This window comes from Scaptodrosophila lebanonensis, unplaced genomic scaffold, assembly GCF_003285725.1.
Source record: "Scaptodrosophila lebanonensis strain 11010-0011.00,11010-0021.00 unplaced genomic scaffold, SlebRS2 tig00001410-arrow-pilon, whole genome shotgun sequence".
In the NCBI taxonomy this organism is placed as follows: domain Eukaryota; kingdom Metazoa; phylum Arthropoda; class Insecta; order Diptera; family Drosophilidae; genus Scaptodrosophila; species Scaptodrosophila lebanonensis.
The window spans coordinates 1,736,660-1,800,012 of NW_022060738.1; the positions used below are offsets into that span (position 1 = coordinate 1,736,660).

Here is a 63,353-nt window from a genome sequence, read left to right on the forward strand (position 1 = left end):
CTTATTGCATTCAAACTTCGATATTTTGATGGTATCGGTGCCAGTGGTTTTTGATCGTGGCTCATCGCTCCACGGCATTGACACGAATGCCGTGTTTCATATTCCGAGTTTGTGCGTGGCCGTATTGACTCAATATGACACGAAAAGACTCAAATGTGAATTTAAATTTGGACTCAAGTATCCTTTCATAGTATCCATCATAGTGTAGGAGCACACTAAGAAAGGCTTTTGGAAAATTCTAGCTCCAAAGGGGTGAAAACGAGCTTTAAAAAATATTAGTTATAGTGGTCATGTTCGTTTAACGAAATAGTTTGGCAAGAACAAAAATGTAACGGACTATTGAACAATTTTTTGTCAAGAACAGAAAATGTTCATTTAAATACCTTAAATGCCTTCCTACTGGTAACCTTTAAGGTGAAAACATATGGGTAGGTTATGCACACACAAAATAAATACAATTGGAAACATATTGAGCCGGGTTAAGACGGGCAATACCTGCTAGTATGTACATATCTTCGTTACGCACCGGGCGGACTGCCAGTCCTGATTTAACTGTGTGCTTCCTCAGCACGTTCTACGCACGGTCGAGTTATCCCCGAAAAGTCCGACGCGGGACATTTAATTTTTATTTATAAATCGGGACGTCCCGCAAAAATTGGAGCGTTCGGCAACGCTCATATGTACATACATATATAAGTATGCATTAAATTTTTTAATTCAATACTAATTTGTGTCTTCAATTCCAAATATGATTGTTGTGAATGTAAAAGGTGTGTTTCTGCTTTTGTAAATCGCATGAATACACTCACAAAATAGGCTTAACGGTAAATGACTCTTAGATTTGTTCAGAATACATTTGTAGTGTTGTTAGCTAACACTAAAACGATAAGTCGCTGTAAATATGCGATCAGCTGAGATGCTAGAGATGGGCATGTGTCGGATGCTCTATGTGCTAGAGCATCAAAACTATCGATAGTTGAATCCGTCGACACAATCAATCTATCGAAGTTTGAATGCAATTAACAGAAAATTTAAATAATAACATCTTATAATTTATTGAGATCAATTAGAACAAATCATAAACAAACATACATACATATGTACATACATATGTACATCTGCCCGCAACGCGAAGCAAAATATGTGTAGGTCCACTTTCGGTTTCTGCTTTACTATCGTTTACGCAGTCGTTGCCTAGCGACGGTAACTGTAAACTTTTGGCATTTTGCCATTGAAATTAACAGGCGTAAATGATCAAAACGAAAGAAGAAGCGCGAGCCAATGACTTGCAGTTGTTGTTGTTTTTCGTTTTAAAAATTTGATTGAAAACCAAAGAACATTATTTATTACAATCAAACAACAGTGCTCGATTGTCCAATGTGTACATGCATGCTATATATGTACGTACACAGGCATACATACATACATATGTATGTACATATGCATGCATGTTTCTCTTTACTTTTTCATACATAGACACGAACTGTTGCTTGTTCTGTGTGTGAGTGTGTGTATATAATGTCCCCAACTATTTGATATTTGCGTTCTTTGTAATTTGTTGTTGCTGCATAAAGATACTAATGAAAACAACCCTAATGCCAAATGTACTAAACAAAGAAAAAATACTTTTAAAAAGTTAAATAATTTTTAATTAATTAACATTTCTTGCTCTGTCAGTGCAAGACGAATGAACATACATACATACATAGATGTGTACATATGTATGTGTGTACATTCACACATTAGTGTCTCACATTTTGCTTTGGCTATTTCAATCGTTTGCACGCAACTACACGAACAGCTGCGTGTATGTGTGTGTGTGTGTGTGTGTGTGTATGTATTCTTAGTTGTCCCCAACTGTTTGATACAAGTATTTTGTATTGTTTGTTCTGCCTGCATTTGTAAAATGCATATTTTGAAAATCCTTGAACGCAAAGTTGTATATTTAGTTACGTAGATTACAGTCCCCAAATTTGAAATCGATCGGAAAAAATTTATAACACAAACTTTTCATTTGAAAAGGTGAATAAATATTAAAACCACAATAATTCAAGCTCCACCACAAATTTCGAAAATCCGAGTATGCAGTTTTGTTTGTATTCTTTTATAAATTATAAAAATCAAATTTAAAGTTGATTGGTGGAAAACTGAAGATTTTTCTTCAGCCTACACTATGAAAGGATACTTGAGTCCAAATTTCAGCTTCCTAGCTTTTACCGTTTGGGCTGTGCGTTGATCACCAATCAGTCAGTCAGTCAGTCAGGATTATATATAGATTTATATATATAGAAAAATAAAATAAACTGGTCCTTTCTTGGAACTAGGAGAATCTGGATACCAACTTTGGTTGTTCCAGCTTTTATAATTTCTGAGATCCTTGCGTTCATCCAGACGGACACACGGACGGACATGTCTAAATCGATTTCTCTCGTCATGCTGATTCAGAATATATATTGTATACTCTTGATGGGTCGGGGATGCTTCCTTCTGCATGTTACATACTTTGCACAAACCTAATACCGTTTTTATCCTACGGGTACAGGGTATACTAATATTATTTACATAGGATATGCAAAAAATGTTTGATGCAGATTGTTCAACTGTAAGGTTTATATTCCAATCATTTTTTATGAGGAAAATGTCTTTGTTTATGTTTTTAATCAAAACTCCTGGCTAAACAAACGATTTCTGTGGCACCGAGAATTGGTTTTGAGGCGAAACTTGGACGAAAGAGATTTTTGTGGCACTCCTGAATATTTTCATCACAAGAAGGAAGGGATTTCAAAATGACTGCATCAGAAATGACGAAATCACAAAGAAAATGGAACACAAAAGAAACAAATTTTGTAAATCATGCATGACAAATAGGACAAGGAACAAACAAGCTGAATTATTCTCGAAGGAAATAATAAATAAAACCACAAATAAAACCACTGTATTGTCGGCCGGACCGAGCTTGTCACGTACTTCCGGTTTCAGTTTCTAATTTTGGTGAGCTCCCATTTCTGCTGTGATATGTTACTACTGGGTATGTGTGGCAGCTGAGGCCGCGGTGTGCACCTATGACGTAAACACTGCACTTGTATAATTGCTCGTAAACTCCCAGTGGAAATTCTCTGGTGGTCCACACTCAAAGAGATAACAATAGCCGTCTGGTTTGCCTTCGAAAATGTAAACATCCCAGGAGTCCGTCTCACAGCAGAGACGCCCGCACTCCTCCATGGTATCTAGCTCCACGCCTTGCAGTTACTTGCCACCAATTGCTTAAGACTCGCCCGTCCGTATAATTGTGTTCTTGTGCACATTAAAGTGGCCTGTTCGGGGGAGATTGTTGGCGCGGTCATTGGAGCCACAGCCGAGTCTATGAAGACGTTATAGACTCGGCTTCCCTATGCATGAGTCCAAATCTATTCGCTTTGCCAGACGATGCGTGACATCGACGTTGTCTTCAGGGGCGGCTGCAAACTCGAGCTGGCCAGCACCACCTGCTACCGAAGCCGACAACCGGCTGAGCAGCAGCGCCAGCGGCAGAAGAGGTCGGTTTTAAAACATTTGAAAGGCGTAACGGACGCTGATTTGCGGTATAGAGTGTTGATGATGATGTCGGATGTTGCTTGCTGATGGTCGAAACTTGTGGTTTCTTTTCAGCAGCGCTAATAGTTTTCTTCATTTCACATTAGCTGGTTGGGAAGGGGGAGGAGCTTGTCAGCTAACTGGGCATGGCACTGTTTACAAATTTAACACGCTTATTGATTTTTTTACACGCTGCATGAATTTTGTAGCCCATACAAATACATTCAAATTAGTCCATTGTGCCTCAGCTTGTTTAATTATAATTGAATTGTGTAGAAAAAAACTAATAAAATATAATTGTAATTAAAACTTTCGAATAATTACGTATATATATATTTTTTTTAAATAATAAAGCAAACCTAATAATGCAAACTAAGGAAAAATGCAAATGAAAAACGAAAAGCTCAAAAATACCTCAAGACAAAAGCGTTCAAGCTTTGCTATCAGCTGTGATAAGGCAGTTTAGAGTTAATATTGATTATTAAAACAGGTCGTTAATAAAACGATTTAAAAAATTAAATATTAAAATTAAATAATGTTATAATTCTTTTTAACACCTTTTTATGTTTTCTAAATATTTCTTAGTCTTTACGCCATATTCAAAAACTTTGAACTTCCAGTGAAAGCTTCAATCGGAGCTTCCGGAGACCATATGTTAAGCTTATGATTGCTTTTCAACCCTAACCTTGCGAACCTTGTACATTCCAATGTAGCACAATAATAGCAGTGCTCTTCGCTGTGCCTTTCCTGTCCGTAGCTTTGTCCTTGTCCCTGTTGGCTGTCCCTTTGTCCCTGTCCTATCTTCGATTCAATGCAGTAAACATGAAACTAATTTCAACACCTAAGTTGCTGGGTGGGCGTGAAGGAAAAATCAATAAAAGCTTTGCTCTTTTTTGCAGCCTTTAATAATTAAGAACTTAGGTGGGGGGATGAATGGGCCTAGACACATACATACTTATTTAATTATATAGTATGTACATACATTCTTGCACATCGAAGCTAGACGGCATGAAGAAGAGGTTGGTTTGGATAGCTGAGATACATAAAAGTACTCGTATATCTGCGGCATCAAATGTTTTTGTATGTCTATGTTGGCGAATCCAAATGTCTAGCAATGTTGGCTTCAACAATGGAGCAGACAGAGTGTAATCGCTTAGAAAGGCGTTGGACATAAAGTCTTAAGTCTATTAAATGAACAAGTAAAGAAGCTACAGTCGGGTGTCCCGACTTTGAATTGCTCTGTACATATGTATGTGTACAATAATTAAAAAAACTAAAAATAATTAAGAAAATTAAAAAAATATATAATTCGGTCCTAAATTTTCCGAGATATACGAACGGAGTTACGAAAAACCCACATTAAATTTGGTCTCTGAGATCCACTTGTTTATACAGGCAGACGGACAGACAGGGCTAAATCAACTCGACTTGCCATGCTGATTAAGAATATATATACTTTGTACATTTCATGTACAGAGTATAAATCTCCTGCTTGGAGCCGTCAATTTTAAAACATTGCAAATGCAATACTTCAATAATTGGAGAAGGTAAGCAGTAATTTTTTACCCTTTGGGTACCGGCTATAATTAATCCAAACACCAAACCTACCATCAAATTAAGGAAACTAGGCCTAAAAACTGTTATAATAAGGCATCTGAGACCTCAAGCTTGGAACTGTCATTGGATATTTTCCCAAAAAATTCGGTTCGATTTTGTCTGAAAATCGCTTTTAAACTTCAAACTTGGATGTTTGTTTTATAGCATACGATTAAATTTTCATAATAATAATGTATTAAAATTCATCGTTTATTGTTTGTCACTTCTGCATTTTAGTTGCTTCGATAATTCTAATTGATATATTCGCATAATTCTAGCTAAAAATATACGGAAACCTCCAATGTCTAACAGATTTTTGAACGCCCGATCAAAACTAAATCTTTGAATTGCTTGATAAATCTCGAAACTGGCAGATAAAATCACACTCGCAATCGGCACAATCCATTTGCAGAAGCAGCCAAGGCGTGCGGGAATTAAGCACAAACGACAACTTTTTCAATTAATGTCAAAGCTCTAGGGATCGAGGGGGCTGGAATAAATCAGGAAACATCATTCCTCAGCTAAGTAAATATTCGAAACAATAATTCAGCTGCCAGTTTGGTTTTTATCAACCTAATATCAACATCTTCTCAAATTTCATTTGTTTAATACATATTTATTATAGTAAAACATTTAATTGTATAATCAAAGGAAACAGGGTGTAAGGTAACGCAAATGTTTGCTTAAAATCATTAAAGCTCATACTCTATTCGGACAATATGCATCCACAGCTGAAGCCTTTTCAGGAGTACTTGTTCGTTATCCACTCAATTCATCTTCAACTCTACTTGTTGCCATAACTTCATCGTATCGCATATCCTTCCCCAATGCGTTAAATTCAAAGTTATTCTATAAATAGCACTTAGCTCTAATATATTGCATACAGCGACCACAACAGCAGCGCTCGTACATTGAACTGTTAATTTACAGTGCTGCTTAACATGCTTGGCATGAGACACACTGTAAAGGCGCATGCGTCGTACAGCTGCCAGACAGGCAGCCAGCAAGCCCCATGGGGCGACTTTAAACAACTTCAAGTCGAGCCAACTTGAAAATGGTAATGAAACTAAAGGGGGGAAGAGGCGTACACTCATACACATACACAAGAGATGCAGCAACACACAGGCTGCGCGTTTATTAAAACACCCAAGCGAATGTTGCACAAAAAGCCAAGAGCATTGGCAGTGGCAGCAGCAACCCCATTATAGCACAAGACAAAAAACATTTGGAGTCATAAAGTGGGTGGAAAGTGGGGAGTGGTAGGACCAGTACAAAAAACCATTGCATATTTCAGGGGGAAGCGAATGGTGCAATAAAAAAAGTGCTCTCAAGTGCTAGCATGTTAGACGCATTCGTGCACGTGTGTGTATGTGTGTGAATACCACCCTCAACGACAATAAGCACTGCCAAGAGCCCCAAAAAAAAAAACAACAGCAACACAAATGACTGCTGGTTCAACAACAACCAAATTGCATGTTTGGATGGAAGTTTGCGAGCTTTGCCCGCCCGATTTCAATGTTTTTAATGAACGCTTTGGCGTCACTCGTCCTTTAAAGAGAAAAGTGCTGGTGGCTTGTTGATTATCCATAATTGAAAATGCATTTTTGCTGCAACAACTGCAGGGCTTCAGACGTTTTTAATAAGATTGCCAGAAGCATACTTTTCAGCGTTTAAGCAATATGAGTTTTCGCTTTAAGGTGCCTATCGATTTATATACTCTGTACAGGAAATATACAAGAGTATATTAGGTTTGCGGGAGGTGAAAAATGTAACGGGCAAAAGGAGGCGTGGCAGAGTATGGCAAAGTATATACAAGTATATGACAAGACGAATCGATCTATGTATGTCTGTCTGTCCGTCTGTCTGTCCTAACTCCCGTAATTCTCCAACTCAAATTTAGGAAGTACCTCCAGTTAGTAAATGTAAGTCCAAATGCCAAGTTTCATAATGATAGGCCAATTTAACAGGAAGTTATAGCCATATATGTACATAAGACCAATCAGTGCCCATAGCTGTTGTTATTGTTACTGCTTTGCACAGGCACACGAGACATACACAGACACACGCAAACACACACATACACGCATACACACGCATAATTATTCTAGGCATATGTACAGAGTATTTCAAAGTCGGGACACCCGACTTTAGCTTCTCTACTTGTTTTATCTGCTATTGCTGTCGGTATTGTTGTTATGGTTTCTGCCGCCACAGACATTTTTACCACAATTTTTCCAATTTTTTCCTTCAATGTTTGACAGCAAATTGCATTAAGTTCAATGCCTGTCTGCCGTCCTCCACGTCGTCGTCCTCCTCGTCTGAACCAAATCGCAGAGCCAGCCAGACAAGCGTCGGCAACTTCCGAATTATTTCAAGTATCTGGCGGTAACATTTTGTTGGTGTCTTTGTGCTTGAACTTATCTTTAGCATGAAAGACAATATACGTTTGTAGAGATACGCCTGAGGATGGATACATTTTCCGCATTTAATATGGTTCAGATATTTGATCGACTTTACGATATTTCTAAAAACATGCAGAAAAAAGGATCTGCAGATTGACTTAAAAAGGAAAATAAGTGTATTTAAAATTAATTAATTAATAAAAAATACATTTCATTTTTTAAATGTAAGTAAGTAAATTTACAAATTGACTTCAAAGTACTTCTAAAATAAATTATTAATACATTTTTTTAATATTTTAAAAATACTTCTTCCCAACAAAAAATATCAATATGAGCTAAAATGGGCCTTACTTAGGTAAAGATTACTCATAGACTCATGAAGTTAGTCGTAATTATACTCTGTACATGAAATGTACAAGAGTATATTAGGTTTGCGGGAGCTGAAAAATGTAACAGGCAGAAGGAGGCGTGGCAGACCCCACAAAGTATATATATTCTTGATCAGCATGACGAGACGAGTCGATCTAGCCCTGTCTGTCTGTCTGTCCGTCTGTCCGTCCGTATGAACACCTGGATCTCAGAGACTATAAGAGATAGAGACACCAAATTTTGCACGAAGATGCGTTATGTGTGTATTCTATACGAGTTTGTTTTATTTTTTTGATTTTCCCCCCCACTTCCCCCCTATGGGGGTTTTCCCGATTTTCCATTCGTATAATCGCCTATATCTCGGAGACTATAAGACCTAGGAACACCAAATTTTAGTCCCAGATGCCTTATGTGAATACGCAGAAAATGTATATTTTGGAATTCCCCTCCCTCCCCCCTCTACCCCGCAAATGCGATTTTCTCTAACTCCCGTAATTCTTGGAATTTCGAACTAAAATTTTGCAAATACCCCCAGTTAGTAATTATGTGTCCGTATGTAAGTTTCACTATGATAGACCGATTTACCAAGAAGTTATAGCCATAAATATATTTGCTGCTGCAGCGCTGCTCAAGCGCTGCCCGCGGCTGTTGTTGATGTTGCTGTTTGGTTGACTGCGAAAATGCTTACACAGACACGAATTGAAGCGCATAGGCATACATACACTCACACAGACGCAATTGCTATGTAAATGTGCAATTATACACACTTTACGTGAGTTCGAATACCGAGAGAGGTAAAATCGATCCAATTTTTTTCTCTTTTTTTTTATTTTTTATTTTCTATAATTATTGTAAACATATGTACAGAGTATTTCAAAGTCGGGACACCCGACTTTAGCTTTTTTACTTATTTATTTAAAGGCACTGGAATGTTTTTAAATAAGATTCTAATTGTCGGGGCCTGGCATAGCTCAACGAGCTAGTAGGAATCTCACAATGTGATTTCGTTTCTTGAGTAAGTACTCGGTTCAAATCACGCCGCAACCATCATGACAAGAAGTTTTTATGATTTCGTTAATTGAAAGCGCAAAACACACTCCTTATCACTTACTATTTTTTTGAATAGCCGAAAAGTGGATTGCAATCTTTTCGCTACATTTTTTCAAAGCACTTATTCCTTACCCATTCTGTATACCTCATTCGACCATCCTCTGCAACCCTAAAATAATAGAATCTGATCTTCTCCAAAATTTAAAATCACTGAAGAATTCTTTTTCCACTGGTCCTGATCTGGTACCCAGCTGTGTTTTAAAATACTGTGCTTCTTCTCTGTGCCCCCCTCTGTTAAAACTATTTAATTGGTTTCTTATAAATTATTTTTATACTCTGTACATGAAATGTACAAGAGTATATTAGGTTTGCGCGAGCTGAAAAATGTAACAGGCAGAAGGAGGCGTGGTAGACCCCACAAAGTATATATATTCTTGATCAGCATGACAAGACGAATCGATTTAGCCCTGTCTGTCCGTCTGTCCGTCCGTCCGTCCGTATGATCACCTAGATCTCAGAGACTATAAGAGATAGAGACACCTAATTTTGCACAAAGATACGTTATGTGTGTACGCTATACGAGTTTGTTTTATTTTTTTGATTTTCCCCCACTTCCCCCCTATGGGGGTTTTCCCGATTTTCCATTCGTATAATCGCCTATATCTCGGAGACTATAAGACCTAGGAACACCAAATTTTAGTCCCAGATGCCTTGTGTGAATACGCAGAAAATGTATATTTTGGAATTTCCCTCCCTCCCCCCTCTCCCATGCAAATGCGATTTTCTCTAACTCCCGTAATTCTTGGAATTTCGAACTAAAATACCACCAGTTGGTTATTATGTGTCCGTGTGTCAAGTTTCACTATGATAGACCGATTTAACAAGAAGTTATAGCCATAAATATATTAGCTGCTGCAGCGCTGCCCACGGCTGTTGTTGATGTTGCTGCACATAAACATACATACACTCACATAGACGCAATTGCTTTGTATATGTGCAATTATATACCCTTTACGTGAGTTCGAATACCGAGAAAGGTAAAATCGATCAAATTTTTTTAAATTTTCTTATTTTTTTTCTATAATTATTGTAAACATATGTACAGAGTATTTCAAAGTCGGGACACCCGACTTTAGCTTTTTTACTTGTTTTCCCTCTCTATGGAAAGAATCGTTTATCACTCCCATTTTCAAGAAGGGGAACAAGGCAGACGATGAGAACTACAGAGGTTTCGCCAAATTATCGGCCATACCAAAAATGTTCGAAAAAATGATTACATCTCAGATACAACATCATTGTAAATCGATTTTCTCTGATGCGCAACAAGGTTTTATTAAGTCCCGTTCAACCTCCACTAACCTTTTGGAGTTTTCTTCAAACGTTATTGATGTATTTATATATAATCGACAAACCGACGTTGTTTATACTGATTTTAGCAAAGCCTTTGACTCGTGGTGTACTTTCAACATGTTATACCTTAATGTTGCCAAATGCAAAGTTATGTATTTTATAGAAGTAAACTTTATATTTTCTCTTATCTACCAGATGACTATGTTTTGGAACGCATGACTGCTAGCTATGATCTTGGTGTAGCATTCGATTGCAAGCATAATTTTAATATCCATATTGTAAATATGGTTGGTAAAGCTAGAGGTGCTCTTTGACGATTCATACACAACTAAGATTATTTATACAAAAAATACCAGGATATGATTGAGTCTGTCCAAAAGAAATTTTTACTATTTGCCTTGCGAGGCCTTCAATGGGATCCCAATCGACGTTTGCCACCTTATCGTGACAAATTACGTTTCATCGATCTCCCTACCTTGCATGATCGTAGAACCTGTCATGGTGTAGTTTTTATTTACAAGCTACTGGCGGGAGAAATCTCTTCAAGCAACCTAATTCATAGTATAACCCTCGTAGTTCCCTCTAGACCTTCAAGAAATTTCCGGCCTCTACATCTTCAGCTGTACATCAAATTTCGCACTTTACTCTCCTTTTCGTGTTCTGTGTTCAAATTATAATGAACTCTACCATTTAATTTATTTTCTACAATCGCCTAGTAACTTAAGCAGTAACATCCTTTTATACTTAACTACCCATCATTAAATACACTTGCACTAAAGCAATACTAATCACTCGTTATGAGGCGGGGCACAGCGGCCTATTTCGGCGACTAAAATACCCCATTAAGATTAGTACTGTATTACTACATTTTTATACCCTGTACCCGTAGGGTAAAAAGGGTATATTAGGTTTGTGAAAAGTATGTAACGTGCAGAAGGAAGCATCTCCGAACCCATAAAGTGTATATATTCTGAATCAGCATGACGAGAGAAATCGATCTAGACATGTCCGTCCGTCCGTCTGGATGAACGCAAGGATCTCAGAAACTATAAAAGCTAGAACAACCAAAGTTGGTATCCACATTTCAAAAGTTACATTTACCAAACTTTCCACACATAATTTATACATAATAGTCTACTTTTGTTTAAAATTTCATCTAAATCGGTTAATTCTAAGAAAAGTTATTAGCGAAACAAATTCAAATGTGGCCGGTATTGACGAAATTCTGTAGCGGGGGAAAATTCCAAAAAATAAAATAAACTCGTCCTTTCTCGGACATAGGAGAATCTGGATACCAACTTTGGTTATTCTAGCTTTGATAGTTTCTGAGATCCTTGCGTTCATCCAGACAGACAGACGGACAGACAGACAGACGGACGGACATGTCTAGATCGATTTCTCTGGTCATGCTCTCTCGTCATGCAGCGCTGCAGCAGCAAATATATTTATGGCTATAACTTCTTGTTAAATCGGTCTATCATAGTGAAACTTGGCATACGGACACATAATAACTTACTGGGGGTATTTGCAGAATTAGTTCGAAATTCCAAGAATTACGGGAGTTAGAGAAAATCGCGATTTGCATGTGAGTGGGGGGAGGGAGGGAAATTCCAAAAACACATTTTCTGCGTATTCACATAATCTTGGATATAGAGATATAGGCGATTATACGGACGGCGTTACGGAAAAACCCCCATAGGGTGGAAGTTGGGGGAAAATCAAAAAAATAGCGTACACACATAAGGCATCTTTGTGCAAAATTTGGTGTCTCTAGCTTTCTCTTATAGTCCCTGAGATCCAAATGTTTATACGGACGGACAGACTGACAGACGGACAGACAGACAGACAGGGGTAGATCGACTCGTCTTGTCATGCTGATCAAGAATATACATACTTTGTGGGGTCTGCCACGCCTCCTTCTGCCTGTTACATTTTTCACTTCCCGCAAAGAGTATAAAAATAACTAAAGGTAATAGTTGTTTGCAGTTTCTTTTTCTTATCTTTTAAAAAATTAATGCCCATAACGGGCTCTTTACTGCCTTGAAAATTGCGTGGCCATCTCTAGTTTAAACATTTCATGATTTGTGGGCGAAATAGAATTTTCCTTGCTGACATTCATGATTCATGGCTGTACTTGTATTTATTGACACGCCAACGTGACTTGTCAGCCTGTATTTAAGTATAAACATATACACTTATACTTGTATTTATATAAGTACAGTATATACTTGAGTACTTGAACGCACATATGTACATTTTTAATAACAAAGCTTCATTTGTGATACTTAAACGATTTACGCTGTAGCTGAATTGTTCTATTTAATTATTATAAGAGACTTAACTGACTTCATAAGTCGTCTTTATTTGTCCGTTCCTTGTAAACAGGCATTATTTTTTATTTATTTTCTCTACATGAACAACTGACAGCACTTTGCACAAAAGTTTTTGCTTTTGATAAAATCTCTGACCACATTCGGCATTATAACTACTTTAGAAAACAATTGCGTCTACTCTGCATACCAATACCTGTATACTATTACATATATTTATATGTATATGTAGAAGCTAAAGTGTTTGTAGACTACATTTAAATATCAACTTAGTAACTGCTTCCCAACATTTGCAATTCCGTCAGAAGAAAGAGAAAACAAAACTTGGCACGACTGAACAATTTATGCATATTGCGAAATTCATTTGGAACTGTCACAGACGACGAGACGCCATCAACTTGCTGCGAAGGTTCAATAACATGACAGTAATTTTAAAATATATATGAACACCACCCACATTTTACTCAATATGTACAAGTATGTCTGTCTTTCTGTCTGACTTGCCTCATAAACCAAGCCGAAAGAACATGAATACGTGTGCAAAGGATCGTAAATTTTGTGCATTCATCGAAATGGAAATTTGCTACAGCCGACGACTTGCCCGAAAGGCAACGGCCAGCATCCACTGACCGCCTTTCTCATGCCACCACAGCTACCGGCACCGCCACCACCTTAGACACCACCCCCAACAAACCACCGGTGCATGGGACGCGGTGTGAACTGCACGGTTCGTTAAGGACACGAGCCTCGGACGCGCCTGCCATTACGTCTGGGGCAGATAAATCGCACACTTTTTAGACTCTCGCGATTCACGCTCATAGCTCAAATGTTCCAGCCATGGGAACAAGAAGAAAAAAATAAACGTGTTTTGCTTTTAAGTAGAATTTTGCGCCTTTGCTTATTTTGTTGTTGTTCGTACCTTAATTTATTTAAGCTGAATAGAGTAGACTTTTTTTTTTTTGGCTTAAATAAAAACTTTGAATGAATGTTGTTTCATGTTGAAAGACATGAAACGCCGCAAAACAGCAAAGCTGCCGAGTAGCACGTTCTTTTGAAACTCATTCAGCTTTTCAGCAAATCACAGTGGCGTCTTTTGAAGAGGAGAATTTATTTTTACATTTGCAACAATTTAGATTAAATATAGCAGAGCGTAATGTTTGAATTAGTTTAATGAAGATTCAGTTCATGGATGAAAGACAACAGATTCATTTCAAGTCTTATTTAAACTCCTAATCGAGCTGATGTAGATGGAATTGTAATTATTGTTCCTATAATCAAATCATAATTTACAAAGCTTAGCTCCTCGCTTGAGGCTTACAAGTCGATAAGATGTTTTATTTCTTAACTTCACTTTTCCATTACTCGCCATCAGAATGTCGCCATCTCTCTCAACTTAATCGTAACTTTGATTAATATTGCTCAATTATATTATATCCTTTTGGTTAAAGATTAGGTCACGCCACTGCTGGCAGCTTAGACTAGTTATAATAAATATAGCTTAAGTTTTGGCTTTTTAATATGAAACGCGACTTTATTTTAATTAAAGCCACAATAAGATTACATCTCGCTTGCGACAATAGCTTTAATAGCAGATGAATGCCCTTTTAGGCTCTTCCGAGCTGTGCCATAGAAATGCCTGCTTATAAATGACAACGGCACCGGGGCTCGGGATAAATCTTGTAAGAAATATACTTGTATAACCTTAGGAATGTAAAATACTTAATATAGCAGCACATGACGAAAGAGAAATGCGGGTAGGTTTTTCAGTTTTTCAGATAAGGTGCTAGCATAGGCGGTCGTTGTTACTGCCTAATGTATCTGATCACCAAGCTAAGTCCTTCTGCAAGAAGCAGTAACGATTAATAATAAAATAGAAGAAGTGATTAAAATAAATGGCCTTATAAAATATTTATTTTTGTAAGGCGACAATGTGATATTTTTGGCGTATTTAGTTGCTAGAACTCTCTCTACTTAAGCCAATGAACTTGCTCGGAAATTAATGAGGTCGGGTCAGCAAGGAGGGCAAACAATCAGCACTGTCCTTTTTCATTTTTGTTATGCTTCGCCACATGTCTTTGACCTCTTCAGTGAAACTGCTCGCACACACAACACACAAATACAGACAAGCACACCTCCAACACACTCATTCAGAAATAATTATGCGTAACCCTAAAAACCAAGCTAACGACTGAGGCGACTGACGAGCCGGGTCCCATTAATTATATGCAAACAAGGCGCAACAGTACAGTCGACGCCGCGACTATTTAACTAATTTCTGGGTGGGCGCGAGAAATAAAGAGCCGGCAGAGTTGGGTGAATAGAGCGGGGCCAATGAGAATTAATGGCAGTGGCAACAGCGTGAGCATAAAGCGCCACAGTGCTTAGTTATGCGTTAAGTCTGCGCGAAACCGTCTAAGAAGTGGCAAGTGTGGAACGGGGTTCATCGAGCTAGCTCGCACAAATGAAAGCGCAACAAGAAGTCATAAAACCAACCAAACAGTAACAACAACAATGCCAATACACATACACACACAATCAAAGAAGAAAAATTGAGTTGAGGTCAAAACAACAACAGATGCCGCTGCAGATGAACTCTTGAACTTGCACGCGCAGCTTCGACGACATGGCGACATGGCAACGTCCCAAAGTTCAATGTACAATTGTGCATATGTTTGTGTGTGTGACTATATGTGTACTTTTATCTCGAGGCTGACAAACAAAGAAAAACAACTTGACGAAAGCTGCTTAGCTGCCATTTTATGGGCTTCGAAGGACTCTGTCTGAGTCGAGCCCTGCCATCTCGACACCACACACCACCTTAGAAAAGAGTCAATTCAGACTAGCATCCACCCACCCCCACCCTATTTAGGCCGAAGTGTCCGACGGCTTGGCCACCAGTGCGCATTAAATATTTAAATGCATTAAAATTACGTATACGCAGTGAGCGACAGTGCGAAAATTATATGTGTAGGCCTTATGTAACGAAAGCTGACGTTGGAACCGCTTTGAATTATTTAAAATACGTGCATTCATATTTTATTAAGTCCTCCACAAAAAAAAAATAGAAAAAAAAAGAAACAGAAACATAAAAAAATAAAGTGTGGCCACAATTACGCAGCGAAGTGAAACAATGGGCACAATTTTAATAGCAAGACTATGGAGTTGGTAAAATAGGCATAAAAAACAAATGCGTTTCATTTCCCTTGCCTTTCTTTTCTGCTCTTACCGGCTTCTGCCGGAAAACGACAGCTCATTATAAAATTTAAAGCGCGCGTCGAAGCGAGTAGCCAGAAAGACAACAATAATCTTTTGATGTTAAAGATGATATCTCGCTTTCGGTTGAACGACAACGTCAACAAGAACAACGCATCCCATACTCGTACAAGTATTTATGTAGTTATTGATTTTCTTAAACGCTGACTGGCGCTGACTGACAGTTTTGACTGATTCCTGTCGCATTTGCAAGAAAACAGTTGAAGAGAAGAACATCAAGTCACGTGTGCCGTCCCTTTTTATATTACAGCTACATATACGATATATTGAACCAAATGTAATGAAACATTATATTATGGCGAGGCATTATAACACATTACGTACTATTTATAAATACAAGCATATGAACCAATAATATGCAATCTGCCATGCCTCCTCCTATGCTTAAATTAAATTTAAAAACAAACCCAAAAATCTGAAGTACAATGCAAACAACAATAGATACTATGTATTAGCCTATATAACAGACAATTTAAGTATTTCTTATTTTTCTCTAGCCAGTCGCTGTTAGCTAACAGTACCCGCAGCCAGCTTGTTTTTAGCCGCTCTTTTAAACTGTTAATACTACTGGTGTTGCCCTCAACCACCACTGTGCGGCCATTTCATGCCGCGTCAATTCTGCAGCCACTCCAACTGTAATTTTTGACCAGTTTGGCTTATTTCATTGTTTTATATTCTGTTTTGTTTGGCCTTTGCTGGCATTCTAAGCGTGGCCAAAGCCGCAGCGTCGTATGTTCAGTTCCCTGCTCAACAGCGTGACATTTGTCGCTTGCTGTGCGGCGGATAAAGTGAAGCTTCGACAAAAGCCCAAAAAATAGTTCAGTAATGATGGTAAAATTAAATAAAAATTGTTTTTATACCCTGTACCCAAAGGGTAAAAGGGTATATTAGTTTTGTGCGAATGTACATGTACACAGAAGGAGGCGTGGCAGACCCCACAAAGTATATATATTCTTGATCAGCATGACAAGACGAGTCGATATAGCCATGTCCGTCTGTCTGTCTGTCTGTCTGTCTGTCTGTATGAACGCAAGGATCTCAGAAAGTATAAGAGCTAGAATAACCAAACTTGGTATACAGATTCTCCTGAGCCCGAGAAAGGACGAGTTTGTTCATTTTTTCTGATTCACCCCCTGACTCCCCCCCATTCACGAACTAAAATTTTGTAGTCACATTAAGTTAGTGACCATATGTGTAACCATATATATGTATACGTATACCAAGTTTCATTATGATATGCTGATCAGAAAGAAAGTTATAGTCATATAACCAGGCCCAATGCACACATACATACATATGTACAAGTACACAAAAAGGCATAGACATGATTCTGATATAAATGTAAATGTATGTATGCATGTATGGAATATTTCATATTTAATTTAGTTAATTAATTAAATGAATTAAATTAATTAATTAATTTAATTTCTTTTTTTTGTGGGGTGGTACAGGGTATTTAAGAGTTGAGCCTGCTCGACTTCAGCATTCCTTTCTTGTTAGTCCATGGGTACTTCCTTTAGTCTCCACATAGTTCAGCACATTATATCTGGAAGAAGAACAAAAAAAAAACCAAGGGTTTGACACTTAGGAGATGCAGATCGCCCCCTCCTCTAATGAATATAATATTTAATATTCCACATATATAGTATACTATATTTTCGATGTGAAATGTAAGCCGCGATAGTTTTAAAAACAACTTTACAGATTCGTTGAGCGGAGAATGGACAAGTATGAAATCCGTGTGCGTCGCAAAACAGATGCTTAGGTTGTTTTAAAAAAGCTCTACTATTTCATATATGTTATATGCATATGTATATAGCTCTAGTGAAGGGTTTACAGATTATTCCTTTACTTTATTATAAACTGCGCTAACATATAATTATTTTTAGCTTCCACTGTATTTGATTACCTGAATGTCACGGTCTAGGCTTTAAAACGCTTTTGTTAATTTAATTACAAGCTTTATGAAGGGTTAACCAAACTATAACGTCACGAATATTGCGTCGTTATTTCGCAGCCAATGATTTCTATGGATCGCTACCATTTTAGGTCCAATTTCGGTGAATAAATTAGACTAGCTTCAAAAATGTTTATGGTACCATAATGAACATGTGGTCGTAGTGTGATTTTCTACTGAGTAACGTTGTAAAGTTGTCTGTTTTTTTGAGACAGAAATACTTTTTGAGAGCTGATAAATGTTTTTAAAGCAAAAAAAAAAAAAAGTAGAATATCTGGGGATCATTTTCTTTCTTTCCTTAAAAAATTCCCTTTTGAAGTCCCCTAGGTCTATTGCTTTCTCAGAATTATTATTTGTTGACTTTTTACTGAATATTTATAACAAATCTTAATTTACTTGCAGTTATACCGCGATTTTAAGTTAAAACACTTAAGTTAAAACACTTTACCATTTTTTTGAATCTGTTTTATACTTGTATATTCATCTCAATATCGTTAATATTCTTCACTGTAACCACTTTAGCTTTTGATGTGACTTTGTTTTATAAAATTGTTGACCTTTCTGTACTCTATTGGCCACATAATGTGCTCTCCGCTCAAGAGGGCAGCAAAGCTATTGAACTTTAATTCGTTTAACATGGGCAGAAGCTGCTATAGCTGTAAGCGATTACAACTTTAGTCAGTCGTCCGCCCAACATGGGCCAGCAAATCTAGCTCGGTCTTGGCCATATCTAATGTTCGAGCCATTAATCGTTCAAGCAGATACGTCGCCGCAGCGTCGCCGTTGTCGTCTGGATGAGATGACTCTATGAAAAGCCCACAAATCAACAGTCAATCAACGCAAGCCTAACATAGCTCTGCTCTCAGCGTGAGCTTTGTTCTCTCTAGCGCTGTTATTTACATGCCGGCTGTAACAATTGTGTGTATCTGTATCCGATTGTTGCGGACAGAGCTTGCCAGCCGCTAACAGAATGCAGCTGAGTTCAGTCTGTCTTTGGTGCTCACCGGCTGCGCGTGGTAAATAAGCTAAAGGTTGTACTATCCACAGCATTGCAAAGCTTCTGCTATAAACAAACACTCCACTCAACGTCGGCGTCGCTGTTGTCGTCATCGTCACTTGCCATCGGTATCGCTATCGTGCTTGTTGTTGTTCCTCTTCAAATCTGTTTGTGAGAACGAGTACGGGTGTGCGTGTCCGTGTGGGTTTATTTGTGTGTGCGCACTTTATTTGCTGCTCCAGCTCCACTGTGTGTCCTCATTGTGCTCTCGTGCAAATGAAAATTTCATTGAGCAGAAAGTCACAGCAAAGAAGTGGGAAATACTAACAAAAAATAATAAAAACAAAAATCAAGAAAAACTTCACCGAAATACAGTAAAATAATTAAAAATCGTTTCAAGTGAAATTAGAAGCTGAAGAGAAGAAAATATTAAAACACAAACACAACGCATCAATTAAATTTCTGTGGTCCAAGCAGCAGCAGCAAAAACAGCAGCAGCTCAGCCAAAAAGTAAATTATTTAATTTAGAAAAATTGTTTTTGTTTTGAATTAGTTATAGACGAGCAAATTATGTTTTTATTTAAATTTGCCAACAATAATATATTTATATTTATTTATATATATAATATATAATATATTTATACATATAAATATATATATATATTTTTTTTTTATATGGCAGCAATTTTCTGAAATTTATTTTATCACATAATATGTACATACAAAGTACATGTTTGTTGTAGACACTATTTTATACAAACAGCAATATAATCATTATTACTGGTAACTATTTTTGAAAATTAATTTATGTTTAAAGAAATCAATATATTTATTACTTATGAATTTTCTAGCAAATCAACTTTAGTATATATTTACAACATTATGTTAACTATTTATATGGCCTGTCTGTCTGTCGGCACTTTCTTGGTCATTAGAACCGGAACAAAAATGTTGCGTTCGTGTTTTCTAGCATGCCGCATACAATTTTTGAGCCAGTCAGTCGAGTCAGCCGGCCAGTAGTCCGCCAACTGTCCATCTGTACAGCTGTACACCTGTCCAGCTGTCCATCTGTCCCGTCCCCAACCAGTAACTGCCAGCCAGCATCGGGCAAAGCGTCAGACATTGCGGCACACAAATTGCCAAGCCGTAACACTAGCTGCGTGTCGAGCTGTGGAATTTTATCTACAACTTCATATACGAAACTTATATTTCTTCTTCTTTTAGTATTATTATTATTGTTGTTGTACTATTGGTAGGGAGGGTTGCCTCTCGACGGTCTCCGCACGCAGCCAAACGTAACGAAACGCAACTGCACTTCACGCTCAGCTCAAGCCCGAGTAAGTGGCTCGACGAGCAGTTCGATAGGCAGTTAGCTTGCTTGAATTAGCATACTCTTAGATGATGATTCAAAGACAGCTGGCCCTCAAATGGAATAGAAAATTCATAGGGGGTATACACAGTAGCTTCTCTTAATAACTTAAAACAAAAGTTTATTTTGATTTTTACCACAAATGTAGGCGTCCCTATAAAAATGGTTGTATTTCTGCTTAACACGATAGACGATTTTTCGTCTGAAGTTACTATCTCTGGTATTTTTTGTGATTGAGAAAGTACCTCAGCTAGCGAAGTTTCTACAAAAATTGTACACGCGTGTGTTTCCGCTAAAGATGGCTAATGTAGACCGCCCGTATTTGTAGACATACGCGTGTAAAGTGGTTATCTGAAATCAAACTAATGTTCAGAATTGTATACTATTTGAATGCGGACTAACAAAAATACAACTGCATTGACAAATACTATATACTTGTATAGAACGAACAAACGGCCTCTAGGCTATACTGCAACAACTGGACTTTTCTGTATATTGGTCCCAGCTCCAGTCGATTTTCTAGTACTCATAACTCAAAGTTGAATTCAATTTCAGATAGCTGTTTCTAATTTTATTTTAAATCAACCCAATACAGAATACTTACTGGTGTCCATATATAAAATAAATAAATTCTTATTGAAAAGCAAATAACGAATTTTTATTGAGGCAAATAATATGTACATATTTGAAAATTTATTCATATATTTGCTTACTAATTTTCTTTTTAATAGACCTTTTAAATATAATTTTTATATTTCACATTTGAAAACGTGAATTTTAAATTTGTCTTCAAACATGTTTTTCCAGTCAACTACTTCGTAATTTAATTTAAAAGACCTCACTGAAGTGCATAAAATTGTTTGAGCAAGAAATGGCTTTTAGCAAAGTTTTGCGGGCTATTTTACATTTTAAAAATCAATTACAACTTCTACCCTCTAGTTAAAGCTAATTATATGCAAAACTTTCTTCCAAGAAATTGTTGCTTAATTAAAAAGTTAGCACATACACTCATAATACAATTTGTAGCTGCACGTTGGCGTTACTGTTGTTGCTGCTGTCGCATCTCTAAGATGCATTTGTGCGCTAGGCACGTTTTGACATTGATAGCAACTAAGACGGCACTTCATTCAACATACTAGACTGCATGCATCATCAACAACATAAAACAAAAAGAACAACAGCAATTTAATTTAATTGACTTTTTATCAATCAAAAGCTGACGCAGGATATAAGCTATGACAGACTCACTTTTTTTACAATAGATACTACACATATACATATCTGCTAAGTTTGTCATGCATTGCTTTCCTTCTTCTTTTTTGTCTCTGTGTGCTGATTTTTAAGTATGTCTGTTGCGTTTTTTTTTTTTTCAAATAAGTTTTTTCGTCTGCCACTGCGTTTTGCAACCTCATTTGTTGTCATAACATTGACGGCTGTTGCACGACGTCGTCAGCGTTGTTAGCATCGTTGCTTTTATGCTCTGGCTGTGTCTAATCGCTGCACTGCAATAAAACGAGTAACAGATTCAACATTGACTCTCGAGGTGCGGCTGGCAGCACATTAAGAGCCACTGTAATAATTCCACAAAGCACACACGATGCACTTCTTTATTCCCACTAGTTCTGTGAACTAGTCCAGCTCCTATTAAATGACTTTAATTTCCAAATAACACCGTTCAGTGCACCACCCACTGAGCAATAGCTGAGTCGCAACGATCCAAGCATCCAATTGTAGAACAATCTACATTCTCTTGCACCATAACTTCGCTGAGTTATTTGTTATGTTATGTGAGAGTTTTTATGATTAATTGGCGCCTAACACGGAGCCCGAAACCACGGTTATCTATTTCAGTATATAACAAATGTTCTCTGGTTATTCGAATTATAGACATTTTGTAGGTCTCTGCTTCTGAAAAAAACATGATACAAAAATATAAAACAATACACAATATAGCCCAATACAAGCAGGTCTTGAGAGAGTGGGAAAAGTAAAGATATTAAGTGAACAAATATGAATATACAAAATAAGCAGCTTGAGGGAAATTTTTTTTGGAATCTCAGAAACTAAATACAAGTACATAAGGGAAAGATATTCGATTACTAATATATAACACAACAAATTGTTGATATTCTAAAGTAATTGAAAGCAATATGTTTGTTGCCAACATTTCTAATACTACATATTATCCTTGTAACAAACAAATTTTACATGCATGACTTTTGAACCATACCACCTATCAAAAAACTATCAATTAGAAGAAAAGGGGAAATTGAATAAGATGTATTTACAGTTTATTTCATGTTTGAAGATTTGCCAATATTTGAAGTCAACTCGTACAAGTATGTTCAATAACCATTATGTATATATTTCATAAATAGAACAAGTAAAAAAGCTAAAGTCGGGTGTCCCGACTTTGAAATACTCTGTACATATGTTTACAATAATTAAAGAAAATAAAAAAAATTAAGAAAATTAAAAAAAAAATTTTGATCGATTTTACCTCTCTTGGTATTCGAACTCACGTAAATGGTGTATAATTGCACATTTACATAGCAATTGCGTCTGTGTGAGTGTATGTATGCCTATGCGCATCTATTCGTGTCTGTGTAAACATGTTAGCAGTCATCCAGGGCAGCGGTTGGGCAGCGTTTCAGCAGCGCTGCAGCAGCAAATATATTTATGGCTATAACTTCTTGTTAAATCGGTCTATCATAGTGGCATAGGTGAACATAATAACCAACTGGGGGTATTTCCAAAATTTTAGTTCGAAATTCTAAGAATTACGGGAGTTACGATTTGCATGGGAGAGGGGGGATGGAGGGAAATTCCAAAATACACATTTTCTGCGTATTCACATAAGACATCTTGGACTAATATTTGGTGTTCCTAGATCTTATAGTCTCCGAGATATAGGCGATTATATGAATGGAAAATCGGGAAAATCCCCATAGTGAGGAAGTGGGGGAAAAATCAAAAAAATAAAAGACTCGTATAGTGTACACACATAAGGCATCTTTGTGCAAAATTTGGTGTCTCTATCTCTTATAGTCTCTGAGATCCAGGTGTTCATACGGACGGACAGACAGACAGACAGGGCTAGATCGACTCGCCTTGTCATGCTGATCAAGAACATATATACTTTGTGGGGCCTGTCACGCCTGCGTCTGCCGGTTACATTTTCAGCTCCCGCAAACCTAATATACTTCTCTACATTTCATGTACAGAGTAAAAATTTCTCACATATAGGTGGAACTACAGGGTGCCCTGCGATTCTCTTATGGTTGCTGTTCTAGTATACATATTAATCGATAGTAAGATGTGACTTGTTGTAATAATGTACTTGATCTATTTGTTGATTTGTACGTGTTAATGTTGTTCGGCGGCCGCTTAGGTTGAAAGCATAATGTATGTTTTGTTGATATGTCTAATGGCAATAATACTCAGCGCCTTGCGGCATACACGTAACGCAAATACTAGGCTTGAGAAACGCAAACTTAAGCGCCAAATGCGTCTTTGTGGCCACATTAATGATGAATGTTGGCTTAACTACAAGCCAACTGATGCGGAACAAAGCTCAACAGATTCGGCAGGCTGTTGTTGCTGTTGTTGTTTTCTTAGGGTTATTAAACCTCAAAGCAGAACTATTGTTTAGCATTTAAGACATTCTACAAACATTAAAAATCGATTGAAAGCTAGAAAGATGCGGGCATCCTTAGTCTTCAACAGCTCGGATTTTTAGATTAACCTAAGCATTGTGCCATAAACAAAGCTAATAACAACAACAATAACGACAAGCAACTGTGAAGGTCATTGCAATGGCGCGAGAACAAAGCAGCAGCCGTTAGAGAAGAAAATGATGATGATGACATGGCAGGGATCTGAACTTGAACTTAAATTATGGCACATTGTGTTTGAGCTTTAAATAGCAACAAATTCAATTAAATTACACAAGTTTCTCAGCACATTTGGCAGCCATCAAAAATGTGTAAACAAAATTAAACCAAATCAAGGGAAACCAAACAAGTAGAGAAGCTAAAGTCGAGTATCCCGTCTTTGAAATACTGTGTACATATGTGTAGAATAATTATGCGTGTATGTGTGTGTCTGTGTGTGTCTGTGTATGTCTCGTGTGCCTGAGCAAAGCAGTAACAACAACATCAGCTGCGGGCACTGCTTGGTCATATATACATATATGGCTATAACTTCCTGTTAAATCGGCCTATCATTATGAAACTTGGCATTTGGACTTATAATCACTAACTGGAGGTATTGCCAAGTTTGAGTGCGAAATTCCAAGAAATACGGGAGTTATGGATTGCGGGGGAGAGGGGGGAGGGAGGGAAATTCCAAAATACAAATTTTTGGCGTATTCACAAAAGGCGTCTTGGACTAAAATTACTCTAATATACTCTTGTACATTTCATGTACAGAGTATAATAAACAGCAGTCAAATAATCTTTTAACCTCTATAAATATTAAGCATAACTTAAAAAAAAAACGCCAAAAAATTAAATAATTTCAAAATGTGTGAGTTGGTAATTTTGGGCATGTCTGGCTTTTGCGATTTCGTCAAAAAGATTAATACGCCGACGTGTTTGGCATATTGTTACGTTGCCAGAACAATTTCACAGATACATTCTCCGTATATTTTACTTTGCCCCTAAAGAGCACGACAAACGGAAATGTAAGACACGGCGCTAGCGATTGACGCAGACACGCAAATAAATGAACAAAGACAAGAAAAAGTAACGGCTGCTACACAAACGTAAAACAAACAAAAAAAAGCAAATACAAACAAAAAGTAACCAAAAATATTGCTATACCTATTTATTTGCCTGGCGTCAGCTTGTCCGCTTTTTTTGCTCTTTTTTCTTTTTCTTTAATTAAACAAAGCGAGTAATACAAATGATTTCCGATAGATATTGGCACGATGATTGCTTTTATCTGTTAAATGCGATATTCTTTGTAATGGAACTAAGAGAGCATTTTATATCAAGCCTAGCGTTGAACTATGGTGGATTTATACTTTTGGATTTCAGCTCAAATAAATCATTTAAAATAAGCGCCCACATTGAAGAGCATTTTGATTATTTATTCGGTTTTTGTTTTATTTGCTTGTTACTCGTATGTATGTATATTGAAAGCTATGGCCTGTTTTCTCATTGTCTTCAAGTTCTTTATAATCTTCGGCTTATCGATATTAATAGAGTTAAATATCCTTTCAATAGTGTAATTGAATCAACGCACGCATTTATCAAAACAAAATGTTCACTTCAACCTTAATTAACTGCATTTGAAAATTTGATTTTTTTTCCAAAACTAAGATCGATTTAAAAGACTTTTATCCATTAGACTTAGATCCATTTTATTTTTCAGTGCTTATAATAAGTCTCTTCTTACTGAATGAATAATAGGTTAATTATTTTTGCAAATTTTGTAACATCCAATCATTTTATTTACTTTAAGTGTTAAGCCCTCAAATCTTCCAAAACCCAAACACTCCTTTGGTATCACAACTATTTTAAAGTATTCCCTACAGTATCAACATATAGTATTGGCAATTTGGTTTGATCTGCAACTCTCTATACGTTGCACATAGCCCTTAATATTTCTAAACACTTATGGCTCTGAGTACGTTTCATATCAGCTTAAAATGTTTTTCACTGCGGCTTTGTATACATGGCCTTCCATTAATCATTCCAGACACATTTTTTAACGGTTGTAGAATACTTGATCTCTGTACGATGTATATAGTAAATGCTTCAATCCGATCACGATTATATAACTTTGCTCGGCGTCATACAAGCACTCCCTAGCGTGATTGAGCGATCACGAAAAATATTTAAATAAAGTTGTAATTTTGAGCACAAAAATGTTTGACCAAATATCACGTTCCTTTATAAGAAATGTACTTATGTATATTGTTGTGGTGTTAAAGATTTGATCAATTTATCATAACTATTAACATTAACATGACATTTCGAAACTGACAACATTTTGCGTTACATATTTCTACATTTGGGACTTTTCATCTACATAGTTGTACTCTGTACATGTAATGTACAAGAGTATATTAGGTTTGCGCGAGCTGAAAAATGTAACAGGCAGAAGGAGGCGTGGCAGACCCCACAAAGTATATATGTTCTTGATCAGCGTGACAAGACAAGTCGATTTAGCCCTGTCTGTCTGTCTATCCGTCCGTCCGTCTGTCCGTCCGTATGATCACCTAGATCTCAGCGCTGCTCAAGCGCTGCCCGCGGCTGTTGTTGATGTTGCTGTTTGGTTGACTGCTAACATGTTTACTCAGACACGAATATATGAGCATATACATACATACACTCACATAGACACAATTGCTTTGTATATGTGCAATTATACACCCTTTACGTGAGTTCGAATACCAAAAGAGGTAAAATCGATAACAATTTTTTTTTATTCTCTTACTTTTTTAATTTCTATAATTATTCTAAACATATGTACAGAGTATTTCAAAGTCGGGACACCCGACTTTAGCTTTTTTTTTTTCTTGTTTTCAATATATTCTGGCCAATCAGTTGTAGCTTAAGGCATTTAAATTTTTTCTATAATTGGCAAGTAATCCGCATCCTAGAGATATGAAGGATGTACATCAAATGTCTCTTTATTTTTAAGAAATATCACAGTAGTAGTAATTAGTTGGAAAGGAACCATGTTTTTATAACATCAAACAATGATCGACACAACGAGTAAGAGTAGTTATTTATTTATCTAGCTTACAATATGTCCACTCATAATGTCCATCCATAAAGATAAATAAATAAGAAATATTTATTCAAAAAGTTAATATTTTATTAACCTGGAAAAACAGTTGTAAACCTTTTCATTTTCACAAGTAGCCAAAGTTTTGTTGTGGATAATTCAGATTTTATCCTACATACTAACTACTTGTTATAAATCATTTTAATTTGTAATTTCTTTATACTTGAATAAAAGTAGCGCACAATACCTAACATCTATGTTTCTAAGAGATCCATGAATTGCTTGTGAACATGCATTAGTTCCTTCTTATAACTCTTTCAACTAGTACTTGTAACATTATCAATTGCTCAGTACACTACAACAATAACAACAAAACATAAGAAAGTTTTGCTCAAAGTTTTGAACGTTCCATTGAACTCTAACCTAGTACTCGGCAACGTGGCGTATGAGTGTTGCTTTTGTTGCACTTTGATAGTTGTTGCCAGCTGGCGGCTGCTGATTGTCTCGCTGCATTAATTCAGCACACACACGCACATACATACACACTTTACAGTTATGCATAAAAAAAGAGTGTGTATGTGTGCGTCTGTGTGTGTAGACATCAGCATCGATTGCAACGGGAGTGTCAATGTTCGCATTTCATTGCATCTCTTGTTTACCAGTCGCGCTTTAATCATATGCATAGCTCCTATGTACAATGGCGTAGGCAGCTTTTACCAAAGGGGGGGTTCCAAAAAATGAAAATTGTGATTAAATAATGCCCGATGCTTTTAAAAAATAACTTATGCATATGGTCAATGAAAAAACTTCAACAAATCCAACTCAGATCCGAAGAAGTACGTCATAATAATGAACGTGTGGTCGAATTTATATGATAAACATTTTTGTAGGGGGAGCAAGCCCCCCCCCCCCTGGCTCCACCCTTGCCTATATACATACATATACCAGTACACACATTTTTGTGTGTGTGACTCTATTATTACTTGTATTATCTATGCCTCACTCATTGCCAGTGCCAGGCTCCAAGCTGCCGTTATATGCGATACATAACGCACCGCATTTCTTTGTACATAAATAATAATAAACAGAGAACGCCCGCATTTTGCGTGCACCTCGTAATGTCTCCACAACTTCTGACTATCCACACAACCACTACCCAGCCCCAACACCACCACCCCCCACCAGCAACCTACCCACCGACCACCCCCACAATCAAATGCTTCTTGATTTTGATTGCGTATTTATCATTGGCTGCATTTATTTATAGACATCGTTACATATCGTATTATAGTTTTGATTGCTCGCCGACTATCTCTGATTTTGAAAGCGAGTGCAGGCTTTAGAATGTTCGACGTGTACTATATACGAGTAGTATGTTATTGTTGATGTTTATATGATCGATTGCCAGGTGTGCGGCACCGCTTTGATAAAATACTGAAATGACGAATGTATCATCGTCTAGATGGGAACCAAATAATGTGCATGCGTAGGAATGAACAGAATAATAAACAATGTGCATTGAATAGCTGGCACTTCTGAGATAAGCACAGAAGTGGGATTTGTTTTTGTCATAAATTTGGGGATATTTTACGGCTGAATCAATAAATAAATAGCATTATACTATACAGTAGTACGTGTACAATAATCTATACAAAGGCATTTGTATACTTAAAAATTTTAAAGACTAATAATACACAGTGTCACTCCTCTTTTCAAAGAGGAAAACTTTTCTCTCCATCTACAAAGCCATTTATATGTTCATATATACTTGTATGTGCTTTGTAGAGTGTGCTCTAACCTTTTTCTAAGGGGCTGCCTAACATTTTGAAATATTGCATAACCCTTTTCCTCCATATATGTACATGTTTGTGGCTAAAGAAGCAAGCAATAGTATAGATTAACTTTTGTTTTAAAAGAGATGGTAATTTTCACGCCAAATCGTTTGATGGGGTTCGATGGATGCCCGTTCTAAAATACTTGAATCCCACTTCATGCTACTATGGATATTTAATTTGTTTCTTTAGTATAGTCTTCTATAAACTATAGAATGAAATTAATAACAATGCACATCATATATTTTAGTCAGTTGAAATGTTTTAAGAAAGCATTGATCTGTCCGCATCTGTGGACAGAGGAGCAAGCATTATACATAATTTAAAAATAATATTTAAAACGAAAAGTAACATATTATTACAACATAGCTATACGATTTACTAATCATTGATTTAATTTCAAGTATAAAAGTATATTTATGCTGATTCTAGTTCAAGGTAAATATCGAAGAATATATACTACTAATAAAGTCGAGTCCTTACTACTACACCTTTCGTTTTCGTTTAAGCTGAAAGGCAACATTACCGATTATTCTAGCCCGCGCACATCTCTACTTTATACTCACATCTCTGATTAGTACCCTCCATTGCATTTATATTAAAATATTGCAAAGCTAATAAGTAAATATATGTGCATATTATACAAGTATACAGTTGTGCGGGACATTATTCACTCTACTTCTGTCATAATTCACAATTCCATTATTTTGTCATTTCTCGTTGACAAATCCAATGGTTCTTAACATATCTTGGCGATTTCTATTACATTTATTGTCACAATTTCAGCTTGTAAGCTCTTGGCCAATCCATAGCTAAATGACAAAACGGATCTATTTTTAAACATCTGTCCACAGTGCGCTCTTTACATACACACACACTTAGGTGGCTGTTTGTGCGCACTCAGAACTCTCACACCTTGTTGTTTGTGGCATCTTGGTGTTGGCCTCAAAAGAAATGACGCAATCTTCGGAAATACGGCAAAATGTTGCGTAAACAATAAATTAGGCAACAAATACGAAAACAGCTTGGAAAAACATTTTCAAGCGAATTTATGTGAAGTAGGCCGACCCAAAATTTGATGCCATCACACAGCCATACACACAAACACAAACTAAAAATATTGGCTTTAAGGTAAAAGCCGGAAAAGCTTTTTGCAACTCACAATTATTTACGCATTACCTAGCCCGCAAATACTAAAACGATAGGATTTGGTTCTTTTTTTTTTTTTGTAAAACTTTCGACATTTTCGGTTTTCCGCAACCACTAAATGGCATCATGTTTGACCCAAAACTGAAATTAAAAAACCATAATGAGAAATTGAATTTGCTCGTCTGTCCCTTTTTTTATTCAGTTTGTCTGCATGTGGCATTTCGAGTTCAATAACCGCCAAAATTCTGGCTCTTGCTTAAACTTTTGTAAGCCGAAAACAGCCACTTACCTGACAACCCACAGCTGTTGCTGCTACTTTTTATGGCATTGCATTGGGTATACCGACTTGTGTATGCAGATTGTAACGTTTGCTTGGAAAGTTACAGCATTTTTTGCCTGTACGCCGTAAAAATTCAAATTAAAAAAATATATATATAAATATTTACTCCCATTCTAAGAACTCGATAAGAGCTGGTCGAATCGTAGCACGGTAAGCGGCTGTTCGTCTTCAAAGAGGTCTAAATCGCCATGTGAAAGTGCTTTGAAGCTACTAAAGAACTCTACAATCACCAAAAGGGGCTTATAATTATGTTTCAAACACTCGAATTTCAAACAAAAACCACTTACAATTTGTGTAAAATGCATTTAATTATATGTTATGTTTTCTAGAATAAAAACAAATAGAAGCTCAAACAAATGTGGAATTTTCTTATGAAATCAACTGACTATATTAATAAGTTTTTGTTAGGGTATACGGTCTTCAGTCGGTTTTTAACCGCTAATGCTGTTTTCTTTCTTGGTAATTGTACAGATTGGCTGACTGACCACTTGAATGCGGATTCCACATCACAGCACACACATCGTAGGTGTTTCAACTTGTACCTAATTATTCATCCATAGGGCTCTCGTGCTTATTGCTTTTATACTCTTTGCCGTAACCTCAATCGGCTCGTTTATAGTATGTGTGCAAAATTGATAACCAAAAAAGAGAGAATATACATACATATATCTGTAGCTGTAAACAAAAGGGTAAATAAACTTCTGAATAACTCAAATTTCTGTTTATTCCTCCACATTTCGTGCATTTGTTGCAATTTTTATGCCCAACTGAGCGGGCCCGTGAGTCACGATCGAGTCGGCTTTGTTATTGTTGTACAATATTTCATTTCTTATTTATATTGAGCCGCAGTTGATTGTGGAAATTTTTTTCGTAGAATTTGTTGTGTATGTGTTTTAATTAAATTTGTTGTTAATTTCGCTGATGCTTTATTTACATTTTTCAAACAAATTGGAGCGCAGCGGGTAATGCGGTTAAGTTTTCGCGGATTTGTAAGTTAAAAAAAATATTCAATTGATTTAATTGTAGATATCTGAATATGAAAAAACAATTTTTAACAAATAAATGAAGAAGAAAACACAAAATTAACTGTATACTGCAAAAAATAGATTGGGATAACAAGTAGCTGTAAAAATTAAGTAGTCAACTGAGTGTTCAATATTTTATTATAGTAATGGTTTGATTACCATAAGTAAGACTCTAAGATTTATTGCCAATGAAGTCGTGAATATTCGTATAATCGCCTATATCTCGGAGACTATAAGACCTAGGAACACCAAATTTTAGTCCCAGATGCCTTTTGCGAATACGCAGAAAATGTGTATTTTGTAATATTCCTCCCTTACAATCCAGAACTCCCGTATTTCTTGGAATTTCGAACTTGGCAAATACCTCCAGTTAGTGATAATAAGTCCAAATCCCAAGTTTCATAATGATAGGCCGATTTAACAGGAAGTTATAGCCATATATGTATATATGACCAAGCAGTGCTCGCAGCTGTTGTTGTTGTTACTGCTTTGCTCAGGCACACGAGACATACACAGACACACACATACACGCATAATTATTCTACACATATGTACACAGTATTTCAAAGATTGTTAAATTTTGCCATAGTATTATGTTCTGCATAATCAGCTCCTATTACAACATTCTAGTCATATCTAAAAAGAAAAAACTGTTTTAAAAACATTCACAAATCCAGTCCTCATATAAATTCATCGATTTTATTTTTTATTATTCAAAGACAAATTCGTATTAATTGAATTCATTTGATTGCCTGCGCTACGTTTTGTTCTGATGCCTAATTGAATATTTTCAGCTTATTTTGTTAAAATCCACACAAAACTCTATTGGGAGTTTCATTGAGATTCTCTGTTCCTTTTCCCCACTATGCAGACTTTGACATTGAAGAAATTTGCATATTTGTAGATTTGTTCATTTTGCATGCAAATGGCAATAGTTTTTGAAGCTATGTCTCTTAGGGGGTTGGGCAGGACTGGTATTTAATCAATCAATCAATGGGCGAGGGGGATATTTATTAAACTTTGTTACCAATTGAAACTACCAATTTTATATTTTTTATTAAAATATTTTAATTTGTGTGGCTTATCAATTTTTCTGCAGTTTGATTTCGTTTTACTTAACGGTGCGGCCCATTTAAATGGCGTTGTAATATAAATCATCTATATTGTGTATTGTGTGGTGCTGCAATATTTTGTCTGCCTGATAAGCCGATTTATGACAAATATGCTCAATAAATACTAAATTGTTGGAAAAAATATGTGAAATATGTAGTCATCTCTTTGAACTCTTGAAAGCCGCCAATGCTCACAGTTTTCATATTTTCCCTAACCGTTTATTTTCTTTCCATTATATAGCACGCAAATCATAAACATTTGCATAAACAAAAGCCGTTTTTAAACATTTTTGTAAAGGCCTCTTTTTTCTAGGTCTTTTTAGCATAACAGCGTCACATTTCACTTTTCTCTGACAAAATTAACAACAACAATAAACAATGAAACGAAAACTGACAACCTGACCGGCTATGTGAATGAATTTGAAGTTTCAAATTTTGTACATAACTGCGTATATATTTCAATACATATGTATACTAAGCATATAACTAAATACTAGGTAGCTGTTGAGAGAAAGAGTGTCTTACAACCAGCTGCTGGTCTCAGCTGTGACTAGTAACTGGTTCTTTGTCACCATTGCCTTCTCATTCCATGGTATACTACAATATGGGTTAATACCACGCTTAGTTTGGCTTTTCTGCTTCACTGCCTTTTCGACTTAATGAACTCATTTTCGATTTCTTATCATACATACATATTTTTATTTCCATACACCACTTCTTCGACACACAGATGTGCCCCTCGTTGATTTTTATTGCCTCTGCCTCCAGCTGCTTTGCTTTTCCAGCGTTTCACTGAATTTGAATGCACTTCGAAAAATAAAGCGAGTAGAACTCCAGTAACATAGAAATTTCAAAACAATTATGTTTAAGTTGTGTTAATTTAAGCAAAGGTTTCTTTGATTTATTTAAAAACCTTTTAATCAATTATAATCCACATCGACTGAATATAACATATCATTAACTATTTAACAGAGATACAAAAAATGTATATCGCAATGATAATACTTCATAGTTTCCATTAAACTAACAATTATTTATAAAGGCGATCGTTTTTTTGGTTTTTTGCACTAAATACAAACATATATTTAGAATGAACTGTTCTAGGCATATAAAGGCTACCACACGATCATTATTATGACACTCTATTTCGCCTTAAAATGAATCTGAGTTGAATTTGTTGAAGTTTTTTCATTGATTGGCTGGGCATAACATTAACTATTCACCTTTGCAGAGATCATTTGTGGCTGGGCTAAAAGTAAATCATTGAATTAGGTAGTTTCCGTAGAAATAATGAGCGAACAAGAAAAACTCATTCTGTGAATAATAAATATTATATTTAGGAGTACCTTTTAATTGGTAGCTCCTTTTTTTCTCCTCTAAATACTACTACGGAAAGCTAAACTAAAACTTTTTGTGAATCCCTTTGAGTGGTCGGCCAAAAGGCTGCCGCAGTCTGCAGCTATTAGCCCAATTTTTTTTGGACAGTCGGCCAAAGAAAAACTCAAATTAAATTCACATATAGGCCATAAAAGACACAAATGGACAAATGATGAGAAAAATACGTCAGTGGGGAGCAAAAAATATAGCGTTCATGTTTTTTTCTGAGCTTTTGGCAGCCTTTCAAAAATCGTTTTAGAAAGCAACAAGCGTGAAGAATAAACCGCGAAAATAAACGCGAATAGAGTGATAAATCAGACAGTAGTCCACATTTGAGTTGCACGCTTTGCGCTTGGAATGAAATGTCTATGGCATTTTAGTTGAGCGTTTTGAATTGCTTTTTATTTATTAAAAAAACTCCCGCAACTTTTTAGTTGTTTCATTTTAAAGTAATTAAAAAGCATAAACATTATTATATAGTAAACGTTAATGTTATGGCCATTTCCTTGGAATTAGCATGAGATTTCTGCACTAAGCCTTGTGCCTCAGAAAACAAACTGAACCACATTGCTGGCCATTTTTGGCGGACGTCTTTCGGTCGGCATGTCCGTCTATGTTACGAGTATATCGACACAACCGTATTCGTAAAAGGTCTTTACGGCAATTGCGCCACTTAAGTATAGTATTATGTATGTGTATGATTTGCATTTGGCCATAAATGGGCGGACAGCCGCCAAATGTTGCCATAAAAAAGGCACACTTCACAGCAGTGATGAGCAGCTGCTTCCAAAATCGATGATCACCAACTACTACTTGTTGTTGTTGTTGTGCTCTTGTCTATTATGTATAAATATATTTCTATAGTAGCTAAATGGAATCTTTGTGCTCTTGTTTTTATAATTATTTATTGCTGGTTCATTAAATTAAATACATTTTGTTTTTAATTATGGAAGTTTTTTTATTACTACATAGCACACCAAATTGGAGAGGTGAGGTGCGTGTGTGTGGGAGGAAACCTATTTAGTATATATGATTTGTATTTAAACGACTATTAAGTAAGCTTGGCAGCACTTTTTTAACGGAAATATGTAGCAGCTTTTTTTTTAGATAATTAGATAATTAGACAGTCATCAATATTTGACTAAAATTAATAGAATCAAAGAGTTGTGTTCCTTTAAGCGTTTTAAATAAAGTAAGATAGTATAGCTTTTCGTTACATGTTAATGTGTTGCTTTACAGAGAGTTCATTAACGTAATTCTCTTTGCTTTGAAGTTGTTATTGAAATGATAATTCATTTAAATTGCACACAGAAATTTAATTAATCTATGTCTTTGTAATTAATATTTAATAAAATGCACATTCTCCTCATTTATTATTACATCATCAACATTTTTATTCCGCTTTTCCTCTCATTAAATGCCACATTTGGAAAATGACTAAGTCAATGAACTTGTGCCCACTTCTACTTTGGGAGATCGTAATCGCTGAGCACTTGCCCCGACAATAATCCGAGTAGGCCAAAATCCACGGGCAATTAACTTCATTTAAGACATTTCCGCATTAAATACATTTGTTTACAAAGCGGTGACCAAAACCAGCCACCAATCCACAAACAAACCCAGAACTAAGCAAACAGAAACTACAACGAACACCAACAACTCTCAAGGGGTCGGTCAGACAGTCAGTTCCCAACAGTCTCAGTCTCGCCCGCAAAAAAAAAAAAACCTAAGCAGCTGTCTCGCATTTCGGGCCATTTTCTTGGCCAGACAGCCGCGGCTCGCTCGACGTGCGAGTGACAAGCTAAACGTCAGTTTCATAATTGCTTATGAGTCTTGAGTAAATCTTGTATCAGATTTCGCAAGAAAAACTAACAATACAACAGAAACAACCACATCTAGCTGAAAATCAGCAACAAGCCAAAGAATTCAATTGTGTGAGAAAGACGTCGAGCCATTGTTTCCTCTTATTTTTATTTTCAAATGTATCTTGTTTTTATATAAGTACTGGGGAATAGTTTTTTTAGAGGCGGAAATTTTGTGACTAGTTGTTGCAATTGTTGTTGAAAATATTTTACCTTTACACGCACAGACTTGCAACGTGGCTTTAATGCGATTCACTTTGTTTTTGTCGTTGTTGTTGGTGTGGTGAAATTGCTTTTGTCAGGCTTAACACATGCCAAACTATTTCAATATTTGCTTATTTACAATTCAATTTCTCACAGCAAAGAACACTTTTCACAACTAAATTACCTGTCAGTCCACCTTTTTCGAGTAGAGATGGACCTTCCACAAGCTTTTCATAACTAACCAACAAGCATACACAAAATTTCCAATCGGTATTTTGAAAAGTGCGCTAATTACGTTAAAAATCAAAACATCGCAGCTATAGCTTTTAATGACAGTTCAATAGTATATAAGTAGTGCCTAAGCTTACCAATCAGCTGTCAAGGCCTTACAGTTCAAAGCTGGTGTCACATTCTAAGTGGATGGAACGACAAACATTTTAAATTAAATTTACAAAATTTTCTAAACCCATAAAAATTGTGGTGTTTTTTATATTGTTTTACAAATTTACATTTGTAAAAAATTTAATTTTTTGAAATAACTGTGCTTTTAAGGTACAAGTACTTACATATCTATCAAAAACTATAGAACTCAGTTTTTTGCACAAGGTGTGACCAGAAGTTAAGGAAATTGTTTATCTCTTATAAAGTTAGCTTTCACTTTGGAAAAGAAATAATATCGAGCCGAGGAGCGAGAAAAGCTAAAAGAGAGACGAGCAAGCCCGACAGCAAAATAGACTGTACTCTCCACAAAAAAAGATAATAAAACTAGTATACCCTTTCACCCTTTGGGTACAGGGTATAAAAAAAAAACACAAACTCGATCTGCCTAGGGCTTAGGGGAACCTGAATGTGAAGTTTGGTTATCCTAGCTATTGTAGTTGCTGAGAACGTTGAACTAATACAGACAGACGGACATGGCCGGACATATATCGACTCGACTTGTCATCCTGATCAATAATATATATACTTTGTGGGGTCTGCCACGCCTGATTCTGTGTGTTACATATATTCGCGCAAAACTCGTATAGCCTTTTACCCTTTGGGTATCAAAATAAAAAAAAACAAACTTGACCTGCCTACGGCTCAGAGGAACCTGAATACCAAGTTTGGTCATTCTAGCTCTTGTACCTTCTGAGATCCTTGCGCTCATACAGGCGGACAGACGGACATGGCTATATCGACTCGGCTTGTTCAGGGTGACAAGAATATACATATGTCTGCCACGCCTCATTTTGCCTGTTACATAAATTCGCACAAAACTAGTATAGCCCTTTACAGGTACAGGCGATAATAATGCTATTTGTGTGTTAGGTATAGACGTGGGTACGCTGTCAATAATCGCAGCTTGTGGTGTCAGGTGCCGTCGCTGTTGCCATTGACATTTGTTTGGGCTTTTCCAAAGTTCAACACAGAAATACAGAGAGAACATGTACTCTAAACATGCATACACATACATATGTATAGCATCTACACATATATAGTACATATGTTATGTTCGAATGTATGTACGTGTATATGCGTGTCATTTTTTAGGGTTCAATGTTAAATGTGATGCGAAAACATGCGGGATAAGCTAAATATATAAGTAGAGCGAGGCATAAAAATGCCAGCTGAAGACTTTGAGGCATTGGGAGACTTGGAAAGGTTATTGTGTATGCTAAATTGACTTTCGTTTATAATGCCAAGCCAAATTCAATAAATAAATGTATTTTGGTAATGGTAGAGTGAAATCTCCCCATAAATATGTATATAAATATATTCGGGTAATAATATTGTAGCAGCCTGACAACCCTCGAACCCTAAGTGTAATCAAGAATTAGAAGCATAAGATATTTGGATATTAGTTCTATTAGAATTATTGCAAACAAAAAACACATAAATAAATAAACAATTAATTTACAAAAAATAAAAACTAACATTGAATAAAGCTTTCGTAGCAAATATCATTTCAAAATAAAACAAACAGATGACCATAACTTTAATTAATTTACAAAACTCCCAGTTACGTTTTTAAATCAAAAACAATTTAAAATTTAGTGGAAAAGTTGGAAGAGTTCGGTTGCAAACTAATTGCGTCTCAAATAAAAATGTCTTGTCAAGATTTCAAATAACTTAGATAACAACAATCCATTGTTACCGTACAATATTTAAGAATTCTATTAATACAAACAAGTATTTTATTTTCTTGTTTGTAAATAAACTCGGACCCTACCAAGATTTTCAACCCTATTTAGATGTTAATAAATTTCTGAGCCCCGCAACACTTCAACTGCAGTCAAAAGCTCTCACGGTTTTTAAACTATAGTATAAACGACACTTAACACAGCCCATGAGACAAATGCAAAGAATTTTAGATACACATACGAGACATATTGAGAGAGGTATGAAACAGCCCTATTAAAACATTCCAAGCAGCACCGGTAATTGTGGGATCACCTTATAGAAAGTTATTTACACACAAGTTTTTCCCAAAGACGTTGAAAAAGAATAACAAGACAAGTATAAAGTAGCGAAAAATAAATTATAATACGCGGTTGCAACAACCTTTATTATTATTGCTTGCCACATGTTGCCCATACTTATAACGTTGCAACAGCGCCTGCCACAACAACAAAAGCAGCAATAACGACAACAACAACCACATTGCAAGCACTTTGCATAAATACAATATAATGTTGAAATACTGACTGTACTTAAAATGCAATGCAATGTGCATGTAAGTGGAGCGGGTAGGCAAAATCAAGCGTTCAGCCATCATGCAACATGTTGCATGTGCTGGTGGCAGCTAAATGCACACAGTACTGTGCAACGTTGCAGAAACTTCCGGGATTGGAAATGCGCTTTTCTTTGAAGCCCTCCACAAATTTTCACATGTTGCGTGGGCGCTTAGCCAAAAGCCAAGACCACAATTGTTGCTCATTTAAAAATTTTATTTCCTAATTAATAATTAAACATTTGATGTTTAAAATTGATTTAAAAATTGTATTTCTTGATTAATAATTAAACACTTGATGTTGTGGCAAATTGCTAGAATTTAAACAATGATCATGATCTATTTCATACCGTTTCTGCAATAAATGGAAAACCTAAGAAAAGCAATAAAGCTTGTGGCTAATAGGAACAGCATAGAATGTTTTCAGTTAAATCTTTCAGAGTATAAAAAGCAGACGAGTTGAACAAAATAGATCAATAGATCAAAATAGATTTCTTGTTGTTACACCCTGTATCCGTAGGTTTGTGCAAAGTATGTAACTTGAAGAGGGAGCATCTCCGACCCCATATTCTGAATCAGCATGACGAGAGAAATCGATCTAGACATGTCCGTCCGTCCGTATGTTCGTTCGTCTGTCCGTCCGTCTAAATAAAATTTACAACAGGCTGAAACTTCTGTTTCAATATAATTTTTTAAATTTTCTTTCAATTATGCTTTCGACATATGACTGTATTTCAATTAATTGGATTCAATGATATCGTGAAATTTTTCTTTATAATGGGGATCATCTAAAATTTTTTACTTTCGCCTGTCATCCCACCTTAGCTATGACATCGCTTATACACATAAACTCAAACCAAATCTTTTGATCTTTAGTAGGTTTTCCATTTTCTACAAAAGTGTCGTTCCAACTTTATTCTAACACAGACCACCTTGATACCCTAAAGAATACATGAAATTGTAAGCACTTTAATTTACCACTTTTAACATTAGAAATATGCAATGCCTCTTAAATTAGAAATGCAGCACATTTCAACAGTAATATGTTTGCATTTCGACTAACCCATAAATCAATTAAAAATTGAGTGCTCTGTGAATGCAGTACACTTGGCAGCTCAGACAGCAGGGTTCACAGTTGGCCTGTGTGGAGAAAATTAAAAATTTAAATTGACATTTTGGCACAAAAAAGCGCAGAGCAGAAAATGGTTGAATAATTTATGCACATACATACATATGTATGTATGTATGGCTGGATGGCGTGTATACATACACGTATCGATAACATCAAAGACTAAATGTGAAATGAGAATTGTTGCCAAAAAGTCAAACTCTGTGTGTGAATCAAAAACATTCATTAAGCATTGATTTAATTAATTATATACATATATGTATGTACGTGTGCAATGTATCTACATACTTACAGTATGTGTGTGACTAATGTGACACGTGTCGCAATTATCCCTCTTTGACATTTTCTTGTCAAATCCTAGGCATAGACAGCAATCGAGAAATGAATCACAGTTACATACAGTGACTGGGTCAAAACAGCTGTATGCCAGGCTTAAAGCAACAGACGGTAAAATGCTAGTCTGTGTTGCCAATACTCGTACAGCGGACTTTTCTTATCTTTGGTGACTCACGGGTCTGGGAATTCGAAATGCCTTTCGGCAAACAGCCGACATATTAATAAAAGCGCACAGGGTCACCAAATGGAGTGAGAGAAAGGGAAACAGTTCAACGAAGAAAGATGGAATGGGGGAATAGAGTAGGAATTAGCACGACAAAAGATGGGACCATGACGCATAATGAAAGTAGGCGCGAAGTTCGCCTCGCACCAATCCAGACAGTGCACATTGGGCCAGGCGGCCGATTTTTTAGGCATAAGTTAAAAAATTGCATGGAAAAAATTCTTATTTTGATATTACTTTCATAAAACGCATACCCTAACTACAACAAAAACATCAATATTTTTGATATTTATGCAACACTGTAATATTGATTCAAACTCTTCAAACTCACTTCAAAGTCAGTTGTTCGATCTGTAAAATGGTGCGAAATTTTTGCTAACTTTGAGAGCTTGTCAATTTCTTAATTTTGAAAAATACGTAAATAAATGTTGATAATGGAAATGAAAGGACTGGGTATGTAGGAAGTTTATATAGAAACAAAATTTGTTCGTATTTGTTAATTTGTTTTTTGTATGCATGTATTTGTGTTATTCATATTTCTATAAAACTGAAACAAACTGCCCGTCTATTGTGGAGTGAAAACATACTTTCTGCAACTTTGTGCGAAAAAGTAAAATTGCCAAAATAAAAAATATTTATATTAACTTAAGTTAAATATGCTTTGTGCGACTTTTCGGCCACTTTTATTTTGTAGCTGACGTTGAAATTCACATAAATCCTTATTCGTAATCACTACAATACCCCTAAAATTCCTAGATGGTTTTGGAAATGTTTTGTGGTTAAATCGTAGTGCTTTTTACACATGATCTCTTTCGTTTTGACAAATACAAAATCATATCAATAGTGACCTATCTGTAGGGCGAGCACAAAAGAATTTATTCAAAATGACAATATTTAAAGTTTGGCATGATTTTCGTATAATACTCTTATATGGGCGGTAGGAGTGGGCGTAGTCCGATCGGTCCAAAATTAAACACAGTTCTTATACATGTCATTACAAGCACCTGTACCAAATTTCAAGTCTCTAACTTCATGTTTCGAATTTATACCAAAAAATCGGCAAACTGACCCAATGTGCAGTGGTCGAAAAGGCCGTTACTCAATTACTTGTATAAATACAATTTAACTCAATAAGTGCTTCTAGACAATTCCCTTATTTTTATACTCTGTACGTGAAATGTACATGAGTATATTAGGTTTGCGGAAGCTGAAAAATGGAGGAGGCGTGGCAGACCCCACAAAGTATATTTATTCTTGATCAGCGTGACAAGACGAGTCGATCTAGCCCTGTCTGTCTGTCTGTCTGCATCTTCTAGTCCAAGATGCCTTACATATGTGAATACGCAGAAAATGTCTATTTTGGAATTTTCCTCCCTCCCTCCTCTCCACCACAAATCTTAACTACCCTAATTCTTGGAATTTCGAACTAAAATCTTGCAAATGCCCCCAGTTAGTTATTATGTGTCCGTATGCCAAGTTTCACTGTGATAGACCGATTTAACAAGAATCACATAAATATATTTGCTGCTCAAACGCTGCCCGCAGCTGTTGTTGATATTGCTGTTTGGTTGACTGCAAACATATTTACACAGACACGAATAGACGCGCATAGACATTTATTGCTTTGTATGTGTGCAATTATACAACCTTTACGTGAGTTCGAATACCGAGAGAGGTAAAATCGATCAACATTTTTTTTTAAATTCTCTTAATTTTTTTAATTTCCATAATTATTTTAAACATATGTACAGAGTATTTTAAAGTCGGGACACCCGACTTTAGCTTTTTTACTTGTTGGTTATCAAGCTAAGCAAACGTTTATTCTTAACCAGTCTTTATTTTAAATCTTAAGTTTGTTTTATGATCAGCAAGATTTTTACTACGTTGATATTGAAAAATGCGTATGAATTAAGATTTCAGATTGTGTTCCGCAAATATGTGGGATCAGTTTTATCGATATTATACCATTATCGTTTGAAGATCCAAAATGGTTAATTAAAAAGGGGGTTTGAATGACCCCGCGACGTGTAAAGAATGTACTTTCAGAAACCAGATCGACATAGTTTTCCCAGTTGTGAATGAAATGTAACAAGAAAGGAATGCTAAAGTCGAGCAGGCTCAACTCTTAAATACCCTGTACCACCCCACAAAAGAAAAACATTTATTAAAAAAATGTAATTAATTTAATAAATAAATAAAATTAAATATAAAATATTCCATACACGCATCCATACATTTACATCAGAATCGTTTCTATGCGTATTTGTGTACTTGTACATATGTGTGCATTACATAATAGGACAGAGCTTTGGCCTGGTTATATGGCTATAACTTTCTTCCTAATCAACCTATCATAGGAGTTATAGAAAATAGCGAATAGCGGGGAAGTGGGGGGTGAATCGGGAAAAATGAACAAACTTGCCCTTTCTCGGACGTAGAAGAATCGGGATACCAAGTTTGGTTACTCTAGCTCTTATACTTTCTGAAATCCTTGCGTTCATACAGACAGACGGACAGATAGGCGGACATGGCTATATCGACTCGGCTTGTCATCCTGATCAAGAATATATATACTTTTGCCACGCCTCCTTCTGTGTGTTACATGTACACTCGCACAAAACTAATATACCCTTTTTCCCTTTGGGTACACAAAATACCATGGAAGATGGAAAATATGTAATGCAAAAAGTTTGCCTTTTAATGCGATTATATTTCTGAGCAAGCTTATCAAATATTTCAAAATACTAGGTATCAAGAAAAGTTGAATGATTTTTATAATTTACAAATACATATGCAAAATAAAATATCTTGTTATTAACTGCCCTTGGAGCTCTCTCAAGCAGAATTATTTTACAGACTAGAACGCATTCAAAAGTATTTATTTCTTTATTCACATTCGGTATTGATATTTTATAACATTGACTTATATGTATATAGACACATATCGAAACATTCATACATACTTTAGTAATGTTAACAGCAGATTTTAGATTTCGACCACTGTTCAGTCGTGCCCACATATCGAATGCCTTATAAGGCTCAATTACAAAAGATTACACTTAATTGAATTATAAATGAGCATTGTTCACAACCATTTTATTGATTAAGACAATTTCTATTTGCAATTGCAGCGAACAACTGAAAACACAACTAACTATTGGGCAGGAAGTTGAAATCAACGCGACAACAAACAAGCAAACAATCAACCGTTTGCAATCATTTAGGTTCAATAAACGCAGCAGCGTAAAATTAATTATACAGAAGCACTCTCTTACGAGTTGTATATAGAAAGAATACCAGCAACAACAAACAAAAACCAACAAAACAAAATGCAGTGCGGCCTGGAGCAAATGAATGATTGTGAGCGTTCACCAAATCGAACAAATCTACGCGTCAATTTCAATGAGAAGGGCGCCGAAGTTAAGGAGCGACGCGAAAAGTTCCTCACAGCCAAATACGGTTCACATCAGATGAGTTTAATTAGAAAGCGCTTGGCTGTCGAAATGTGGCTGTATGATGAACTACAGAAGCTCTTTGATCCACCGGTAAGTAGCAAAGTACAACATTTGGACGTCTGAACGTCTTTACTTATCTGTTGAGCTGCAAGACCTACTGCTGTGAAGCTTAGTGGGTAGATAGGTCTAAATTTCATGCATACGAAGTAATATACATAATTATACCAAAATCTATTTCTTATCGAAGAGTTAAAACTTGACAAGTCCTAAGTATAGTTTAGATTAGGTTTAATGTCTTTCTTTATATAGGAACTCCTTAATTGACAAAATAGCTATGCTCAGCGCCAGATACACGAAGCGGCTCCTTAACCACCCAAAAAACGTGGTCATAAATCTATCTCTAAAGAGACTCCACCTTTTAGACCTCAAACTAGTTATCCACCCTGTCATGGCAAAAACAATTATATTGAACAATATTTTTGATAAACAATAAACATACAACACACATACAACAACTTTCAAACCGTCAGGGCATAAACAAAAAACATAGTGATTGTGCCCTTAGGGACAGATTTTAGATACAGATTTAATAAAAACAGGAAAGGAATGCTAAAGTCGAGCAGGCTCAACTCAACAACAACGAGCAGGCTCAAAAAATTATTAAAAAAATTTTATTAATTAATTAAATTAAATATAAAATATTCCATACATGCATACATACATTTACATTAACATCAGAGTCGTGTCTATGCGTTTTTGTGTACTTGTACATATGTGTGCATTACATAATTATGTCAAAGAAGCAACAAATACAGCTGCGGACAGAGCTTGGGCCTGGTTATGTGGCTATAAATTTCTTTGGTATACGGATATAAATTCAATAACTGGATGTGTCCAGGAAATGTTAGTTCAAAATTCTAAGAATAACGGGAGTTATAGAAAATCGCAAATAGGAGGGAGTGGGGGGTGGATCAGAAAAAAAGAACAAAGAGTCCTTTCTCGAGCTCAGGAGAATCTGGATACCAAATTTGGTTATTCTAGCTGTTATACTTTCTGAGATCCTTGCGTTCATACAGACAGACGGACAGACAGGCGGACATGGCTATATCGACTCGGCTTGTCATCCTGATCAAGAATATATATACTTTGTATACTCCTTCTGTGTGTTCCATGTAAACTCGCACAAAACTAATATACCCTTTTTCCCTTTGGGTACAGGGTATAAAAAATCCCATTCTATAGTTTCTTAGCTCGAAACCCATTTCTAGAGTTTCTTTAAAGCTTGTATACTAAAATAATAAACCCAACATCTGAAAATGTATAGTAATAACATACAAATAATTGCAACATTTGATTTCTTACTTCACTTGCAGAGCGAGGCAATCGATGTAGACATCGATGAGATCCTGGACATGGATACGGATGACATAAGAAGATCTCATCTGATTGTAAGTATTTCAAAGTACTTTTTAAAAACACATTTAAAATTATATTCATTTCTTCACAACAGAGATTATTGTCAGTCTGCAAGCGCCCGCAATCGGACATATCGAAGTTTATTAGTGATCTCTTGGATCGCGCAAAAACACTGTAAATTCACAGCGCTGTGGTTTTAAAAAAGCAAACGTAATTGAAATAAATGAAATGAACTAAATGAGAATTGCAAAAAATTAATTAATTTTTAAGTTTAGCTGCTTTAAGACGCAGAACAAAGAATAACACAAGATATCGACTTTAATTTAACAATCATGATAATTTGTTTAGTTTCACGTTTAGTTGAAGTTAAGCTTTAATTTTTATGGCGCTAACTAAATTCACAAACATTTTATGTAACAATTTAAGTCTTACTTTAATTTAAATTACTTAAATATTATACTATTTGTAGCCATAAGCTCATATATAAAACACGGAAAGAGAAAATTGAAATTGAAATGAATTCATCAATTTTGTGATGATATTTTTAAATACAAATAAATGGCCTGATAATAAAAATGAAATCAAATTTAAATGTTTAGCTATAAAAAGTAACGAAAATGCAAGAAAATGTTAAGTGTGTGTAGTTAAAAAATAAATGATTGATTATAGGGCAGTGTTTGCACCACCAAAGAAAGAAAAACACAAAGCAGCGGTATTCGTAGAACTAAATAAATACATAAACAAATATCACTCTGGTTGTTGCAAATTCAGTTTTTTGCATTGTGGGTGTAATGGTGGAAAAAGCCTGAATATAAATACACATACTACCTAAGTAGTACATATGAATGATTTGCGCCATGTGCTTAAATTTAGATTACATATGGTTTTGTTTATAGAATGAAAATAAATGTGAAAGCATGTTTAAAAGAAATTGGGTGAACGATGTTTTTGTAAAGTAATATGATCACCGAAACAAAGAAGAAAGCTCAGGTTCACTGCCAAAACGTGGAGTAAGATTTGTGCGTATTTATTAAACAAGAGAAATAAAAATTAAACATTTCGTAATTACAAAGAAGCCCCTATACGTTTAATTTTTCAAAACCACAGCATCGAAAGGTGTCTTTCAAGCCGAAAGTTGCAATATTTCTTATTATAAAACTATTGATTTAAATTTTTAAATATAACTTCATGTACATATAATGAAAACATCACAATTGTCATCACACAAATTGATTTGTAAATACCTTAAAACCATAAAACATCTTCACTCCACGACACATTTTCTTGTAGTAGCTTCTAGTAATTCTCTAACGATTGATACCTAACATAAAAGTATTTTAAATGTGCTCAATACAACAACAACAACAAAACATGAATCAATGAATTTTGTATGAAATATGAAAATTGTTTTAGCACAACTATAGCTGAAATTAATCGTTGCAAACATACTGCACTTTCTCCGACACTCTACTTATTATACGAGTATGTACATCATATAAACCCTATAAATTAACCCACTTATAGAATTAGTATCTTCTCTAAAATGTGCTCTCGCAAAATCATTAGCATACGAATAATGGCACATTTGTCAAATTTAGGTGCTCACACACACATCTAAAAAGCATATAGCTGAACATTAATATTAATCAAGCACTTTCTTCTCATTTCAAATCATTTTTGAGAAACGCTGCAAAGCAATTAAACACATGCTATGCAAAAATGCTGTAACGCAGTAACAAATACATACTGCACATACATATGTATTAAAAACTTGCAAAGAAAAGTTTATAATAAAAGTAAATTGCTTTAGAGAGACAATATGTGGGGGTTCTGTTTATTTGATAAAACTGACAAATGTTTGGAGTTTTAGGATTATAGCGGTTTTTAAAATCATTACACATAGTTGGCTTGTCTTTAACATATGTACATACATATTTCGCTGACCATCTGTCCTTAACTGCGACTCAAGGTGACTCACCTAATCGTCGTTGGTGGACCTCCTGCTCTTCACGTCTAACTGCATAGCATTGTGCTGCACTTCTTACCGCCGTTGTTGTCGCCACCCATCGTTTTGTAAACTTGAAGCCTGCCGATCACCTCATTTTCGCCTTCGTCGTTTTCTAGTTTTGAATCTCTTCTATAGCTTGGCTTTACTTCTTGTTGTCAACGTACAAATATAATCAATTTAATTGAAATAAATGGTAGAATATTTTTTCATTCTGTGAACTTTAAATGTCGATAACAAATAAATTATCGATGAAGAGATGCCGGGACTGGTTTATCTGAGCATAACAGCTGTTGTGTGAGTTCTAGAGATGTAAGCCAGAAGCAAACCCTGCAGCGAATCGTACTACAAAAGCAATCGGTGAGCTAGTTCATTTTAGGAAACGAAAATAAACGCAAAACATATTAAAACAATGAAGTGTAAAAGTATTCAAATTATGCAACGCTCTTTTTGTTTTACAAAAGGGTATTTTGTTGTTATAGCAATTTTAAAATATGCGTATCAATCTCCAGATCTCAAATAGGTAACAGTAATATAAATATTTATCCGACGATCAAAAGACTGCTTTGCAGGAAATATTCTGGCTAGAACGCGTGTAATATAATATTTTTCAGGTTATGTAAGCTTCGTTGGCCTTAATAAGATTAAAATTTGATTTGATTTTTGGTGCAAAATAACGAAAAAATATCGATTCATCATGTTAAAACAAAAACAGTCAGTTATCGTTGTATCGAGGTGCATCTGGAGAACTAAATTGGACGGAATGAAATTCTAACAGAACTTAGACAAAATGTGGAAAGAATACTACACTTGGACTTATCCTGACATGCCGAAGGAGGTAACGTAAGTAATTCTGCAATGTCCCAAATAGCAGAATGCTAATCGACTGATTTTAGGGAGCTGCTCGCACTCAAGGAAAATGAAAAGCTCGTTATAGTTGGAATAATTGGACGTTCTAAATGTCATCTAGCGAATAAAATGGCTGCATTTGGCATGGAGCCGGAGCCCGGTCATGAGCCAAAAGATGGTCAAATACAATGCTACTACAAACCTGGTACCAAGACGCTGCTTATTCATTTTGAAACCACTTCCGATGATGCAGTGATTGGTCAGTTAATAGAAACAGAGGAGCCGCAGACACCTTTGGATTTCGATGAATTCTATGAGCAGATGCGAAGTCGTTTCGTGCGTATGTTTTTGCTGGCGCTGCACGTTTGCCACATTTTAGTGTATGTGGAAACGTCCTTTTTATTTGACATAATGCTGGTGAACATTTTCCGGCTGCTGAAGTTTGTGCGGGAGCAGAATCTGCTAGAATTTTTGCCCAGTCTGTTCGAAATCAGTGAAAATATATCTTTACTTGGCGAACAGACGCGTCTGTGCACACCACGTATTTTGTTTCTGTTTGAGAACTATCCGCGAGATGGGGAACGCACACGTGAATCCATCTCGTCCCATGAATTCCAAACCGAGGACAATATCTACGAGCTACTACGTCACTATAATATAGTGAGTAATAGCAGTGCCAGCTCACTGCTGGCCTTGCCAAAGAACAAACAATTTGTGTTCTATAATACGCATGAAAAGCTCCATCCGGATACATTTCTACAGGCAGTAGACGAACTACACAAAGCCATGTATAAAGTAGATATCAAGGAGGAGGATGAAGACTTAGAGATTTTAGAGCTAGCGCCATTTGAGGGCTTTGTGAAGCCCCTAGGTGATTCGTACATGACGCGTAATTCTGAGGAGAATGTGTTTAAAAGGGAGCACACGGCATGGTGTTTCCTACAGCGGCATGTTGAGGATGCGCTCACTGGTTGCTTTGATGAGGGTTCCTTTAAACAGTGCTTGGATTCCACGAGCCTGAAGCTGCCTAATTGGAAGGAGTGGCACGATTTGATGGCAGTGTTTCACAAAGTATTGGTGCTAAATGCTCAGAACGATAATTTCAATACTAGCAATGAGGCATATGTAAGTTATACGAGAAAACTAAACTAAAATAATTAAGCCATATATTTCTTCATTTCAGAAAAGTTTTCTAGAGAACTTCGATGACAATCTCAATTATGAACGCAAGTAAGTTCTTAGTTATGACTCTATCTCTCGAGTAATCATTTATTTCTGCACAGATTTTGGGCCCATCTATGCGAGCTTGGTTTGAAAAAAGGCGTCTGCACTTACAAGCAAGCTGCTCCGAACTTGTATGGCAGTGCGGAGCACAAGCAACTGCTTGCCCAGGCCTGTGCAGCCTTCGAGGAAGACGGGCGTGGTCCACCCGCTAAGGCCGCTTTGGCCAAACTGAGCGACATTTGTCTAAAGCACTGGCAGGATGGGCGACAGCAGTGCGAGCACTTGAGTTTGCGTGGACATCCCTGTGTGTTGTCCAAGGATGTGGCACACGATAAGCACAGCAGCGGTGTGATGCACATTTCCAGTTGTAATTGTGGACGCACACAGGGTCGACGGGAAGATCCCTATTCCCTGCGTCAGGCCAACTATGACTACTATGAGCAAATGGCCAACACGTGTAATCTGTGTGTGAAGGCCAAACAATATCAGTTCGCTATTTTCAAGCCCTCGATCAGTGATTATCGTGCTGCTGCCTTTGAAGCGGCCTTTCCATTGCTGAGTGCAGCCAAAGTCGTCCGCCCGGAGCAGTCAGAGGGCGCTGAGTTGGTGCAATCCGATGAACCAAATAGCTTGCCGCCGTTCTCTCAAGAGGCCGAAGGGCCTACAAATCAATCCCTGAACAATCGCTGCTCTCAACCGCTGTCACCTACATTTGGCTCCGATTTAAATATGTCTGTAGCGGGTTTTGGCGATTCACTTAAAAGCGAAGCCAATGAAATTGAGGTGCTGGAGACACAAATGGGTACACGCTCCGGCAGCTTTGCCAGCACCTTCACAGGCTCTAGCAGCAGCGACTCTAGCAGCGATGACGGTGTTGAAAATGAGTTGGTATTGCAAGTAAAACAGCGCGGCGCATCGCCGACCATAAGTACTAAGGAGACCGCCACAAATGCTGAAGAAAAGAGCTGCGCTCTGGGAGTACTGCGTCAGGCATCCACTACTGAGTATTTGCCTGGATTGGTGCACACTTTAACAGCTGGTGGCTTGCTGCCATTCTTTCCTAGCTGGTCGCTGGCCTGTGTGGGTCCAAGTTCCGTTTATAGCCACAATACTGGACTTCAGGAGCACTTTCAAGCCGGATTTCTATCGGGCGCTAATTTTCTACTGCCCTGGGATGTGCATGTGCGCTTGCAGCGAGCCACCAGCGTGTCAACAACACACCACAAGCATCACCATCAACAGTCCCTAGGAGGCAGCAAAAAGATGCAGCGCTATCGCAAACATGGTGATCGTCTAATGCTGAAGATTTTCATTGGATTCGAATACGAATGCTCTCGCGGCCATCGCTTTATAATGTGCAGTCCGGATCGTATATTACGGGGCGGCGCTGACATCGAACGCGACACCAGCACTAAAGTAGTGCACAGCAACATGCCGCTCTACTATCCCTGTCCATGCCGAGGACAAAGCAACTATCTTGCCCAACTAATGCGTGTACATGTCGTCACACCAAAAGCCCCGGTAAACGTCATATTGGATCCTAAGGTGCGCGTCAACAATAAATATACCTTCACTCTTGGAGTTGAGCCGCCACCGCGTCTATCCCAGAGCGCTTACTGGATACTGAGATTTCCATATGTGTATCAAGGCGACGCTTTCCTTATTAACCCGCCAAAGGAGCTGAATACGGAAGATCCGCTATCTCATGGTTGTCTCTTGGCTGGCATGTTTGGCGTGGCCGAGGTGGAAGCCGAAGAACATGCTGAGTAGTTTAGAAAACAAAAACTTCTAATAAATATCTTAAGATCTGTTAATAAATTCTGTCTTCGAAATGATCAGCTATCCTAAGCAAGATGATAAAACAATTGTAGATTGATAATTATGTACATAGTATATGGTATGAAAAAAACAAGAGAGATCGCTACAGTCGAGTAAGCCCGACAGTGAAATACCCTGTACTCAAACTCCTGTGACTGAGAAGAAAAAGAGCGAACTTGATGCTGCAGATTGTGAGCGTAGTACTATAGTAAAATTGTTTCGCTAATAACTTTTCTTCAAATTTACCGATGTGGATGAAATTTGCAACAAAAGTATATATTTATATATATGTATGTTACGTGTCCAAGTTTGGTTTATGTTTCTTTTGAAATTGACGAATTTCTGTAGCGGAGAGAGGTGAGGGAAAAAGCCAATAAATAAATAAAAAAAACTCGTATAGACTATGAGCGTTTACATACCAAGTTTGGTTAATGTTCGCTCAGCCGTTTCGAAATCCACGCATTCATCCAGACGGACGGACACGTCTAGATCGATTCGTTTCGTCATGCTCTTCAAGAATATATATATGTACTTTATCGGGGTCGGAGATGATTACTTCTGCATGTTACATACTTTGCACAAACCTAATATACCCTTTTTAACCTACGGGTACAGGGTATAAAAAAATTTAATTAAATTAAATACAAATTATTCAGTACATACATACAAAAACAGCATAAATATACATCATCGTGTCTATGCTGTACAGTATTAATACAAAGCAGCAACAGCAATAGCTGCGGGCAGAGCTTGGGTAGATATACATGGTGTGTTCCAAAGTAAACAGGGCTTTAAAAATCCTGTCTGCATACCAACTTTGGTTATTCTAGCTTTTATAGTTTCTAAGATCCTTGCGTTCATCCAGACGGATGGACATGTCTAGATCGATTTCTCTCGTCATGCTGATTCAGAATATATGTATATACTTTATGGGGTCGGAGTTGCTTCCTTCTGCATGTTACATACTTTGCAGAAACCTAATATACCCTTTTTACCCTACGGGTACAGGGTATAAAAATATTTAATTTATTTAATTAAATTAAATATAACAAGAGAGAACGCTACTAGTATTACAATAACAGATTTAATGGAAGTAGCATATGCCAATGTTGTATTAGATAATAATTTTCTGCACTTTATAATTAAATATCCTGATTCTAGTTTAGTCTTTAAAAAGATCACCCAGTTTCCTGCGCAACACAATGGTACTATAATACATTTTGCTGAAGATAATAATTTCAAAGACTGTGGCAATAAAATCCTGCCAATAGGAAATTGCACCGCTACTCTCACGTCAACATTTTGCATCCTCCACGACATGTGCGCAACAACTCCACTCCGGCGTTACCGCACACTGCAGCACTCGCCCTAGGAACGCTAGAGGTAGTGGACGACGGTATCATCATAATAAATGAGGGAACTGCTGAAATACAAATTGACAACAGTACAGAGAAACGTATCCATGGTACGTCCCTGCTGACATTCGATGAAAAAGTCTGGAGAAACGGGTCTCTGTTCAGCACCATGAAGAATATCGTCCGAAGACACCGCAGGCCGCAGCAACATCGGCACTACTGAATATCACCGGTCACCAGGAAATTTTGAGCCTGCCATATCTGCAAAGGTTTTGAAAAATCTGCGGTACATTGGCGACATAGAGGGAAAGTTGACAACAAGGCCGGCGATGTTCATCGCATCCATTCTTTCCATCCTAGCAATCGGATTCCTTCTATTGAAATTGTACCAGAAACGGAGAAGCCGGAGAGCCGCCAATCTTCCCTACAGATTGTTATCGAAAGTCTGAGGAAAACCGAGGACGGCCTTCAACTGAGCGAGGGAGGAGTTAACACATCCGACCGGTCATAAGTCAGTGACCGCTCGATCATGCAGAATATGAACGATTTTGGGCATGGTCCTCAACTTAGTCGTGCGTAAGCAACAACAGGGCATTCATCGTCCACTTGCACTTGGAAAAAGTGCCATGTCAGCAAATATGGGTCACAGGGCTAGTTTTCATTTTAAGAACCTTTCTGTACTTGGAGTTAGTCAGATTTTGGAAATAAACCGCGTCGGTCATCGCCACGCCAAACTTTACTTAATAGGGTACTCATTTGTGCGACACCGCGCATCTTATTAATTCGCTCAACAGCGGTGTAAAACCTATCTAAATAGTGGTGCATCGCGCACCCCATCTATTCGCCTAACAGCGAACGTGCTTAATTTATATACTACTAGCAGGTATTGCCCGTCTTAACCCGGCTCAATATGTTTCCAATTGTATTTATTTTGTGTGTGCATAACCTACCTATATGTTTTCACCTTAAAGGTTACCAGTAGGATGGCAATTAAGGTATTTAAATGAACATTTTCTGTTCTTGACAAAAAATTGTTCAGTAGTCCGTTACATTTTTGTTCTTGACAAACTATTTCGTTAAACGAACATGACCACTATAACTAATATTTTTTAAAGCTCGTTTTCCCCCCGTTGGAGCTAGAATTTTCCAAAAGCCTTTCTTAGTGTGCTCCTACACTATGATGGATACTATGAAACGATACTTGAGTCCAAATTTAAATTCACATTTGAGTCTTTTCGTGCCATATTGAGTCAATACGGCCACGCACAAACTCGGAATATGAAACACGGCAATTCGTGTCAATGCCGTGCAGCGATGAGCCACGATCAAAAAGCACTGGCACCGATACCATCAAAATATCGAAGTTTGAATGCAATAAGCAGAATATTTAAATAACAAAATCTAATTATTTATTGACATCAATAAGAACAAATCATATACATACATACATACATCTGCCCGCAATGCGAAGCAGAATATGCGTAGCTCCGTTATTCGGTTTCTGTTTTACTATCGCTTACGCAGTCGTTGCCTAGCGACGGTAACTGTAACATTTTGGCGTTTTGTCTTTGCAATTAACTTTAAATGGTCAAAACGAAAGAAGAAGAGCGAGCTAATGACTTGCAGTTGTTGTTGTTTTTAGAGCATTATTTTTTTTTACAATCAAACAACTGTGTTCGATTGCCCAATGTATACATTAATACAAATGTACATACATGCTATATTCATACACAGGCATACATACATATGTACATACATATGTTTCTCTTTACTTTTTCAACCGTACGTAGAGAACCGCACACATAGACACGAACTGTTGCTTGTTGTGTGTGAGTGTGTGTATGTGATGTCCCCAACTATTTGATATTTGTTGTTGCTGCATAAAGTTATTAATGAAAACACTAATGCCAAATGCACTAAACAAAGAAAAAATTACTTTTAAAAATGTTATATTATTTAATTTTCAATTAATTAAAATTTCTTGCTCTGTCAGTGCAAGACGAATGTACATACATACATATGTAGATACATATGTACATACATAGATGTGCACATATGTATGGACATTCACACATTAGTGTCTCACATGTTGCTTTGGCTATTTCAATCGTTTGCACGCAACTACACGAACAGTTGTTTGTATGTGTGTATATGTATACTTAGTTGTCACCAACTGTTTGATATTTTGTATTGTTTGTTCTGCCTGCTTTTCTAAAATGCATATTTTGAAAATACTTGAATGCAAAGTTGTAGATTTAGTTACGTAGATTACATTATCCAAATTTTAAATCGATCGGACTAAATTTATAACACAAACTTTTCATTTGAAATAGTGAATAAATATTAAAACCCCAATAATTCAAGCTCCAACACAAATTTCGAAAATCCGAGTATGCAGTTTTGTTTGTATCCTTTAACTGATTTTAGAAACTAAGTTTTAAGTCGATCGGTTGAAAAATGCGGATTTTTTAAACAAGCTTTGGAGCTCGTTTTCCCCCCTTTGGAGCTCGAATTTTCCAAAATCCCTTCTTAGTGCGCATCTACACCATGATAGGATACTATCAGCATCCTAGCTTTTACCGTGTGGGCTGTGCGTTGATCACCAATCATTCAGTCAGTCAGTCAGTCAGGACAAACTGTTTTATATATATAGATGTGGGGTCTGCCACGCTTCTTTCTCTCTGTTACATAAATTCGCACAAAATTAGTATACCCTTTCACCCTTTGGGTACCGGGTATAAAAACATCGGGCTTATTCCAAAGCACAGACTGTACTGTATGCAATATCCAGAAGTATTTTCAGTAGCTTGTTTCCGCTCTTTAATAAAGAAAGTATAGAGGACATTCAAAGTTATTGGAAAGATATGAATAACACTTTGCTAATAAAGTTGACGGAGAGTCACATTTTCGCAATTGTCGCTGGCAGCACAGACCTTCTGTTCGTTGAAGGCCATCATACACACTTTGAAAGTCATAAACCGTGATCAAATATTTTGAATACGCTTATCTCCCTTAGCCTTGCTTTGCAACGTTGTTATCTGATTGCTATATGCTTGCCATTCTAAGAATATCATATAAATACTGCTGGAGTATATGTGAAAGCAAATCAGTTGCTATAGTTTTTCAACAACGATATGTCAATCGTGCCGAAAACTTTCTTCTGGCTCTACAGCCTTATTGCTCTTTTTTCCTCAATTCAGGCAAAACATTGTCCGGAAAACTTCGCAGCTGTGGGAGAGAAATGTTATCATGTGTTTTTGGATAAGGTAAGATGCTATAGAAAAATGGATTTACTAATATAATAGTGGCTGTTATTTTCGAATATAGGTGACTTGGCATGCGGCCGATCGGAGATGTCGCTCACTAGGATCCAATCTATTTGTGCTAAGCGATCAGAAAGATATGGATTTGTTGACACAGTATCTTCTGGATGTTGGAGTGCCGTTTGCTAATAGTTGGCGAGACACCGTCTGGACAGGCATTACTGCGTTAGGGACAAACCGAAATTTCGTATTGGCAAAGAATGGAAAGGAAATACCATTTACGAAATGGTGTCCTAGACAACCAGACAATAGCGCATCCCCAGAAGACTGCATCGGCTATGCTAAGTTCCCCACCTTTGGCTATCATGACGTCACATGCACCTTTCTATACCCGTTTGTTTGCGAAATCGATGCCGTAGAGGATTATGTATGTTTTAAAAAAGATACTTCACTATTGCTTAAAACTCTACCAAACTAAACAGAAGTTCAGTTGCAAGCAATCTTAACAATAACAAGTAAAAAAGCTAAAGTCGGGTGTCCCGACTTTGAAATACTCTGTACATATGTTTACTATAATTATAGAAAATAAAAAAAATTGCATCTGTGTGAGTGTATGTATGCCTATGCTCATATATTCGTGTCTGTGTAAACATGTGTGCAGTCAACCAAAGCACCAGCATCAACAACAGCCGCGGGTAGCGCTTGAGCAGCGCTGCAGCAGCAAATATATTTATGGCTATAACTTCTTGTTAAATCGGCCTATCATAGTGAAACTTAACATACGGACACATAATGACTAACTGGGGATATTTCCAAAATTTCAGTTCGAAATTCCAAGAATTACGGGAGTTAGAGAAAATCGCGATTTGCATGGGAGAGGGGGAGGGAGGGAAATTCCAAAATACACAATTTCTGCGTATTCACATAAGGCATCTGGGACTAAAATGTTGTGTTGGTAGGTCTTATAGTCTCCGAGATATAGGCGATTATACGAATGGAAAATCGGGAAAACCCCCATAGGGGGGAAGTGGGGGGAAAATCCAAAAAATAAAACAAACTCGTATATAATACACACATGTGCAAAATGTGCTGTCTCTATCTCTTATAGTCTCTGAGATCCAGGTGTTCATACGAACGGACAGACGGACATACAGGGCTAGATCGACTCGTCTCGTCAAGCTGATCAAGAATATATATACTTTGTGGGGTCTGCCACGCCTCCTTCTGCCTGTTACATTTTTCAGCTCCCGCAAACCTACCTGTACATTTCATGTACAGAGTATAAAAACTGTTTAGTTAATGCTCTCAATATATATAATATAAGATATAAATATATGCATACATATACATATGTATATACTTGTATATTCAAATCGGTCAATTCAAAGTTGCAAGCGAAAGAATTTCACTCCAGTACTACGCCAACAAGCTGCATCATCAGGGTATTAGAATGGCTTCATCGACTGTAGCTTTCTATCTTGTTTCAAAGCTTCTGTCACTGTTATTTTGTTCCAAAAATTCGGATTCTTTAAACAACTTCACTTTTTGTAAAAGGTGCATACTATACAGCGCGCGACCTACTTACGACCAGAGGTTGCCGACTATATTTTAGTTGCATATCGGTCTGGGAGAACAAAAAGGAAACAAAGCAATGCTTAAATTTCCAATTTCATTCTAATTTTATTCCAGAAGTTCCTTCAGTATTTATGTTTGTCTTACGAGTATTTACTAGTTCTTTCTTATGCACTAACTAGCAGGTCTTGCTCGTCTTTGCTGGGCTAAGTAAAATGTGCTTATAATTATAAGTTTATTTACTAAAGTTTTTTAAAGAGTTCATTTTCCAAATAGCAAATATAAGTACTATGTATGGTTGTACGTACATACATACATATGTATGTACATATCTTCGTTACGCACCGGGCGGAATGCTAGTCCTGACTTAACTGTGTGCTTCCTCAGCACGTTGTACGCACGGTCCGACGCAAAACATTCAATTTTGATTTATAAATCGGGACGTCCCACCAAAATTGGAGCGTTCGGCAACGTTGATATGTATGTATGTATATACATTTAAAATTTTCATGCAGGCGTTATCAGCATATATACATACATACATATATAAGTATGTATTAAATTTTTTAATTCAACACTAAATTGTGTCTTCAATTCCAAATATGATCGTTGTGAAAGTAAAAGGTGTGTTTCTGCTTTTGTAAATCGCATGAATACACTCACAAAATAGGCTTAACGGTAAATGACTCTAAGATTTCTTCAGAACACATTTGTAGCGTTGTTAGCTAATACTAAAACGGTAAGTCGCTGTAAATATGCGATCAGCTGAGATGCTAGAGATGGGCATGTGTCGAATGCTCTATGTGCTAGAGCAGCGGTGGTCACGAAATTTTAGTTTGGGAGTCCTACAACAACATCTACAACAAAAACTACCGTTTGGGTTATGAGAACATCATAAACTGCGAGCAAAAAATTTGGAAAAAAAAGTACACCGAAAAAAATTTTGATCACATTTATGATCATTCATTTAATAATTTTTCGAAGCCTATTTCCTCTTCACTTAAAGCAATTCGTAATAAATCTGATAAATTTATGTCACTTAATTTATTCCTTTAAACATTTTTAATATATTTAATGTTTGAAAATGCAGCTTCGCACACATAAGTGCTGGCAAAAAAATACCGCGTCTCAATCTCGGAAATATTAATTTCATTAGCCATTGTTCAGTTTTAAATCAAATATAAGTAAGATTATAAGTAAATAACTTGACGAAAATCATAAAAGTTTTACTGAAACACTATAATTTATAATTTATCAATACACTTTGAATCTCAGTGCATAAGTGACCGTCAGCGGGTATTGCAAATCGATCATCAGTACACACACTGTGTGTATTTTGTTATTGCATCGATCTACTTGTGCGTCTGGCTGGCGACAACACTGCATGTATTTTGTTTTTGTAAACTCTGTCGCGATAGGTTTGTAAGTTCGGTCTTCTACTTGTGCGTCTGGCTGGCGACAACACTGCGTGTATTTTGTTATTGTAAGTTTCCTCGAGATCGGTACTTTGCTTGTGCGTCTGGCTGTCTCCAGTTACCAAAACATAACGGAAAGAGCCCTGGGAGCCCAAAGAGCCACTACGTGCCCATCGCTGTGCTAGAGGATCAAAACTATCGATAGTTGAATCCGTCGATACAATCAATAATTCCATCGAAGTTTGAATTTAATTAACAGAAAATTTAAATAATAACATCTTATAATTTATTGAGATCAATTAGAACAAATCATAAACAAACATACATATGTATGTACATATGCCCGCAACGCGAAGCAGAATATGTGTAGGTCCACTTTCGGTTTCCGCTTTACTATCGCTTACGCAGTCGTTGCCTAGCGACGGTAACTGTACGCTTTTGGCATTTTGCCTTTAAAATTAACAGGCGTAAATGATCAAAACGAAAGAAGAAGCGCGAGCCAATGACTTGCAGTTGTTGTTGTTTTTCGTTTTAAAAATTTGATTAAAAACCATAGAACATTATTTATTACAATCAAACAACAGTGCTCGATTCTCCAATGTGTACATACGAATGTACATACATGCTATATATGTACATACTCAGGCATACATACATATGTATGTACATATGCATGCATGTTTCTCTCTCATAGACACGAACTGTTGCTTGTTCTGTGTGTGAGTGTGTGTATATGATGTCCCCAACTATTTGATATTTGCGTTCTTTGTAATTTGAACACACATTCATACATAGATGTGTATATGTACATAGATGTGTACATATGTATGCATGTGTCTCACATTTTGCTTTGGCTGTTTCAATCGTTTGCACGCAACTACACGAACAGCTGCTTGTATGTGTGTGTTTGTATGTATACTTAGTTGTCCCCAACTGTTTGATATGTTGTATTGTTTGTTCTGCCTGCTTTTGTAAAATGCATATTTTGAAAATCCTTGAATGCAAAGTTGTAGATTTAGTTACGTAGACTACAGTCCCCAAAGTTGAAATCGATCGGAAAAAATTTATAACACAAACTTTTCATTTGAAAAGGTGAATAAAAAATAAAAAATTCTTTAATTGATTTTAGAAACTAAGTTTTAAGTCGATCGGTTGAAAAATTCTAATTTTTCAAACAAACTTTGGAGCTACTTTTCCCCTTTGGAGCTCCAAAATCCCTTCTTAATGCACATTTACACTATGATAGGATACTTGACCCCAAATTTCAGCTTTCTAGCCTTTACCGTTTGGGCTGTGGGCTGTTGACGCGGTTTCCTTTTGTGCCCCAAGAAAACCCAATAATTCAAGCACCAACAAAAAATTTAAAAAACCGAGTATGCAGTTTTCTTTGTATTCTTTTATTGATTTCAGAAACTAAGTTTTATGTCGATCGGCTAAAAAATGCGGATTTTTCAAACAAACTTTGGAGCTCGAATTTGCCAAAATCCCTTCTTAGTGGGCATCTACACTATGATAGGATACTTGAGCCCTAGCATCCTAGCTTTTACCGTGTGGGCTGTTGACGCGGTTTGCTTTTGTGTCCCAACATTTTTTTTACAGTAAAACTCCCATATTTTAGGCCCCCAAAAAAATATCAAAAAACCAAGTATACAGTTTTTCTTGGAATTGTTCTGAGAGTATACAAACTAAGTTTTAAGTTAATCAGATGAAAACTGTATAAAAACTTTTCATACAAACGTTGGAGCCTGTTTTCCTTTGGAGCACGAGTTTCCCAAAATTCGTTCTTAGTGGGCACCTGGACTATGAAGTCCAAATTTCAGCTTCCTAGCCTTTACCGTTTGGGCTGTGCGTTGATCTCCAATCAGTCAGTCAGTCAGGACAAACTGTTTTATATATATAGATAATTCAATATTTCACTCTTTCTTATTCTCTAAACATTGTACTTACTCTCATTTTACATGCTTTGTCTTACTCTATCCTAATCGTGTCAAGGGGTTTTCCCCTCCATATGTATTTGAAGCCTTTCTTATCTAGTGCATTGCGCACCCACCCTTAAACGCTGTCGCTCCATATACTTGTACATATGTATGCATTCCTTGCTATCTACAATGCGTTGGCCTGTAGCGCTGCTGCATGCGGCTATTTTTATACTCTGTACATGAAATGTACAAGAGTATATTAGGTTTGCGGGAGCTGAAAAATGTAACAGGCAGAAGGAGGCGTGGCAGACCCCACAAAGTATATATATTCTTGATCAGCGTGACAAGACGAGTCGATCTAGCCCTGTCTGTCTGTCCGTCCGTATGGATCTCAGAGACTATAAGAGATAGAGACACCAAATTTTGCACAAAGATGCGTTATGTGTGTATTCTATACGAGTTTGTTTTATATTTTTGATTTTCCCCCCCACTTCCCTCCTATGGGGGTTTTCCCGATTTTCCATTCGTATAATCGCCTATATCTCGGAGACCATAAGACCTAGGAACACCAAATTTTAGTCCAAGGTGCCTTGTGTGAATACGCAGAAAATTTATATTTTGGAATTTCCCTCCCTCCCCCCTCTCCCACGCAAATGCGATTTTCTCTAACTCCCGTAATTCTTGGAATTTCGAACTAAAATTTTGCAAATACCCCCAGTTAGTAATTTTGTGTCCGTATGCCAAGTTTCACTATGATAGACCGATTTACCAAGAAGTTATAAACATTGTTGATGTTGCTGTTTGGTTGACTGCGAAAATGCTTACACAGACACGAATAGATGCGCATAGGCATACATACACTCACACAGACGCAATTGCTATGTAAATGTGCAATTATACACCCTTTACGTGAGTTCGAATACCGAGAAAGGTAAAATCGATCATTGAATTTTTTTTTATTTTCTTAATTTTTTTTATTTTCTATAATTATTGTAAACATATGTACAGAGTATTTCAAAGTCGGGACACCCGATTTTAGCTTTTTTACTTGCTTTATTTTGTCGACTATAGCATGAGTGTCTTTGGGTATAGTATGTATCACCAGACATGAGATGTGTGTAGAAAAACGGAAGTCCCACTTTCTACACCATCAGAGTAAGAATGAGTGCATACTTTACTTTATTTCTTCAGACGCGCACATATTAAGATTAAAATTCTTGTGATAAGTGAAATGGTTTAACCGTGGAATGACATAAAATGGTATTATACAAATTGCAGTTTCTACATGGCAGCAAAAGAAAATAAACCATATAAGGAGAACTGCTATGCCTCTAAACAGTCGAAAACAAGAAAGGAATGCTAAAGTCGAGCAGGCTCAACTCTTAAATACCCTGTACCACCCCACAAAAAAGTAATTAAATTAATTAATTAATTAAATTAAATTAATGAACTAAATTAATTTAATTAATTAACTAAATTAAATATAAAATATTCCATACATGCATACATACAATTACATTTATATCAGAATCGTGCCTTATGCGTGTTTGTGTACTTGTACATATGTATGTATGTGTGCATTGGGCCGATCATTCTATCATAATGAAACTTGGTATACGGATATATAATCACTAACCTAATGTGACTACCAAATTTTAGTTCAAAATTCCAAGAAATACGGGAGTTATAGAAAATCGTTAATAGGGGGGGAGTGGGGGGGTGGATCAGAAAAAATGAACAAACTCGTCCTTTTTTGGTCTCAGGAGAATCTGTATACCAAGTTTGGTTTTTCTAGCTCTTATACTTTCGGAGATCCTTGCGTTCATACAGACAGACACACGGACAGACGGACATGGCTATATCGACTCGGCTTGTCATGCTGATCAAGAATATATATACTTTGTGGGGTCTACCAAGCCTCCTTCTGTGTGTTCCATGTGCACTCGCACAAAACTAATATACCCTTGTACCCTTTGGGTACTGATTACTGATTTTTTGCCACGCCAGGGGAGCCACCATATAAAAAATGTTAATTACTAAAGCTGCTATAAATAAATGCCACTAAATGAATTTCTATTTTACTTTAATACATGCTTGTATGTGTTCCCTTTTTATACCCTGTACCCGTAGGGTAAAAAGGGTATATTAGGTTTGTGCAAAGTATGTAACATGCAGAAGGAAGCATCTCCGTCTGTCCGTCCGTCTGGATGAACGCAAGGATCTCAGAAACTATAAAAGCTAGAATAACCAAAGTTGGCATCCAGAATTTCCTAGGTCCGAGAAAGGACGAGTTTATTTTATTTTTTGGAATTTTCCCTCCCTTCCCCCGCTACAGAATTTCGTCAATAGCGTCCAAATTTCAAATGCTACCTAAACCAAACTTTTCACACATAATTTATATATAATTATCTACTGTTGTTCAAAATTCAATTCGGTCAATTCTAAGAAAAGTAATTAGCGAAACAAATTCTCGCTAATCAACTCCCCCCCCCCCCCCCAAACTGCAGTAACAAGTTCGCTCTTCTTCTTCCTCTTTTTTATTAAACTGTCGGGCTTGCTCGACTGCAGCGTTCTCTCTTGTTACTTTTGAAAACTTTTGCCAATTAATTAAACCTTTTTATGTTTTTGAAATGAAATAAATTTAAACACTAAAAAATGTTTGTATGCATTTTTCGAAGTCTAGGAACGTAACCCCTCATTTTGTATGGAAATACATGGCTCGTTTAACGCGATTTCGCTTAACAGGACGTTTTCAA

The 63,353-nt window shown here is 36.6% G+C and overlaps 2 protein-coding genes and 1 long non-coding RNA gene across 3 annotated transcripts; all 3 read left to right on the forward strand.

Annotated features, from left to right (window-relative positions):
- The first annotated feature begins 18,827 nt into the window (after positions 1-18,827).
- LOC115630593 (protein phosphatase 1 regulatory subunit 14B) lies at positions 18,828-45,731 on the forward strand. Its single transcript, XM_030527213.1, has 4 exons — positions 18,828-19,407; positions 43,438-43,851; positions 45,135-45,209; positions 45,272-45,731. Exons 2-4 carry the CDS (start codon positions 43,636-43,638, stop codon positions 45,353-45,355), a joined length of 375 nt encoding a protein of 124 aa, XP_030383073.1. The 5' UTR covers positions 18,828-19,407; positions 43,438-43,635; the 3' UTR covers positions 45,356-45,731.
- Positions 45,732-47,894: 2,163 nt separating this feature from the next.
- Positions 47,895-51,117, forward strand: LOC115630446 (protein SMG8). The gene is made up of 4 exons (XM_030527008.1): positions 47,895-48,025; positions 48,079-49,156; positions 49,215-49,261; positions 49,315-51,117. Exons 1-4 carry the CDS (start codon positions 47,973-47,975, stop codon positions 51,023-51,025), a joined length of 2,889 nt encoding a protein of 962 aa, XP_030382868.1. The 5' UTR covers positions 47,895-47,972; the 3' UTR covers positions 51,026-51,117.
- A 4,444-nt stretch (positions 51,118-55,561) lies between these two features.
- LOC115630713 lies at positions 55,562-56,305 on the forward strand. The gene is made up of 2 exons (XR_003996099.1): positions 55,562-55,694; positions 55,756-56,305. It is a non-coding gene; the product is annotated as an uncharacterized LOC115630713 (long non-coding RNA).
- The last annotated feature ends 7,048 nt before the right edge of the window (positions 56,306-63,353 follow it).

What these genes read in the sequence shown, in the direction of transcription:
- LOC115630593 (XM_030527213.1), top strand. Translation starts at nt 43,636, where the DNA reads ATGCAGTGCGGCCTGGAGCAAATGAATGATTGTGAGCGTTCACCAAAT. An exon ending in AGAAGCTCTTTGATCCACCG is followed by an intron (nt 43,852 to 45,134) that starts GTAAGTAGCAAA and finishes CTTCACTTGCAG; the next exon opens with AGCGAGGCAATCGATGTAGA. An exon ending in TAAGAAGATCTCATCTGATT is followed by an intron (nt 45,210 to 45,271) that starts GTAAGTATTTCA and finishes TCTTCACAACAG; the next exon opens with AGATTATTGTCAGTCTGCAA.
- LOC115630446 (XM_030527008.1), top strand. Translation starts at nt 47,973, where the DNA reads ATGTGGAAAGAATACTACACTTGGACTTATCCTGACATGCCGAAGGAG. An exon ending in ATACTAGCAATGAGGCATAT is followed by an intron (nt 49,157 to 49,214) that starts GTAAGTTATACG and finishes TCTTCATTTCAG; the next exon opens with AAAAGTTTTCTAGAGAACTT. An exon ending in AATCTCAATTATGAACGCAA is followed by an intron (nt 49,262 to 49,314) that starts GTAAGTTCTTAG and finishes ATTTCTGCACAG; the next exon opens with ATTTTGGGCCCATCTATGCG.